Source organism: Taudactylus pleione, unplaced genomic scaffold (assembly GCF_031769625.1).
Source record: "Taudactylus pleione unplaced genomic scaffold, aTauple2 ptg000212l, whole genome shotgun sequence".
Lineage (NCBI taxonomy): Eukaryota > Metazoa > Chordata > Amphibia > Anura > Myobatrachidae > Taudactylus > Taudactylus pleione.
The window spans coordinates 5,384,544-5,454,089 of NW_028284614.1; the positions used below are offsets into that span (position 1 = coordinate 5,384,544).

At 44.7% G+C, this 69,546-nt stretch overlaps 1 protein-coding gene across 3 annotated transcripts; it reads left to right on the forward strand.

Annotated features, from left to right (window-relative positions):
* The first annotated feature begins 33,624 nt into the window (after positions 1-33,624).
* RESF1 (retroelement silencing factor 1) lies at positions 33,625-47,298 on the forward strand. Of its 3 annotated transcripts, none has more exons than XM_088478271.1 (4): positions 33,625-33,751; positions 40,129-44,961; positions 45,854-45,931; positions 46,638-47,298. In XM_088478271.1, exons 2-4 carry the CDS (start codon positions 40,152-40,154, stop codon positions 46,802-46,804), a joined length of 5,055 nt encoding a protein of 1,684 aa, XP_088334397.1. In that variant the 5' UTR covers positions 33,625-33,751; positions 40,129-40,151; the 3' UTR covers positions 46,805-47,298. The 3 variants fall into 3 exon arrangements, with proteins under 3 accessions (XP_088334397.1, XP_088334399.1, XP_088334398.1); XM_088478273.1 differs by lacking the exon at positions 33,625-33,751 and adding an exon at positions 33,965-34,146; XM_088478272.1 differs by lacking the exon at positions 33,625-33,751 and adding an exon at positions 35,134-35,595.
* Positions 47,299-69,546: the final 22,248 nt, after the last annotated feature.

Here is a 69,546-nt window from a genome sequence, read left to right on the forward strand (position 1 = left end):
CATATAAATCTAGCTCAGACACAATATTATTTACAGGCCTGTGGCTATGCACTGGTTATTCTCATCTCTCCGTTACTGGTCTCTCCTCCTGCTCATATTCCTCTCTGACCGCTGACGTCCCCTCTCCTTCTTAACTATGTTTAACTACTGACTCTTATATAGCCCATCTCCTCATCCACATGTGGCCTAATCACTCAAAGACTCTGTCCATGGTTTAAATAGGAATTTTTATGCCATCTGTTTTTGTGATATAATGAATTGACCACCCACAAAAAGCCATTGCAAACTGCTACAGTATAATGCTGGGTACACACTGGACAACATATCGGGCGTTCAATTGAGCGGCCAATATATCCTGTGCCCCTCGGCCAGTGTGTTATAGCAATATGACTGTAAACAACGTCTTTAGGTGTGTACCAGCTTAAGTCATACTTACCTACTTTCCCGGAACCTGCGGGAGGCTCCTGATTTTTCGGGTGACCCTCCACACCCACAGAAAAGTAGGCACCTCTCCCGCATTCCACCCACCTCCTAGTGAAGCGGGGAGATTGTGGAGAAATGTCCTGGGGATCGGAAGTCGGTAAGTAGGGGGCGGAGCTTAATGACATGATTCTACGCCATTTGGTCCTGCCCCCTAGTAAAATATGCCATGTTCACGGTAAGTTAACATTGGGGGGCGGGCTTAATGACGTGGACCGTCTGGCCCCACCCCTATCACCGCCCACCTGCTTCTCCTCCCCAGGCTTCTCTTGGGGAAGAAAAAGAAATAGTAGGTAAGTATGGCTTTAGTCTAATTGGAAACATAACGTGAGTTTGTTATCACATGCGACCTTCTGCTGCCTCCCAGAACAGCATGTCCATGATAAGCAGCAGTGTGTAGACACATCATCAACCAGTTGAAGTTCTCATTTAAAGATGCATAAACACAACTATTTATTAAGCACAAAACTGCAACATGCAAAGCCTATTGCACGCGTTCTTAAGCTATAACGCACATTCGTCAACCCGATATCGGGTGATCGGGCCGATGATTGAATAGGTGTGTATGCAGTACCGTTGCAGGAGTGTCAGCCAATTAACAGGGTCGGGAGGTTGCATCTTATGTGCTGTTTAATATTTGACGGCCAGACCTCCCGATCCCATAGGAGCCCGTACACACTCTGCTATGGGCCTGATTCACGCTAATGCGATCGCCGCGGCAATTTCACACGGAACGCAGCAGCAAAAATATGCTAATTGTTCCAAAGGCCACCCAAGCATGAGGACGCCCACTGCTGCCTTCTCATATGTGTACGACGTCGTTTACCGGGCGTAAATATTAGTAGGATTGACGCACAGTGGAACTGATTCATTATTACGACTCGCTATTGCGATCGCAGCTGCGATTATGCAGCTAAGAAAATATGCTACTGTTTGCAATCGCAAAGCCAGCATAAACACGCCCACTACCGCTTTCGCACCTCTGTATTACCTCGCAGTCCTGCGTACACATCAGTAATATCAGGTAACATCGGCCCCTCACGCAGAATTACAGCAGGTCTGACCTGTCTCACAAATTGCAAGTCTCGTCACACGCCGCGTATGTAAATGTAAGTGACACAAGATACAATATACTTTTCTGAGATTCAGAGAAACGTTGGCTTCTGCCACCAGGGATACTGGTCCTGATTCAGAGACTTATGCAAATGTGTTGGCACTTGCGCCTGTCGTTAGGGCATACTTGCCGACATTCCTGGGCAGCTTTCCGGGAGCAGCAGGAGGGTACCTGCTGCTCTCCTCTTTGGGGGGCGGGGCCAGACAATAGACAGCATTAGGCTCCACCCCCTTTACAGAAAACCCCTGCGTTTTGCGGGTCTGTAAGGAGGGGGCAGGGCTAAATGACCTAAAAATTCCAGGTATAATCTCCCCATCCTGTGGGTGGGATGCGGGAGATTTGCCTACTGTACTCTTTTGGGGGTGCGAGGGGATACCCGAAAAATCAAGAGCCTCCCACGATTCCCGGGAGAGTAGGCATGTATGCGTTAGAGATGATAATATTCGATAACATGCAAATGTTGGTATCAGCCCCTTCCCTGGTGTAGTAGCCTGTGTCTGAATGTGCTAGGACTGAGCCGCCTACTTTCTGCGTCCCGACACGCTGTAATACCACTGGCGATTCTTTAGATGCCACCATCAGCACACCACAGCTCGCAAGGTCGGCACATGCACCAGCCCTACGGAAGGTGCAGTTTCATTGTATAATTCTGGTCTGGTATGATTGCAGCTGTGCGCAGGGGCGTTGACAACCGAGCCAGGGTCGGGGGGAAGGGGCATGGCCTAATTGCGGGAGGTGTAGCCATGCCCCCTTAGGATTAAAAAAACCACAACATTTTGTGCAGCGCCGCTACGCGCTGGGGAGGGGGGCGCTGTGAGGCCCTCAGCCTGGCACAAGGGGGGGTCGTGATTAGTGTGAATGCTCCACCCACAGGCATAGGAGACTGCTGATGCTGTGTGCAGGGCTGCTGTGAGGTAAGAGGGAGGGGGGCGGAACCGTGCCTTTCAGCAATCCTGGGTAATTAGTACATGCCCCTCCCTCTCTGTGCCCCAGGCTGCGCGCTTTGGAATGCAGCTGCTTTCCCAGGTGCTATATATATATATATATATATATATATATTATATATATACAAAGGATTCTGTATTTCAGTTCAGCACAGCAAGTGAGTGCGACCTACACCACAAACCCACCAGAGACCCGCGTCGGCTGCACAAATCGCTGGGGAAATGGAGCTGTGGCCATATTCAAAGCAATTTTTGCATGTGCAGTAAATAAAATCACCGGGAACATGGCGCGGACTCCATATTTCCAGAGACCTGCACATGCACATCACCAAGGTCTACTCACTTGTGCCGCAGGCTAGAGAGAAGGGAGCCTGGACAGAGGGCCTGATTCAGCAAGGATCGTAATTGCAGAGCTGCGCGCAAGCTATAGGGTATACAATCGGGAAGCCGGCTGCCGGAATCCCGACAGCCGGCTTCCCGACTGCTTTATCCCGGTGTGGGATAAATGACCGGCGTCTATATCTAGACGCCTGTCATTTCTCCGACGCCGGGAGACCGGCGCCCGGCATCCCGATTGAAGGGATGCCGGGCGCCGCAAGCGGACAGCCACGGGGGGGGGTTACGTTTACGGCACCAGGGGGGGACTTAGGGTTAGGCACCCCCGGGAGGGTTAGGCTAGGTGGAGGGAGGGTTAGGCACCCCCGGGGGGGGACTTAGGGTTAAGCACTTAGGTTAGGCACTTAGGTTTAGGCACTTGGGGGGGAGGTCATACCGATCCCGGCTATAGATATATGATGTATGCACGCAGGCTATAGATATATGATTTATGCACGCAGGTTATAGATATATGATGTATGCATGCAGGCTATAGATATGATGTATGCACGCAGGTTATAGATATATGATGTATGCATGCAGGATATAGATATATGATGTATGCACGCAGGTTATAGATATATGATGTATGCATGCAGGCTATAGATATATGATGTATGCACGCAGGCTATAGATATATTATGTATGCATGCAGGCTATAGATATATGATGTATACACGCAGGCTATAGATATATGATGTATGCACACAGGCTATAGATATATGATGTATGCACGCAGGCTATAGATATATGATGCATGCACGCAGGCTATAGATATAAGATGTATGCACACAGGCAGCTTTGCAATTGCGATCCTAGCAGATATGGTAATGCAGCAGGAGGCATCACCCCTCCTGCTGGATTACATATCTGAGCTGCGTTGTTCAACGCAGCATCGGATACTCTATGGACCATCGTCTGGCTACGGTGACCCATGGCATGCACAATTACAGCAGGTCAGACCTTACTCAGAAATTGCTAACCTTACGCACGCAGTGAGTACACAAGCTGCGTATGCCAGTGCATTGGCTAATTTATGCACTCCCATGCGCATTCAAACTGTTAAAGTCAGAAGCCATCTTGTTCAAACAGACTCCATCTTGTCTGAAATTTGCAAATGTGACAAGTAAATCTCACTGGTGCACAGATATACATAAAGTCAGGTGCATAAATATTGGGACATTGACAGAATTTTCATATTTTGGCCTCTGTTCACCACCACAATGGCTTTGAAATGAAACAAACAAGATGTGTTTTAACTGCAGACTTTCAGATTTAATTTGAGGGTAATTACATCCAAATCAGGTGAACGGTGTAGGAATTACAACGGTTTCTATATGTGCCTCCCACTTTTTAAGGGGCCAAAAGTAATAGGACAAACTAAATAATAATAAATCTAACTTTCACTTTTTAATACTTTGTTGCAAATCCTTTGCAGGCAATTACAGCCTGAAGTCTGGAACGCATAGACATCACCAGACGCTGGGTTTCATCCCTGGCGATGCTCTGCCAGGCCTCTACTGCAAATGTCTTCAGTTCCTGCTTGTTCTTGGGGCATTTTCCCTTCAGTTTTGTCTTCATCAAGTGAAATGCATGCTCAATCGGATTCAGGTCAGGGTATTGACTTGGCCATTGCATAGCATTCCACTGTTTAGCCTTAAAAAACTCTTTGGTTGCTGTTGCAGTATGCTTCGGGTCATTGTCCATCTGCACTGTGAAGCGCCGTCCAATGAGTTCTGAAGCATTTGACTGAATATGAGCATATAATATTGCCCGAAACACTTCAGAATTCATTCTGCTGCTTTTGTCAGCAGTCACATCATCAATAAATACAAGGGAACCAGTTCCATTGGCAGCCATACATGCCCACGCCATGACACTAGCACCACCATGCTTCACTGATGAGGTGGTATGTTTTGGATCATGAGCAGTTCCTTTCCTTCTCCGTACTCTTCTCTTCCCATCACTCTGGTACAAGTTGATCTTTGTCTCATCTGTCCATAGGATGTTGTTCCAGAACTGTAATGGCTTTTTTAGATGTTGTTTGGCAAACTCTAATCTGGTCTTCCTGTTTTTGAGGCTCACCAATGGTTTACATCTTGTGGTGAAATCTCTATATTCACTCTTGTGAAGTCTTCTCTTGATTGTTGATTTTGACACATATACACCTACCTCCTGGAGAGTGTTCTTGATTTGGCCAACTGTTGTGAAGGGATTTTTCTTCACCAGGGAAATAATTCTTCTGTCATCCACCACAGTTGTTTTCCGTGGTCTTCTGGGTCTTTTGGTGTTGCTGAGCTCTCCGGTGCGTTCTTTCTTTTTAAGAATGTTCCAAACAGTTGATTTGGCCACACCTAATGTTTTTGCTATTTCTCTAATGGGTTTGTTTTGATTTTTCAGCCTAATGATGACTTGCTTCACTGATAGTGACAGCTCTTTGGATCTCATATTGAGAGTCGACAGCAACTGATTCCAAATGCAAATGTCACACCTAGAATCAACTCCAGACCTTTTACCTGCTTAATTGATAATGAAATAATGAGGGAATAGCCCACACCTGTCCATGAAATAGCTTTTGAATTGATAGTCCCATTACTTTTGGCCCCTTAAAAAGTGGGAGGCACATATAGAAACCGTTGTAATTCCTACACCGTTCACCTGATTTGGATGTAATTACCCTCAAATTAAATCTGAAAGTCTGCGGTTAAAGCACATCTTGTTTGTTTCATTTCAAAGCCATTGTGGTGGTGAATAGAGGCCAAAATACGAAAATTCTGTCAATGTCCCAATATTTATGCACCTGACTGTATAAGAACATAACGTGTTATTCAACGGTTTTGGCTTAACTTCTTGGAAACTGTGACCACAGGATGACAGTATAACTGTAACTGATGCAGAAAAAGCAGAACACTTTGTGATTGGTTGAAAGTTTAACGTATGCCCCTAGCAGATTTACAGCTTGTATAGCAACTTATGTAACCAGAAGTGCTATAATAACTCATGTTTGGGACCTGATTAAACAGAGAAGTTTTGTACCCACCACCTGTGTATGTGCAATTTCTCTCCGGCCGTCAGCAGCTGATAAGGGTCTTGAAGGTCACTGACAAGATCTCGTTGAGGGTCCAGGGAAGACCCCCGGATTCCACAGAACGGACAGGTACTCCTGCGTTTCTCTGATCACTCCCCCGTTGCCACCCCCAAACGCTCGCAGCCTGTCGCTCACTCTGCAATCAATTCCTATGTGCGTCCGTAATCACAGCGCGATCGCGGCACACCCTCAATGAGGTGCATGCGCAGTACACAACAATCGGCCGATCTACGGACGCGGTTGTAATTGCGATCCGTGCTGAATCTGTCCCATTGTCAGTTTTAGTAATACTTGAACAGTAATGTATTATTTTTATTATTACCATTTATCCATAGGTCATCACATTGTTCTTCAGTGCTGAACAGGACATGGATACAAACAGGGCAGGCGTAGTAAAAACATTACAGGGAGACCAGCACAAATATACATAATTATGTAAGGAACACTATTTTATTTTTAAAGAAGTTATTCAGTAATACCTGGCTGGCACCTATGGGGGGTTGTGGAGCATGACCCTCCTGTTTGTTCACTTCTAGTAGATGGCGTCCAATTGTCCAGCACTCTCCCCGAGCCATTCAGTATACTTTCATTCTTATTATAGTTTCTGCTCACTGTACTCACTGTATTGTTATATATTTAAATCCCTTGTGAGTTTGAAAAGAATGTACCTAAACTTCATACGTTTTACACTTGTCATATTACTGATATTCTCCTTTTTTCATATATATTATGTATATATATATATATATATATATATATATATATATAATATATATATATATGTGTGTGTGTGTGTGTGTGTGTGTGTGTGTGTGTGTTTTTTGATTATTATCACATTTGCTGTTCATTGCCATCTCTTTTTATTAATACCACTGTATTTTATTGCTCTTCATTATCAGGGGAGTAGCGAGGGTGGTTCCAGTGGAGCATGAGCTCCGGGCACCAAAATGGACAGAGGGCGCCATCCAGGGTTGCAGAATTCATGGGGCACTGCACAGTGTGACGGCCGCCTATTAGTTTTATTTCGGTTTGTTTGCTCTATTTCCTAAATAAGTTACGGATCTGAGAACCGTTTCTACATTTCGTGTACCCTCAAGCTGCCCAGATTGCCTCCCCTCCGGCCATCCCTCCTCTGTGATCATCTTCTGTCACCTCCTCTTTTCTGTCAGAGTGATTACATTCACTTCTCACCTCTTTAATTCCCTCCCCTATCTACTATGTGATCTCCTCTCCTTTTCTTATTGACATGTGCTTCAACGGACTTAAAAGTTACACATTTGAGGTAAAATCCTAAACTTCAATTATAGTTTGGATTCAATTAGCGGGGATTCCACGCTTGGGTGTCCCAGAGACCCCGCACGCGAGTCCCCGCTGTCGGGCTTTACCTCCTGTAGGTGCGAGGTAAAATCAGCATGAAGCCGCCCTGTTCGGCCTCGCGCGACAGAGTATAACACACTGATTCCGCAGTACTTGCGGAATCAGTGTGTTCTCGCGCAAGAGTCCCGCTCTAATGACGCGGAGAAAAAGCTATTTAATTGAATAGCTAATCCCCGCATCGTGGGACTTTTGCACGAGAATTAATTGGATATGCCCCTAAGGAGCTAAAGTCAGATCCTAGGTGCTATACATAAATAAAGCAGTGCCAAAGCAGCTACCCCTTAATGTCAGATTCTATTCCCCCAATGGGAACTCAATGTCCAGCGTGATATTGCCACTGTGTGCTGTTTTCTCTTTACTTCAGTATTCCAACCCACAGGCTGGCCATACCCCACTGGCACAGTTCAGTCCTGGGGGGCGCTATAACATGCACTGTCTCCGGATGCCATGGTTCCACACTACTCCTCAGTTCATTATCATCGTTTGCATTTCAAAGCTTAAATAAAAATGTATTAAAAAAAAAAAAAGTATTAAAATCCTGTACATGAATGAAAACAACAAGCGCTTATGTAATAAGTCTGTCCTTTTGGGGCCTGCACCCAATCTATGCAAAACCAGCAGTGAAGTCTCCAGCCGATTGTTCTCCTCCTGGATGCAGCAACTGTTTTAAACTATAAAAAAAAATGATAGCTTATGTGCCAGCTTCAGAAAGTGGCAGGGGCACAGAAAACATGATCATTCAACTGGAAGCTACTTGGATTTACCAACAGAACACAATAGTAGCACTTGGACTTGATGAATCTATGCCTTGGAAATGCTGTTTGTAGAAGATTTTGGGCCTGATTCAGCTGTGATCGCAATAGCGATCACAGCTAAGTCATCGCACGCAATGCATATACCAAAATATGCTAATGTCTGCCCACCGCTCAGCCAGCATAGAGATGCCCACTACCGCTTTCTCACATCTGTAATACCTCGCAGTCCTGCATACACATCGGTAACATCGGAGAACATCGGCTTGTCCAGCACAATTACAGCAGGTCAGACCTTACTCAGAAATTGCTAACCTCGTCGCACGCAGTGAGTACACAACCTGCGTATGCCAGTGCAGTGGCTAATTTATGCACGCCCCTGCAACAGCGTTCGAACTCTTAAAGTCAGAAGCCATCTTGTTCAAACAGACTCCACCCAAATGTGACAAGTAAATCTCACTGGTGCACAGATGTACATATAAGATTAAGAACATAAGGTGTTATTCAACGGTTTTGGCTTAACTTCTTGGAAACTGTGACCACAGGATGACAGTTACTGTAACTGTAACTGATGCAGAAAAAGCAGAATACTTTGTGATTGGTTGAAAGTTTAACGTATGCCCCTAGCCATGCTTGCCGACATTTAGCTCCCTCCTTCCGGGAGGGAGCTGTCGGGCTTACAGGGCTGGGGGCGTGACGCGGCCAAAGGGGGCGGGCCCAGCACATGATGCTGTGTTGGGGGCGGAGCATGGGGCGTGACAGCGCGATAGCATCATCGTGGCTCAGCCCCCTTTCACAATGCCGTGATTAATGACATTGTGCAGCCGGGGGCGGAGCCACGATGACGCGATTCAGCGCGAATCGCGTCAGGGCCCCCATGCTGCCGGGGTTTTTACTTAAAAGCGCGGGGGGGTGCGGACACATCGCCAGGCCGGGAGGATTGCCTGCCTTCCTGGGAGGTCAGGAGCAGCACCCGATTTTTGGGAGGCTCCCGACCAAATCGGGAGGGTAGGCAAGTATGACCCTAGCAGATTTACAGCTTGCATGGCAACATATGGGACCTGATTAAACAGAGACGTTTTGTACCCACCACCTGTGTATGTGCAATTTCTCTCTGCCCGTCAGCAGCTGATAAGGGGCTTGAAGACAAGAGCTCGTTGAGGGTCCAGGGAAGACCCCCGGATTCCACAGAACGGACAGGTACTCCTGCGTTTCTCTGACCACTCCCCCGTTGCCACCCCCAAATGCTCGCAGCCTGTCGCTCACTCTGCGATCAATTCCTATGTGCGTCCATAATCGCAGTGCGATCACGGCACACCCTCGATGAGGCGCGCAACAATCGGCCGTTCTGCGGACGCGGTTGTAATTGCGATCCGTGCTGAATCAGTCCCATTGTCAGTTAGTAATACTTGAACAGTAATGTATTATTATTTTTATTATTAGCATTTATCCATAAGTCGTCACGTTGTTCTTCGGTGCTGAACAGGACATTGATACAAACAGGGCAGGCGTAGTAACAAAATGACAGGTAGACAAGCATAAATACACATAATTATGGGCCTGATTGTGAGTCAAACATAAAAGCGCACACAGCAGAGCGTAATGTCAATCGTCCGCCCGCGGGTTTATGCAAATGCCGCTACAAGTTCCTTTCATTGTGTACAACTATGTATCCAAATGTGCAAAGACTGAGACGCCCAGATTTAGCGCCCGGGGACGCTGTAATACCGATTGGTGCTCCTTATGACCTCTCCTGCCTTCTGAAGAAACCGCTACCCTTAATAGCGGAGAAACGTGTTAAGGAATAGGGATACCCCGTCTACTGGATGAGCAGCCGCCAATGACGTTTTTATTGCCAGACGAACAGGTCTCCTGACCACCAGCTGGACAAGCGTGATAACTTGCTATACTCACTCCTGTGAAGTGAACCCATTCCTCTACTACTAAGGTGCAGTCTGGAACTGTGGAAGTAGAGCCAGTAGAACCCTCACTGCTTTCAACAGCGGCAGTGGTAAGACCGCAATTAAGGAGACTGATACACTTCTACATGATTCGTAACACTACTTGCTACTATGGGCTGCTGATCTAGATGTCTCTAAGGACACTAAATATAAGGAAAGTGGAGTTTAGAATATAGCTGGTGATATTTCTCCAGAGAGAAGGATGAGACTTTCTTTCAAAGGTCATAGATCTTTGTTTTGTCTAAGGACATAAAATTGGCTGCCCCCCAAACTGGGCTAATATTAGGCGGAGTTCACTTTTGATCATAACATTTCCTATTAATTATCACTGAAGATAACAATGCATCTTAAACTGTGTATCAGTGTATATTGTGCAACATTATTTTTATATATGTGTGTATATGGATGTATTTTTTTCATATTAAATACTGGTTTATATTTGATATTTCTATGCGGTCCTTGTTATTGAAAGATAGCAGTTAATGTTTATGTGTTTGGAGCAGCAGATAATTCATAATACAAAAAAAAGTTGCATAACGCCTATATATTTTTATAAATTGGATGTATTTTTTATATTAAATACAGGGCCTGATTCAGACCTTGTTCGCTATGAGCGTACGCTCGCTCAATGCGTATGCAAAAATTTGAAAGTGACGCAGCGGGGATCGATCGCTCGCTAAGGCCTAAGCATGCCCATCTTACCTGTACGAGCGTTCGCTTTGTGTATGCAGACTCCCCTTAGCGAATGCAGAGATGCCCACTGCCCCACGTCATCTCCTGGAAGTTTGTGAAAACATTGGTACATCGACCACTATCGGATGGGAACGCAGCGCTTGTGGTAGCTTTTTTCTACCGCAAGCATTGCGAGGAAAATTGAGGAAAAAAATGGCTGGTGACGTGTACTATGACGCTGCCTGTTAATTATGCATGCCTCTAAAACGGCGTTGAAACACCTGCCTGCGTTCGCACCTCCACTCCCCCATTATTACTGGACTGCCCCTGTAACCACCCACAAACGGCCTCTCCTGTCACTCACTCTGCTGGGCTGGCTTTGCTGTGCGAGCAAGGGATCTGTGAACGCACTGTGTCATTTGCGCAGATTAGCAATCAATAGTGAGCGCACTGCAGATAGTTTCCGGGTCTGAATCAGGCCCACTGTTTTATATTTGGTATTTCTATACGCTCCTTGTTATTGAAAGATAGTTAATATTGATACAAAGAGGATAGCCGTAGTAACAAAATGACATTGAGACCAGCATAAATATACATAATTATGGGCCTGATTGTGAGTCAAACATAAAAGCGCACACAGCAGAGCGTAATGTCAATCGTCCTCCCGCGAGTTTATGCAAATGCCGCTACAAGTTCCTTTCATTCTGTACATCTACTGTATGTGGTCGAATGTGCAAGGACTGAGACGCCCACATTTAGCGCCCGGGGACGCTGTAATACCGTGTGGTGCTCCTTATAAGCCAACATAGGTAGCACCATCAAAAGTTGCAGCAGGTGCAGTCTCGCTGCCTGTCCTTGCCCTCGTATGCTTGTGGCTTGCACGGATTGGTTATCTCTTTTTGTTTTTTTGACGGTGCTATTTCTGGTGACTCGTGACTACCTATCTGTGGACTACATCCTTGTAACCACAGGTCTGTGTCTCTGATAAGATATACTAACAGGGAGCCTCATAAAGCCATTTTTTCCAGCCTTAAACTTGTATTTATTAAAGTGCCAGACAGACGACTGTCGCTCCCAGGGCAAAGGCAGTACAGGGGATCCCTGTGCTGTGTATGCCACTTATAGTTACTCTGAAAACCAAAGCTGAATATATAAATCAAATATTCCTTTTATTTTTAACAATTTTACTAGTGTTGCTGTGTACTTAGTGCCATATTGGAATCATAATCTCCTAGAAATGAAGCACTGTCACATATAAAACATCTATGAGTTTTGATAAAGAGTCTTGAAAAAGTCCAAGCATTCCAAGGAACGAAACGCGTTGATCTTGAGAGGAATTACCTCCCCCTCCAGCTTCTTACCCGGCTCCGGTCATGGCTGTGACACGTCGTGATAGCCCGCTGTCACAGAGAGAGGAGGAACAGCTTGCGGCAGCAGTTGAACCCGCGAACACTGTCAGTGCCTCCAGCCACTGCTCTTATAGGGATCAAAGCACCCGACGTATGGTTCCTCGCAGTGTGGCCTCGCTAGTGTAGTGGACTCGCTACCACTAAGGGTACAAGGACCTATTGGGCTGCATACAATAAGAGGTAACAATCTAGGGGGTCTATTTACTAAGCAGTACCAGCCAATCAGCTCCCAACTGCCATCTCACAGGCTGTGTTTCTAAAATGACAGTTGGGAGCTGATTGGCTGGCACCTTATCACTTTCTTATCACTTTTAACTCTGTCTCCTAACACTGCTTAGTAAATAGAAGCCTAGATGATATACTGTACAATCCTCTGACTAGCTGAAATTACAATATCTGTACTGGGACACCAGTTCTACATAGACTTTGCTCCTAGCAGCTGCCATCTATTTAAGTGACTTGCCGGACTTATTTTGAAATTAGCAACATATTGCTACATGGGGCGGTATTCAATTAGTTTGACGTCCGTCATAAAGTTTTGCCTGTCGGACTCTTGGAGGTGGAAACTTCCCCGCTATTCCTCGTATTCAATTACAAACCACGTGAAAACGGCAAGCAGCAAAAAGATGCACTAACATTGGGGATCAATGTAGATGTCCCCGAATAGCCCTAATAAAAGTGTTTGGGGCACTTAAGTTGTTTCAATAGCTTCTTATTAGCGTCTTTGCACAAGTGGTGAAGAACGGCATTAAGCAGTATTTTTAGGTGAAAATAAGTAGTCCTGTCTAATTTGGGTACTTGAAAACTCTAAAGTGAAGTTAAAAAAATTGTGAAAAACGCACCTCTTGCATGCACTTGCAATCATAAAAACATCTGACCCATCCTTGCAGACCCCCAATAACTATATTTTGCTAGTTCTTATGCTTGTCCCCCCACTTTGGGTGTTTTGGGGTGTTCTTAAGTTTTTTTCTGTGTTTGTGTATGCAATTATCCTTTGGGGGGCTGTCCCAAGGGTTCTGAGTGGTTTCCCCACCTTGCACCCCAAAATAAAAATGTTGCACTTATTTTCTCCTGCTATTCAGAGGCAAATCTTTTTCACCTATTACATTGCATTGACTTTCCGCGTACGCAAAAAGTATTTGGAATTGAATACGGAAATAAGTTTCCAACAGGCAACAAGTCGCAATCGGCGATACTTTTTCGCGGACCTCGGCTTTTCGCCTCTAATTGAATACGGGCCATGGTGTACACTGCAGATTTGCTACTTTAATATCTGGAGGTGATATATGACTCTTGAAAATACAAGACACATTTATAACTTTTTCAAGCTTCTTCCATATATATATATATTATATATATATATATATATATATATATTATATATATATATATATATATATATACAGTATATATTAGAGATGTGTGGATTACTTTTCCTGAAAATACGAACACACCCGAGTCGAATCGAGTCCCAGTTCGGAATCATATCGGGTTTGCTGTCAGTTCGGAACCCGGACTTAAACACCGAACTCGGATTTTGGATTGCAAATAAACTTGTCCAAAGGACATGAATTTGGCTGTTTTTATCGATTCTTTATCGAATTTTAAGGAAGGGAAAGCCAAATCCATTCCAAAACATTTGAGGATGGTTTTGCCAAAACCCAATGATGAATTAGAACCAAAACCAAAACATAGGAGTCTGCACACATCTCTCACAGATATGTATATTAAATGGGATCAGTATGAAATACCGCCGAGTGCTGGAAGACCGGCAGTGAAGATCCCGACAGGTAAGTATTTACTAACCTAACCCACCCCTCCTAACCCTCCCTTAGGAGCGCCTAAACCTAACCTCCCCCCAAGTGCCTAAACCTAACCGCCCCTTCCATGCAGCCTAAACCTAAGTCTCCCAGGGGCATGCCAAACCCTAACCTCCACCCGGGGTGCCTAACCCTAAACCCTCCCCCCCTTCCCCTAGCCCAACCCTCTCAGGGGTTGCCTAACCCTAAGTCCCCTCTGGGAGCCCTTAACCTAAACCCTCCCCCCCCCCGTGGCTGTCCGCACCCACCGCCCGGCTTACTTGCGATCGGTATGCCCGGCGTTGGGCTCCCGCTGTAGCTAAAATGACAGGCATTGGGATTTGGACGCCTGTCATTAGACCCCTGCCGGGATTAGACAGTCAGGAAGCCGGCAGTCGGCATTTCGACCGCTGGCTTCCTGACTGCATCCCTATTAAACAACTACAATTTTGTTTTACTGACATCATTATGCTAAGTCGGGTTTTGCCCAGAAGTAATAGTTGTAACAAGGGAGGTCGTGGATTAGGGGAAAGCACAGGATTTTCACACAGGGGATTACAGTATTGCCTTTCAGAAAAAAAGGTCATTATCTGTGTATAAACTAGGGATGAGCGGGTTCGGTTCCCTGAGAACCGAACCCACCCGAACTTCGGGGATCCGGGGCGATCCGAGCCCAAGCTCGGATCTCCCTGTCTGCCCCGGATCCCTCTCCCGAGGCAAAACCTCGAGATCTGCTGTCGGATCTCGAGGTTTTGCCTCGAGCGGCCATTTAAAAAAAAATGCCTTTGCCTTTAATGGGCAAAGTGCTGATTGGCTGACAGAGCCGTCTGTCACGGCTCTCAGCCAATCAGCATTATGGTGCTCATTTGCATGTAGCACGGACTCGTGAGATCCGTGCTACATGCATCTGTGTGATTGACAGTGACACAGAGCACAGATGGGTCAGTGAGACCCGTCTGTGCTGCTGTGTATTTCAATGACACAGATGCACGCACGGACCAGGAGATCCGTGCTACTTGCATCTGTGTCATTGACACAGAGCACTAACGGGTCCGTGAGACCCGTCTGTGCTGCTGTGGTAAATAAAAAAAAAAAAACCTGTGTAAAAAGAGAAAAAAATGGCGTCCTCCCCCCAAAAAAAGAGCAACCAGCCCCGGGCATTAGTGACCCAGTGCTGGGTGTGCTTAAATACAGGGGACAAACGACATAGGGGTCCCCTGTACTTAAACACAACCAGCACCGGGCTAGTCAGAACCAGAGCTGGTTGCCAAAATACGGGGGACAAACGACGTAGGGGTCCCCCGTATTCTGCGCAACCAGCTCTGGGCTCTGATCCGGTCCTGGTTCTGGAAATACAGGGGAAAAAAATGAGTAGGGTTCCCCTGTATGTTCCAGAACCAGCACTGGACTTTTTCTAGCGGGGGGCTGATGCCACAGCCAGGGGAGCCCTTTCACCGGGCCCCCCAGCCGCAGCATCAGCCCTGACCGCTAGTCAGCCCAGGCCGGGGATCCCTGGAGAGCTGGGGACCCCCCCAATAAAGGGGTCACCCTCTCCAGGGCACCCCAGGCCCAGGCTGATAGCCCGGGGCTATCCCCGCCACCCCTGGTGGCGGTGGGTGGCGGGTTGATTGTGTGGTGTGGTGTAAATAAAGAATATCAAACATTGTCTTTACAAGTAGAACTGCAAGTCCCAGCAAGCCTGCCCCGCATGCTGGTACTTGGAGAACCACAAGTACCAGCATGCAGGGCATTAAGGGCCCACTAGTACCTGTAGTTCACCTGTAAAAAAATGTTTAAAAAAAACACAGGACACACACACCGTGACAGTATAAGTTTATTAAACATACATACACACACACACACATGTACACATACTCACCTATGTAACCCTGTAGCATCGGTCCACTTGTCCGGTAAAGTATCCATAGGGGACCTGTGAAAAAAAACATACTCACCATCTCCTATGCGAGGTTCTGTCCTCTTCGTTCCAAAGTAGGCATCCCCAGACTTGGCAAAAAAAAAAAACGAAAACGCGATCCACGAACTTAGTACCGTTCTATAGCGGTACTTCCCGAATGAGAGCTTAGCGGCGGGGTATCACCATGGAAACCCTGCTGCTAAGCGTTCATTGGCTGAGAGAGGCCATCTCCCGTCTCTCTCAGCCAATGAACGGCTCCCTCCATTGTAGTCAATGCTGGGAGCCGCAAGGTTATTAAAGTTTACCCTGCGGTTCCCACCATTGACTACAATGGAGGGAGCCGTTCATTGGCTGAGAGACGGGAGATGACCTCTCTCAGCCAATGAACGCTTAGCAGCGGGGTTTCCATGGTGATACCCCGCCGCTAAGCTCTCATTCGGGAAGTACCGTTCTATAGAACGGTACTAAGTTCGTGGATCGCGTTTTCGTTTTTTTTTTTTTGCCAAGTCCGGGGATGCCTACTTTGGAACGAAGAGGACAGAACCTCGCATAGGAGATGGTGAGTATGTTTTTTTTCACAGGTCCCCTAGGGATACTTTACCGGACAAGTGGACCGATGCTACAGGTTACATAGGTGAGTATGTGTACATGTGTGTGTGTGTATGTATGTTTAATAAACTTATACTGTCACGGTGTGTGTGTCCTGTGTTTTTTTAAACATTTTTTTTACAGGTGAACTACAGGTACTAGTGGGCCCTTAATGCCCTGCATGCTGGTACTTGTGGTTCTCCAAGTACCAGCATGCGGGGCAGGCTAGCTGGGACTTGCAGTTCTACTTGTAAAGACAATGTTTGATATTCTTTATTTACACCACACCACACAATCAACCCGCCACCCACCGCCACCAGGGGTGGCGGGGATAGCCCCGGGCTATCAGCCTGGGCCTGGGGTGCCCTGGAGAGGGTGACCCCTTTATTGGTGGGGTCCCCAGCTCTCCAGGGATCCCCGGCCTGGGCTGACTAGCGGTCAGGGTTGATGCTGCGGCTGGGGGGCCCGGTGAAAGGGCTCCCCTGGCTGTGGCATCAGCCCCCCGCTAGAAAAAGTCCAGTGCTGGTTCTGGAACATACAGGGGAACCCTACTCATTTTTTGTCCCCTATATTTCCAGAACCAGGACCGGATCAGAGCCCAGAGCTGGTTGCGCAGAATACAGGGGACCCCTACGTCGTTTGTCCCCCGTATTTTGGCAACCAGCGCTGGTTCTGACTAGCCCGGTGCTGGTTGTGCTTAAGTACAGGGGACCCCTACGTCGTTTGTCCCCTGTATTTAAGCACACCCAGCACTGGGTTACTAATGCCCGGGGCTGGTTGCTCTTTTTTGGGGGGGTGCACGCCATTTTTTTCTTTTTTTACACAGGTTTTTTTTTTTTTTTTTACCACAGCAGCACAGACGGGTCTCACGGACCTGTCATTGCTCTGTGCCAATCACACAGATGCATGTAGCACGGATCTCCCGGGTTCGTGCTACATGCAAATGGGCACCATAACGCTGATTGGCTTCCTGTCTGCCACTGCAGTGCCACTCCTAGATGGGCCACGTGTTTGTGCCGCCCCCTTGTGTCGCTTAGCATAGTCATCCAGCTTCCTCGGTACAACCTTTTGGCCTAAAAACAATATTGTGAGGTGTGAGGTGTTCAGAATAGAGTGGAAATGAGTGGAAATTAATGTTATTGGGGTTATTAATAGCGTAGGAACAAAAAAAGGCCCATTTATGTGATTTTAGCGTTTTTTTTTTATTTTTTAAGAAAAAATCCAGATCCAAAACACAAAACCCAGAACCCAAAACACGGAAGGGTGGTTTTGGCAAAACCAATCCAGATCCAAAACACGAAGAAAGATCCAGATCCAAAACCAAAACACAAAACACGAAAAGTGTCCGGTGCACACCCCTAATATATATGTATGTATGCGATATACTATTTTTTATATGGTTTTATGCTATTTTGATTTTATTGTCTCATGAGATTCATTGCTTCTATATTTTCAGATTGGGTACATATTAATGCTTAAATAGAACCTATTTTAGTAAAATTAAATAAACCTCCTGTTCAATTAATAGAGAGCAAAACTTTCTCACCAAAACAGATTAAAATGTTATAAAGACCAATTTATTAGTACCAGCGCAGTAATTATCATTATAATTGTTTCTAGAGACTTTGTGCAATTACTCGCAGCAGGTACTAATTAAAAGAGTACGTACTGTACTAAGAGAGTATTTCTATTATATACTTTTTTGAATTATTACTATCATTAGTGGCAGGAACTGTAGTTTTATACTACATTTGGTTTCTTTCTACATATAAAACATAATCTCTTTGGTACTTGGCAGACATAGATGACAATACAGAGCTGAATTTTGCAGACACCACTGCGCGCTATATGAATAACTGTTAATAAAAAAATCAGTGGGAGAGAGATAGGGCAATATTTACCAAGCAAAAGACACCTCTTCTTGGTGGGTTCAAGGTGAAACTTAAGGGCTGGATTCAATTAGCTGCAAAAATCTGTAGTTTGTCAAAAAGTTTTTGCAGGTGCAAACTTTTCGAACAAAAATGCGTATCATGTAGTCCTATTGTCGAAGTTTTCGCATGTGCAAATTCTCCATAGGCAAAAACCTGCTAACCGTTTTCACCTTCTCAGAGCAGGTAAAAAGTTTTTTTTAAATCCCTTTGTTTTAAAATGTGGGGATTTTGGGCCATACTTGCCGACAATCAGCACCGGGAGGGAGCTGATTGTCGGCTAATAGCGAGGGGCGGGGCTGGCCATTGGGGGCGGAGTGGCCATTTTGGGTCACGCCGGGGGCGGAGCCGCACGATCGCGTCATCGTGACTCCGCCCCCTCTTCACAATGCCGTGATTTTCGGCATTGTGAAGCAGGGGGCGGGGCCACGATGACGCGATTCTGCGTGAATCGCGTCACCGGGCCCCCCGCTGCAGGGATTTCTGTTTTTTTCAGGGGGGAGGTGGGGAGGGTGTGAGACTTCCGGGAGGCTTGCCTGCCTTTCCAGGGGGCCGGGAGCGGCACCCGAAAATCGGGAGGCTCCCAGCCAAATCGGGAGGGTAGGCAAACCTGTTTTGGGCTTCATTAACTACCATACACAACTGCGAATACACATGCAACAGGCTGATTGTTTCGCACTGCGCGTAGTCACTGAGATCGCAGTTCTCATCGCAGCAGCCAGGTCGCGTACTGCGATCTGAGTGACTATGCAGACCCATCGCAGAGTGATTGAAAGGATGCACCATTTCTGGGTGGTGACGGGGGGTGGTCAGGGAAAGGCCAGTGCATTTGAACGCCGTTGCAGGGGTGTGCATAAATTATCCACTGCGATACCATACGCAGTCTGAGCACTCACAGCATGAATGGTTGTTAGTAATTTCTGAGTAAGGTCAGAGCTTGTGCAAGTGTGCGTGAGGCTGCGATGGTACTCGATTGTACCGATGGTTTAGCTATTCTGCATAGTATTACGGATTTGTGCAATGTAAAGTGGGCGTATTTATGTAGTGCTGAGTTTGCATTGTGATCGCAATGGATTAGCATACTACCGCAGATGAACTGCGTGCGTACACAATATTGCGATCCGTAATGAATAAGATCCCTGGTTCAGGCCCATTTGGACACAAGCCCCCCCCCCCCCCCCAACAACTAAAGTGTTGAAAAATTGGGTTTAAACTAGTGGGCCAGGTATTTTTTTTTGGGGGGGAGGGGCATATGGATGAAACAGGTGTTTTAAACCTTGCAGGTGACTGGTGTATTGTACAATTTTTAAAAGTGCACTTTTTGGACTCAAAATTATACTTGCACCCATTTTAATATACCCCTAATTCGTGGTCGAAGTGTGAATTTTGAAGTGGGGATAAGGGGGATCACTGTTAAAAAAATGGGCGTGGCCATGTGTCATGAGGGGCGTGTCAATCTATTACAAGGGGGCGTTACCCTGTTGCGTTGAGTGTGGTTAAATAGTGTCTCTTCAAAAGGTAAAAAAAAGATTAAGTTTATTTTAGAAATAGTGATATCAGCAAGTCATTAATTCAGAAATAAAAAAGCCAGGAGCTCTGCTGGGGTGCTGCTGGCAGGGGCGCCGAAAGGGGGGGAGCGGATACTAATTACCCGGGCCCGGGCTTGCTGGAGGGGCCCGGCGGGGGCCCGGGTCCGGCACTGATCCCCCACCCTCTTACATCACAGTAGCCCAGCACACGCTTCACTGGAAGACTGCTGACAGCTGCTAAGAAGCAGCCACAGCAGTCTCCTATGCCTGTCGGGGGGTGCGATCATGCGTGAGACCCGCTACGACCGACAGCGCCGACAGCTACGATCGGCGCTACGACCGACAGCGCCGGTCGTAGCGGGTCTCGATCCAAAGGGGGCGAGCTGTCGATGTTGATTGACAGCTCGCCCCGTTTGGAAGGCGGGCCGGGGGGGTGGCAGCCCAAACGGAGGCGTTCCCATGGGAACGCCTACGGTTTGGGGGAGGCCCCACTGACATCACTAGTGATGTCAGTGGAGGGCTTCCGGCTCAGACAGAGCCAGAAGCTCTCCGGGGCTTACTAACCATCGCGACCATCACCGGAGCGGTCGTTCGAGCTGTGGGTGTTAACCCACAGCCTAACGACCGCAACAGAAGCGGGAGCGGTCAGGATGAAAGCGGCCGCCCAGTTTCTGAGCGACCGCTTGCATCCTCCAACCGCCTCTGAATGAGGCCCTGAATGTGTGGCTGTGGGGAAGGCGATTGTGAAGGGGTGGAGGTGATAATCTCGGGATGGAGGTTGGGGAAAGGAGACTGAAAGTCCAGCTGTAGGCAGTGGAAACAATGTGTGGCTGTCGGGGTGATCGCGGGGGAGTGTGTGGTCAGCTGCAGGGAACATTGAATGCGCGGCTGTTGATCGCGAGGGGGATGTGGGCTAGGGAGACTGAACGTGCAACTGTGGGGGGGGAGAGGTGCGGGCAGAGGAGAAACATATATACTGTACACTGGTGGGCTGGCGGCGGAACTCTGCTGGGTCCGGCAACACAACTGCGGCTGTCCTGTGACTGACACTGACAGCAGTCAGCAGAGTCAGGGTAGCAGCCAGCGGCACATGCAGGGTCCAGATCGTGCCTGAGTGAGACTGTCACTCACCACATAGCTCCTCCCTGAAACTTGCAAAATAAATGTAAAATAAAGTTTAGTGCTTGAAGTGCCGGTATGTCATACAGTAAAATAAATATAATAATTCAATGACATAGTAATACAAAGAAGGCTATGGGCCATATTCAATTTGAGGCGAAAAGCCGTTTTCACGTGTTTTTGGCGGAAACTTTTCGCCAATGAAGTCGTTTTCGCCTGTTTTCACTTTACTCCGTATTCAATTTGGAAGACTTTTCGTCTAGGCGAAAAGTCAATGCAATGTAATAGGCTGAAAAGTTTCGCCTATGATCAGTAGGCGGAAAAAAGTGTAGAATTGGGGTTTTGGGGTGCAACGTTGCGGGAACCCCTGTGCAGCCTTCAGACAGTCCCCCAAAAAGACTTAAGAACACCCCAAAAAAATCACTTTAAATTTGGGGGCGAAAAAAAAAATGTTGGGGGACAAAGTTAAAAACTAGCGAACTTGACTCTGGGGGGGTCCCCAAGTATGCCCCAGATGTTTTTTTCATTGCAGGTGCTTGCGGACGGTGGATTTTTCATGTTTTTTTAAACTTAACTTTAGCAACTTTAAAATATGCTGGCCCCCCATTTTCAAGTACCCCAAATCTGCTGGGACGTTATTTTCTGCAAAATAACTTCAGAATACTATTCTTCACCACTTATACAAAAACGCTATTTAGCAGCTATTGAGCCCGTTTAAAAACACCAAATACCTTCAGCAAGCCAAATCGGGGGGTACCATACCTAACCCCCATGTCAGAGCATCTTTTGGGGGGTGTCAGGCTGATTTCCCCAAATCTGACAGTACTTTCCGCTTGTTTACGTTTCACCGGGTCCCGTTTTCGCCTACTTTCAAATTGAATACGGCGATACGCGGGCACGCAATACTTTTCCGCTTGCAAAACAGGCAAAGTAGACGAAAAGTCCTGGGAGGCGAAAAAGTATTGCAGGTCCGCTCAAATTGATTACGGCTCTAAGATGTATGTCATACAATAAAAGACAGAGGCCCTGATTCAGAGTCGGACGCTCTAACAGAGCACTCGCTCTGAATCAGGGCCGTCCCTCTGAATTTAAGAGCGGCCTCCTGGCCGCTCGCATAGCTGTGGGTGACCACCCACAGCTATAGCGAGCGGCCATAATGATGGCCTTCGACGAGACCCTTGCGGTAGGGTCTCGTTGCCGCAAGCCCTAGAGTGCTTTTGGCTCTATCAGAGCCAAAAGCACTCCCACTGACATCACTAGTGATGTCAGTGGGGCCGGCCCCAGACGGTAGGCGTTCCAATGGGAACGCCTTCATCTGGGCAGCCACGCCCCCGGCACGCTCACTAAATGGGGCGTGCTGTCAATCACCATTGACAGCATGCCCCCTTTGGTGCGAGACCCATAGCAACGGCTTGGCCGTCGTTATTCGGGTCTCGCGCATGCGAACAACGGAGCCGCCTCCGTCGTGCGCATGCGCACTTGGCCAACATCGACCCGCTTGCGAGTGCTCAGCGCTCGCGAGCGGGTCTGAATCTGGCCCAGATTCTCCACTTAGTAGTCAGTAACCTATAAAGATAGTACATGGAACATAGCATGGGCCATATAGTGACTGCAGAGCACATAAACAATTGCACACTACACATTGAATATCCCCATTCCGTACAATGTAAATTCTATGAACAGTATGATTTACCCTCAGAATGGCGGATGGCCTTTTTTAAGTATCTCCGTATTATACCAAGTAGTCATATTTACTACTTTACGTATCCCATCTATCAAAAAAAAAATAGCCTTTTATCATTTTTTCTTACACTTACACAAATATGCATATAACAGCCATTTGACACTATTTAAGAACCTCAAATACTTTTATTAGGGCCACTAATACACTTCAAATTAATTACCTACAGTATGTCAGTAACCTATTTTATGGGGTTATCACGTCTTTTGTAATTGGATAGGGCAAAAAACGGGAGCGCGCATAGACAAAAGACGCACCGAAACACTTAAAGTATGCGAAAACCTCTCCAGCGTTGTTTTCGCTTTATCGAGTCTAATTAAATTCCCCCCTTAGTCTGGAAAAAATGATTTATGAGACTCCCTGTTAGTACATCTAATCAGAGACACACAGAATTGAGGCCCTGAATCAGAGCCGTCCTTCTTGTTTTTCAGAGCGGCCTCCTGGCCACTCGCATAGCGCTCGCGAGCGGGTCTGAATCAGGGCGTCTTTTTTTTTTTATGGAGCGGCCTCCTGGCCGTTCGCATTGCTGTGGGTTGTCAAGACCATCGCGACTATCGTGCTTGCGACGAGACCCTTGTGATAGGGTCTCATGACCGCAAGCCCCAGAGAGCTTTCGGCTCAAACAGAGCCGAAAGTTCTCCCACTGACATCACTTGTGATGTCAGTGAGGCCGCCCCCAGGCGGTAGGCGTTCTCATGGGAACGCCTCCGTCTGGGCAGCCACCCCCCGGCCTGCCCACCAAAGAGGACGTGCTGCCACTCAACATCGACAGCACGCCCCCTTTGGTGCGAGACCTGGAGCGACGGATTGCCTTTCGCTATCCGGGTCTCGCGCATGCGCACAACGGAGCCGGCTCACAGAGTGAGATTGCTGTCACTCACAAAATGGTGGAACTGCTAATTCACACAATTGTGTGCTCATTGGAATACACACATGCAGTCTATGCAACTGAGATCTGAGCAGTTATGTGGCACACACATCCCACTCAGGGCCTACAATCTTCCCATTCAGTCACCACAATAATCCCACTGGGTTACAACATCCTTCTCACTCAATACATCCATCTCATGCATTATACACATTCAGCTACCTAATTGCTCAAACTATCATACTCTGTCTATACATGTACACTAACTTCGCCTCCATGCTGCTATAACTTCCCCAATCCCTACAGCCGTGTGTTCTCCCAACTGTGCTAGTCTGCATGCCCTCATCCACACCAATGTCTTTCCCCATGTGCACCACCCTGTCTTCCTGCATCCGTGCCACTGTGTTTCCTTCCATCTGCACCGCTGCCTTGCCCCCAGACATGCCACTCTGTCATCCCCTCATCTCAGCCACTCTTTCTTCCTCCATCTGCACCACTCTGTCCACCCCAACCGTGCCACTGTCTTTCCCCTCCCATCCGCACCAATCTGTCTTCCCCAATCCCTACTGTTGTGTGTTCTCACATTGTGCTAGTCTGTATTCCTCATCCACACCAATGTCTTTAGCCATCAGCGCTGCTCTATCTTCCCGCATCCATGCCACTCTGTACCCCCCATTCATAATGCTGTTCCCCCAAACTGTGCCACTCTATCTCCCCCCATGTGCACCACCAGTGGCGTTAGTTCATCCCAGATGCCTGGAGGCAAGTTATATTTTGGTGCCCCCCCGTCACAGCTGCTGACACTGTAATGTAGCAATTCACTTGCAGACAGGCTATAGATAGACGAAGGCAGCAGCTGATGGTCTGACATGGAGCTGTCCACTAGTGTATGGTGGCTTCTCAGGCACCGGGAAGGGGTGCCATGTATTGGGCAGCCATGACGGTACACTCCAGGTACATAGTTACAGCCCTAAGTGGGGTGAATATGTTGTGGACAATGGTACAGGTGCCCCTTCAGAGCTGGAGCCTGGCGGCAGACGCCTCCATTGTCTCCCATAGTTTTTCCCCTGTGCAGCACTGTTTACAACCCATCTGCATCACTTTGGCTCACCCCCATCTGTACTGCTTAATCTTCTCCTCTCCACGCCTTTCAGTCTGCCACATCCACACTGCTCTGTCTTCTCCCCCCATCCACCATGCTCTTATCCAATCTGCGCACCTCTATGTTCTGCTCAGACCTCAGTTGCATAGACTGCATGTGTGTATTCCAATGAGCACACAATTCTGAGAATTAGCAGCTCCGCCATTTTCTGAGTGACAGCAATGTCACTCTGTGAGAGTGCTGGATCTGCAGTTAACCACATTTCGTCATGACATACCATATCTGTATTACACAAGCAGCACATCCATTAAGGCGTCACCATAAAGTTTTTGTCTAAGGAATTTAAATGCTTTGTTAAAATTATTAACTATCAGGGTTTGGAGGAGCAAACCGTGCCACCTGCAGGGGAGAACGGCAACAAAATGGTACAATAGTGCAGGTGGAGGAAGGCCGGCACACAGGTGTTTTGGGGATGCAGGGGCAGGCTGCAGGAGTGCGTGGCAGCGAGGTGTGGACCAGTGGCAGCAGTGGAGCAGGGCACAGGGGCATCAGCGGGCGACAGAGGTGCTCGCTGGTGCTGGGCATGCATCTGAGAAAATAAGACACATATGCATGGATGAATCAGTAAGATTCACCTATGCATCTGTGTTAAAATTTGAATTTGTGTAAAATAAAAATGGAAAAAAGGGACATGCCCCTCCCCAAACACAACCAGCCCCGGGCTTTTCACAGCCGGTCCCAGTTGTGAAAATACGGAGGACAAACATGGGGTCTCCCATATTAAGCCCAACCAGCACCAGGCAAATCAGAACCAGTCCTGGTTGCCAAAATACGGGGGACAAACAACGTAGGAGTCCCCCAGCACTGGGCTCTGAGCTGGTTCTGGAAATACAGGGGAAAAACTGAGTAGGGTTCCCCTGATATTTTCCAGAACCAGCACTGGACTTTTTCTAGCTGGGGGCTGATGCCACAGCCTGGGGAGCCCATTCACCGGGCCCCCCAGCCGAAGCATTAACCCTGACCGCTAGTCAGCCCAGGCCATGGATCCCAGGGGACCCTCCAATGAAGGGGTCCCCCTCTCCAGGGCACCCCAGGCCTATGCTGATAGCTCGGGCTATCCCCGGCACACCTGGGGTGGTGGGTGCCAGGTTGATAGTGTAATGTGGTGTAAAAAATAGAAGTATAATATTGTCTTTTGAAGTAGAACTATAGGTCCCAGCAAGCCTCCCCTGCATGCTGATACTTGGAGAACCACAAGTACCAGCAAGCGGGGCATTAATGGCCCAGCTGTACCAATAGTACCCCTGTAAAAGAAATATATAAAAAAAAAAAAAAACAACAGACACCGTTTGTTTTATTATTTTATTGTTCTGCACCTTCACCTGGGAGGCGGCAGCCTTTAAGCTCTTTTACATGGCTGCCGCCTGCCCCAGGACTTCCACGGTGACTTCACTTGGAGGGTGTCATCCATTAAAGGACTTTCCCAGTGTCTTCTCTCTTCAACAGCTCTTCACTGCTGCATCACTGCCAACGGACTGGCCTGATGGTTCCTCGCGCTGGCTTTATATACGCCAGCCGAGGGGACAGGGCGATGACGTTGCGAGCCGTGACTGGCTCTAGGCGACCATCTTTAACTTTCAAAAATGGTGCTGAGGTGCCATTTTTTAAATGGGTACTCGCGGTTCTCACCATCGAAGTCAATGGTGAGAACTGCTCATTGGCTGAGAGGTGGAAGGCTCGCCTCTCTCAGTCAATGAGCCCTCAGCGGCAGGGTTTCCATAGCGATCTCATATGCAGTCACGCTTAAACACTCTCCGACAGCTGAAGTGAACAATGTGCAGCAAAACACAAGAAATTGATAACCTGTATTTGGGTGCTAATCAATTAAACGATATTAGTAGTAGCAGCAGCCAACAGTGAGTTGTGTATACTCACTAAAGTCTCTCAGGAAGAAAGACTAAATAACTAAAAAACAAAAATGTGGTTGCGCTTATTAATCCTTGTGATGGCAGAAATAACCTCAAAACGCCATGAGTATAATAATTTTTTATATATATATATATATATATATATATATATATAAAACAAATAAATAAAACACTATGACATATACACAGAATCAACAATAAAAAACAATGTAAGAATAACTGACACCACCTATGTGGTATATTAATATGTGCCAACACTAAATTTTTAAAAATAGATAAATGTGCACTTGATATGCTAAATTCTGGAATAGGTAAGTTCCATAAGCGTTGCAGCAATCCTTGCTATATTAGTTCCTATATAAATATTTAGCTGGTAGAGTATTAAATTGGCAATAGTATCAAAGTCTCTGTAAATACACACATTTAATAGAGTGCTATGTGCTTCAAGAGCACCTGCCGTGAAATGATCTCTTGTCTCCAAATATTTAGCAGGGATTTAGAAGGCACTCCACTGGCTGTGCCTCTTATACTTATCCCAAAAGGACCAAATGGATACTCACAGTCTTTTCCCAATAATGGATTGCCCCCCCCCCCCCGACTTGTGCCGTAGCGTGTCTGTGAGGTGGATCCCGGTTCAGCTGTACCGTAGGGATCCGGGCTGGGTGTTAGCCTTTCAATGTACCTCAGCACGTCAAGGAAGTAGTCACTTAGAGTAAGATAGCCAATTTACAGCTGCAATTGCCATCTCCAGGATACAAAGAATACTTTCAAAGAGTCGGCATCGGTATAATAGTTGCAGATGAACCAGGTAGACTGACGCATTTCGCTCTGTCCAGAAGCTTTATCAAAGAAAGGTAAAAGCTGCACGATATTCACCCAATCTATCATGCATGATCTAATGATTTGCATAATCAATAGATCGAGTGCAATATGACACAGATGCATGTAGCACAGACCAGGGAGATCCGTGCTACATGCATCTCTGTCATTGAGACAGAGAGACCCATCTGTGCTGCTGCATTAAAAAAAAAAACCTGTGTAAAAAAAGAAAAAATGGCGTGCCCCCCCATGGGCTTTTAGTGACCCAGTGCTGGATGTGCTTAAATACAGGAGACAAATGACATAGGGGTCCTCTGTACTTAAGCACAACCAGCATCGAGCTAGTCAGAACCAGTCCTGGTTGCCAAAATATGGGGGACAATGACGTAGGGGTCCCCCGTACTTTGCGCAACCAGCACTGGGCTCTGAGCCGGTCCTAGTTCTGGAAATACAGGGGGAAAAAATTAGTAAGGTTGCCCTGTATAATCCAGAACCAGCACCGGACTTTTTCTAGCGGGGAGCTGATGCCACAGCCAGGGAAGCCCTTTCACCGGGCCCCCCAGCAGAAGCATCAACCCTGACCGCTAGTCAGCCCAGGCTGAAGATCCCTGTGGACTCCCCCAATAAAGGGGTCCCCCTCTCCAGGGCACCCCAGGCTGATAGCCTGGGGCTATCCCTGGCACCCTTGGGGTGGTTGGTGCCCAGTGGGAAACGTAGGATTTCTAGAGGGGGGTTTCCAAATGCTTGATTTTAGAGTGAGTGTGGTCAGTCCATGAAGAGAACATAATTATCACTTATCCAGCTTTAATATGTGTCATAAAAAGTGTATTGTGTGTCATAATTCCAGCATATACAGATGGTCACAGTAAGACATTAGATGTGGCATTATGGCCATCCTGCCTGAGCTGAATGTTTTTATTTTAGATATGAGCACCATTCCAAAGCATTGGAGCAAGTCTGGGAGTCTGGGGGAGCAGCAGAAGAACATAGCACTGCCCTGGACATATACAGTATGTAAATATTGGGCTCTATAGCAGTGCATCCCTAACAGTGCATGTTTCCAAATCCCCTAATTGATGCACATGTGTATTTATTACTGGCTGATACATGTTAAAAGATCCACAGGTGGTACTATTTATTTAATTTAGCCTGCCGCCAATGAACGCATCGTCAGCAGTTCCCCCACTGCTGCTGGGTCACGCTGACGCCCGCACTGCCGCCTCTCACACCCACATCGCTGATGTCCACACCGCCACTGATGTCCACACCGCCGCCAGGCCCCCCCGCTGCCATTGCCGGGTTGCTCCACCTCTAACACCCGCTAAAGGCAGCCATCTTGGTGCACCCAGAATTGTGAGGTAATAGTTTAAAAACTGTAACTTTCTCAATTACCTGAACCCCAAAAGGCCCTAACCTGGAACAATAGCTACCTAATAAAACTAACCCCAAGTCTAAATTCGCCCCCTACCCTGAGTTATACCTTCCCAAAAATCCACCAGAGAACAGCAGAAAAGTGGTCCTAATTGAGTGTCAGAAAAATCTAACAGTTGGATTACTCCCAAATCCTATTTTTTTTATTATTTTGCCTTGAAATTTGGCATGCAGCACCAAGCGACAGTTCTACCCGTCCATGCCAAATTTCAGCTCGGTACCTCCTATAGTTTTTGAGGTGTAGCCCCTTAAATACCATTACCCCCTTTACATATACTTTACCATTACATATACTGTAAGGACACAAATGTACCCTTATAATATAGACAGATATATAGATATATACTATAGATAGATACTACATACCCTCCAACATTTCACATTAAGAATCCGGTACAGGGGAGTAACCACAGATAAAAGGGGCATGGTAAAAGATAAAGGGGAGTGTCCACAGATACTGTACCTGGGGTTCCGGAAGCAGCCAGCGCAGGCTGGTCTATCTTCTGTACACCGGCGCTGGGGTGATTATGTCAGCGTCATTGCAGACTGCACTGCAGAGAATCGTGGAGGGCGGAGCGGAGCCACTTGTCACTCAGCAGCGCTGCGGGAGTCCTGTGTACCAGCAGCGCTACTAAAAGAATCAGGAGATTGTAACCACTCGGTACAAAACAGTAAAGCCCGTTTGCTGGTACAGACAATTAAAAAACGGTACTGTACCGGCTACAACGGTAGAGTTGGAGGATATGATACGATAGATATCAGGAGATTGTGAACAGCGCTCAGAAAAGGGGCATCCCAAATTGTGGGGGCTGCTTGGTACTGGAGATGTCCCGCGATCTTATTCCTGCTCAGGACTCCTCATACGGCACACTGACAGCCCCGGTGGTCTGTTACCTCAGAAGTCAGGAGGTCTAACATCGCTCCCGCTGCTGGACTTCAAGGTTGTTTCTCGGACCATTGTCCTGGAGCCATCTCCATCCGTCCCTCCACCGCGAGGTAAAGGAGGTTAACAACGCTCTAAAGACATCTACGGGTGAGCACTTACGCGGAACGCCGCGGCTGCACACGGTCATCAGACTGCATATACGGAAAGGAACCTGGTCATCACAAGGTATACCTTACATCCCTATATTCATAACAGCAACAAGGTGTGATCACACACCAGACATAATTACACAGGGTGACGTATATATACGTACGGATAGTAACCCCCTCGAAGGGCACACTAACCACCCAGGCTACAACTTGATTTGCACATCTGCCATAATGACTTCGCAAAATTTGGTTGCTGAACCATAGGTGGCGTTTAACTATCCCAGCAATCATTCCCACTACCTGGGATTTTACATAGAGTGAGTGTTTTATACTGGAGCAGTGTGTCTACCAGAACAATAAACACCATTCCTCGTATTTGCTAACCTTTATCGCTTTCATTTATTGTCACAATAGCAGATCACTCATTACGTAGCATTTCTACAATTTAGGTGAGCGCTTAGTACACAATCTTGATAGATAGATAAAGGGGCGTATCTATAATGGGTGCAGGGTGTGCAGGGAACACGGGCCCCTAGGTCCAAGGGGGCCCCGCAACGCACACCCTGCACCCATAGTATTACTTACCTCTACGGAGTCCCATGTCGGCGCAGGGGTCCGGCGCTGTAAAAACGACTGGAAAATGGCCATTTTCCCGTCGTTTGCACATGCGCAGTACAGGGAAAATGGCCGCCGTGGCCATTTTCTCAGTGACCAACGCATACTCTATAGACCCTAGGCACACTCTAGTGCCCAGAGTCTATAACTCTGGCGCTGGCCGCGCACAGCTCAGTGCGCTGCCGGCCGCTGCACAGAGAGGAGGGGGCCCGTGTCGGGGAGACTGCACATGGGCCCTCTCCTCTCTGCAAACGCCCCTGTTTCAGCCCCTTTTCTTCTGAGCATCCCCTGCTGCGAAAGCTCCACACTTTCTGTACCTGGTTTACCTAATGTCATTGGTGCTCTCACAGCCTATCACTAGAATTATTTAACTGGAAGGCGATAACAATGGCAAAACACAAACTAGCATACTATTCATTCCTTAAGTCAATATGGCAAAGAATGGGGGATATCTGTGGATCTTCTGACTAACAATGGTGAGTCAATTGCTAATTTACGTACAGGATCTGTGTATAGGGACAGTAAACACACTCCTGTAGCAGTATTGTTTGGCCTTATTAGACAATAGACTCTGAAAGGCAAGGATAGCTACTCATGCCAACGCCTGCTATCCATGACGACTGGGTTTAGATTGGGTGTGGTGTAAGAGATAGACCAGTGGTTCCCAAACTGTGCACCGCGGCACCCAGGGGTGCCTTGGGACACTTGCAAGGGTGCCTCAGGTTGGTGGTCCAGCACCAAATCAAATTCTTTTAGGTCAATGTAATGTAAATATGTGGACAAACAGAAGTGGAACCCTGTCCACCACCACATAACTGACCCTAAGGATGACAGGTAAGCACAATTTACTTCACTACATTTTTTTTCTGAATTTCTCAATAACAAACTTTTGGCTAAGGGTGCCGGGAAAACAAGGCTGATGCACTAGGGCGCCGTGATTCAAAAAAGTTTGGGAACCACTGAGATAGACAATAATTAGATAGACAATGTCTAGGTACACACCAGATGCTAGACAAACAAAAGTTTGACAGGGAAAAAAGTTTGACACAAAAGTTTGACAGGGTCAAAAGATCGACACAAAAATGGTTGACATATAAAATGGTCGACACATTTTTTTTTTATTCTAGCCCTAATCTTCACCCTAACCCTCCCGCCTGGTGCCTTACCCTAACCATTGGGGTAGGTGCCTGACCATATCTGTCCCTTGTAGTGCCTAACCTTAACCCTAAAAAACAAATAAAAAATATAAAAAAAATGTGTTGATCTTTTGACCCTGTCAAACTTTTGTGTATCGAACTTTTGTCCCTGTTGAAGATTTGTCTGTCTAACATCTGGTGTCTACCTAGACATTGTCTATCTAATTACTGTCTATCTCCAGTCCGGAACCCGTTTAGATTACATCTGTACATCTGCCAACATTTACAATGTGATAATAATATAAAACATAACAGGAATTTAGAGCCTGATTCTGAGTTGTGCGTAAAGCACTAGCAACTGCAAAAGTCGTCGCAGCCGCTACTGTGTTAATTATACTAGTGCTGCAGGAGACGTCTTGTGTAAATAGACATGTGTAAGTAGACAATTCAAGCTGGCTCCTTTGATCCGTTGCTGTATTCCCAGATGCAGCCATCGGATCACTAGCGTAAACATCGGCCACCTGAGTGACCCTCAGGATGGCTGCGACGTTCACACTTCCAGGGCCAGCGTTTTCTTGGAAGCAGGCCGTCTCTGCCCCCCTCAAACGGCTGCCGTCTGTCAATCAGGTTGCGGCTTCTCCGGCACTGTGACCGGAGCTGCGGCTGCATCGCAGCACATGCGCACTACGGCTCCGACGCATGCCCGGTCCACCCACCATCAGAGTTGTACGCAAACCATTGCATCTTGTGTACAACTCTGTATCAGGCCCCCAATTACATGAAATATACACAATGGCAATAGACAGATCTCACGGAACAGAACACAAATGGCCTTGCCCATGACAGTACCTATACTGGTAACACTGCGTATGGGACGCAACATTATATTAACAGTCGTCAATGAGTGGAGTCCGTGGGTAGGACCAGGGCTAGGACAGTAAAAGTGTGTGGTATTATTAATACTGTATGGCACAGCGTGCAGGCAGGACAGTAGTACCCACTCCCCCCTTTCTGGGTACCCCTGGGTGCAAGCTGAGCAAAGTGAGAGTCAACCAGGGATGTATTTATAATGGGTGCGCGGTGCACAAGAGCCCGTGGGTGCAGGGGGACCCGCACCGCACAACCTGCTCCCATAAAACTTAGATAGATATGAGATATAGATAGATAGATAGATAGATAGATAGATAGATAGATAGATAGATAGATAGATAGATAGATAGATAGATAGATATGAGATATAGATAGATATTAGATAGATAAAGATATTAAATAGATATGAGATAGATAGATATGAGATAGATATTAGACAGATAGATAAATATATTAGATAGATATGAGACAGATAGATAGATAGATAGATAGATAGATAGATAGATAGATAGATAGATAGATAGATAATATTAATTCCCACGCCTTGCATGCTATGTCCTGTTACTTCTTTTCTTTGCTCCAGCCCCACACAATTTGCTTTTGCCGCGCAGTTCCTCCAGAGACCCTGCTGGTGTCTCTACAACACTATTGCTATTGTTTTCTCACTGAGAACCAGCAGCTCCTTTTAAGCAGCGCACTCCCGGGCCGAGAGTATAAAGTTAGTAACTACTATGAAGTGCAACCATAACAGCCAGGGATCCATAGTAAAATCACTATAGTAATCTTCAGAGTATAAAAAATATATATAAATAATCAAACTCAAACTATTGGCAGAAGCCGCCTGTTTGTTTTTATTTAAAAAAATGCCCTCAACAAAGATGGCGCTTTCCGCTCCACACAGAGAGCAAACAGCGGTTGCATTCCACACGGTTGAAACCACGCCCCTCGAGGTCCGATTTCACGTGCCCCCCACTCCCTCTCCCTCTTGATTGGCCGGTTTAATTGGGCACCGCCCTCTTCTACCCCAGGCTGTAAACTTCGGGCTGAGAGTGAGTACAGTGCTGCTAGCAGGAGTCACACTCAGTGTGTATGGCGGATCCCGGGGATGCTGCCACCTGCATCTGCTGCTGACCGTTAGGCGACGACTACACGTGTAAGTGCGACTGCTGCCTCCTGCCGCCCCTTCCTTCTTTCCTCCTTCCCGTCCGCCCACGCTGGGGACCTTCTGGCGCTCCCCTTTGTTCTGTGTGCGGCAGCCCCAGGTCCTGGTTCCATCTATGGGAGTCCCTCAGTGATCGCCGCCGCCCGGCAATGCTCAGTCTTGATCTATATGTACGGTATCTACGGACAGAGAGTTTCTATCTCTCATACTATTGGAGACCTATGCATCCTCCCGGCAGTTTCTACACAGACTTGGACTCCCTGTCCCTGGACTACGTATAAGTATTGCAGCTGCTGCAGAACATCTTGGGTTGTCTCTTTGCAGTATATTGCCTTACCATACTATCCTACTGTACCATTGTTGTAGGTTAGTTCTGGGAGCTGCGGGTGAGCATTAGAGTCACTTCTGTGTGTAAAGCTGCAGCGCTTTTGGATGGATTTTGCACATTCTGTATATGTGCTGCATGCAGAGCTTTGTGGTGTTGGCAGATCTTTTGCCTGTAGTGAATTTTGTTTTTGTTTTTTATTTTTTTTTTCCATTTCTCTATATTATTGCTTTGTTGTGTTTAGGTTATTATGTAGCAAGTTCTCATAATTACTTATTTATTTTATAAGGGGCCCATGCATGCAGTGGGGTGTTGCTGAGCTTTGTCTTGGTATTTTTTTTTTTTTTTTTTTGCAATCTGAGCTGTCTTCTTCTATGCCTGTGTATTTTAGTCTCTGGAGGCGCCCCCTGGGGTGGTGCAGGGTGAAAGGTCTGCTGGCTGCAGCCTGGAATTAACAATGGTATTCTTTAGAAATCCCACGCTCCGCAGAGCTTGTTAGGTTATGACTACTTGTTGCTTTTGGGTTCATGTTGAAAATTTAGTTTTGATGTGGATGGGTTCTGCAAAAAAAAAAAAAAAAAAATTTTTTTTTTTTTTTTTTTTTTTTTTTTTCTCTCCTGCTAATTAATATTTTGGCCTCTTGCACGGTGACTCTAGTGAATGTTTTAGCCAAGTTAAAAAAACAAAAAACATTCGGTTTTCATTTTTTTGTTGTATTGTCTTTTTATGTCATTTATCTAAAATGCCATATTATGATAAACTATACCATGGCATACAATACAGCTTTAGGTTAGTCTCTCCTTCACTAGTTTTTACATTGGCCTTAGCATTTCATAGCTTGCAGATAGGTAACTGGTAATAATAGCTTTCTTGGCAACAGACACATTTTATTTAAAATGTTAATGTAGCCAGAAGCCCCCCACCCCCTCATGCTGGCAGATAGCGATCGTCTTTTGATAGTCTGCCAACTGGCCAAGCAACTAGGTTAAATGGATTCTTTGTGCTACAAGATGGTGGTTTTGAAATTGTTTAAAACATTTTTTTCTTTCTTTTTTTCTTTTTAAATATGCTTGTTAGAGCATGTATTTAGCTTGGTCATATAGTCTCCCTACCATAATGGGTGTGAGCTTATCTGTATGTAGCTTATATCTATGGGCCACAGAAAGTTGTGATAAGAGTCTCTAGACGCATTGAAAACCTATAGAAGGGTGGTTTGGGTCCAAGCAGTTTGATTGCCTTATTTGCCCTGTCAGTGTCCAGCATTGAGCCACTTATGTTCATATGGAGTAATGTGGAATTGGGTCTGCCATAGCCCAACAGTTTGCAGCAGACCTCACCAGTGGAGACGGAGAACAAAAGATATCTTCAGATTTTTGCCAATAAGCATCTCTAAAATGCATAAAGTGGATATGTGTGTGAGGAAACATCTAGGGGCATTGAAAAGTGATCTATAAGACAATTCCTTGACTAAGTGGTCAATAATAATAATCTGGCACTCTTCCTACTCCAGGTAAGGCATGTGGGATGCTATTGTGTGAAGTTACTTATATAGTTAATGCATTTTTTGCCGTGCTTTACAGATAATGAGCTCTATATATATATATATATATATATATATATATATATATATTTATAAAAAAAAATTTGCTCCCTGTTGTCTTTATGATTACAAGTCAGATGTTTTCTGGCAGCCAGGCACACACGAGCAGTATCGCTAGCCAGTTTTATCTTCTGTTTTGCTGATCTACCTAAGATAAGCAAACCTTTATTAATGATTGATTCTTTGCACACGACACAACATAGCCCTTTGCATGCAACTTCTGTTAACCTAGTTATGATGCTTTGTGGTTTATACCATGGAAAGTTTTTACAGGACAGTTCAGTAACCCATACTGTGAAAGACTAAAATCAGCATCTTTCCTTACCATATATGTACGTATTGTGAAAGTTGGTCGTAACTGCCTGACCACAATGATTTAGGGACTTTTAAGTGATAAGTATCGGTACTTGACACTGTAAGAATTGATGTTGCTTAAGGGGTTATGCTTAGTTGAGTTAATTGTTTTGTCTAAGGAATAGAAAAATGTGTTCGGATGCTTCAGTAAAGTCTCGTGCCTAGTATGATTTGTGTGATTACTAAGGAGACAGGAATGTGTGCTGTTGAGAGAATTGGTTCTCCAGCTAAAGCTTATGGTTCCTTTTGACTATCTTGTAAATTCTCCTTACCCCAACTGCTGGCTGTTGAGGAAAGGAATGCTCTGGGACCTTGGTTATATTGGTAATGGGTATTGAAATGGCTTGTAAGTTTGCATTACACTCTATGCTTGTACCACTACGCCCAACGCTAGTTACCCCCTGATTCGCTCAATTGCCCAACAGAGCAGGCATGGGGCGTGTCCATAACTAGCCAATAAGAAGTTGTATACAGGAACAATGGGTGTAGTTCTTTATTGGTAAACGCCTATCATGTTAAGATATAAGTGGAGTTCTGACTAGTGGAGGAAGGAATTGACAACTCAGCTAGCAGGGGACTTGTGCTGAGGCAAATCTGTCATCTTATTGGCTTCAGTTCCATTATTGGTTGTCAAACCTTAAGTGTGCTTTACAGTTTTCCTGGACGGACCCATGCAATGTATGTACACCCTGGCTTACTAGAACATCTGGAATGTATTACCTCCTCTAATTTTAAGGAAAGGAATGATAACTTTTACCATATGTGAAATCATTTAGGAGGCTTTGGTCATCAAGTGTGTATATGTATGTATGTGTATATATATTCATAAAAAATTAGTATAGATGTGTGTGTGTCTGTGTATATATAAAAACATTAGGAACAAATATAAATATAAAGCAAATAGTCTTACTAATTTTGTAGTTGCAACGCGTTTTGCAGGCAGGTCTGCTGCCTCAGACAATGTGTGTTAAACTGACCATCCAGTCTTTATATAGGCAGATGTATAGAGATTAATTGGTAATTGCGGGATTGAATGTGAGAGTACAATGGATGACAAGGATTGCTGATTTATTTAACTTTTTTTTTTTTTTCCCGACTAAAACCTTTTATAACTGTATCTGTCACTTACACACTTCCTCTTCTTTCACTGACATATTTCCTCATATGTTGCTTGCTTTAGTTGTCGTTGCAGAGCAGTTAACCTTTAGTGCCACTTAAAAGACTGTAATTTTTGTAAATCGTAATGCTGAATATTTATGTATTGAATGTTTTTTATTGCCAAATGGATAATATTAGTGGCTGGAAAACCAGTGTAGTTTGGTCTAAGGCGGAGTAATAATGGTGGATATATTGAAATGTTAGTGAATGGTGCCAATGTAATGGGAGATATTACCTTAGTTTGCAGCCAAGAAGAAAATAAAGGGCTCCCCAACAACCCCACCGGAATTATTAGCTTGTTCTCCGGCAATAACTAGGGTATTTTATACCACAATGTAATTTTATAATGTCTTTGTTGGGTAATCCTTCTTACTCAATAATGAGCTATTTGTAAATACGGTAGTTTAAAGTCCATTCCATGTAGTAGTAATCATACCAAGTGGTTTTATTAAAAATACATATAATACCGCAGTGTCCTGGAGGTATAGGCTATTAACTCCTAGAATGGGCACAATTAATCCAATTTGACTTGACAAATCACAGAATGAAAGACTAAAGTGGAATAATATTCAATCATAAAAAGTAGTATAGATAGGTGTGTATATAAAAACATTAGGAACAGGCATAAAAATAAAGTGCAAAAAGTCAAGTTTATAGTTGCAACGCGTTTCGTAGACTGGTCTGCTTCCTCAGGCAATCCCATTCAGTCTTTATATATACACAGATGCATATAGCTTAATTGGTAATTGCTTGATTGGATGTGAGTTAGTAAAAATTTACAAGGATTGCTGACTTATAAAATGTTTTAGTCAAAAAACAATTGACTAACTATCTGTCACGTACACACTTCCACTTCTCCTTTTGTTGACATCCTTCCTCATATGTTGCTTGCTTTAGTTGTCGTTATTGCAGAACATTTAACCTTTAGTGCCGCAGAAAATATTAGATGGCTTTAATTTTTTTGTAAATTGTAATTTGGAATAATTATGTATTGAATCATTTAATTGACAACTTGGCAATATTAGTGGCTGGAAAACCACTTCATCTTCGTCTAAGATGGAGTAATAGTGGCTGTCCTGGTTCTCGCTAATGTTATCTTGTGTTAGCAAGGCAAAATAAACTCTTGTTTTGAAACACTTTGTACACAAGTATACGGTGTGTCAGGGGAAATGTATATTATATGCACAGATCATTTCTAGGATCATTTTTCCATTTGTATACATACCATGCTAGCTTTGTGGGTCCTTAATCAATACCCATATCTATGATCTCCATTTTTCAGTGCCAAAAAAGTACATTAGGTTTTTGTAGTCAGTTATTTTCTTACAATTAAACCAGAATTCAGAAGTTTAAAATTGAATTCTGCCTCTTCAATGCAGCTTAAAACTATTATTCCAGTCATATGTAGGGTACCAGCTGGCTACTTTTTTGAAGAGTGGGCAAAGGTTTTATAGATGAGTCTTGGAACAGTAAACAAGCAAGTATGCTTGTCTGTCAATTTTATAACCAAAAGCGGTATGTTCAAATAATATATTGGCTATAGTGCTTTAGTTCGAAGTCGGAATGGCTCTTCTCTGGGCTGCCCATCAAGGTGGATGCTTCTTTTGACTCGTTCTGAAGTCTACAAAGTTCCCATATTCAAACGTGACCGGACCATGAGGAAACGTGAAGGACTCTGGCACATGATCGCCAATGAAGGTTGATTAATTAGCATCTTAATTCCACTGTACTCCATCGCCAAAGTATGACTAGAAGACTCATCACTCCTATCTGTCTTTCAACCGCATCCTCCTGTGACTAGTCTGCAGAAGTTGTCGTTATCAGCAGATTGGCCTTCATGTTCGGGCGATGATTGATGTCTGAAACTACCAGCGGGAACGTGCTTCGCTGGTCATTTCCGACATTTGGGTACACGATTACGACATCGTAATCGTGCAGTCCTGGTGGATGGGGCACCTTCAAGTTGAACGTTTAGTGCACATGTGTATGGTTCCCCTGCCCCCCAACCCCCCGCCAGTTTGTCTGGATATCTTCAAAGGGTTATTTATTGGAACTTGCTTACATTCGTGTGTGTGTGTGTGTGTGTGTGTGTGTGTGTGTGTGTGTGTATTTGATTTTATAACTTCTTTTTTTTTTTTTTTTTTTTTTCCATCAAAATTATCACCATAGATTGCTCCTGCCACCACTAGGGGGCCTCTAAACACCAGCATAAATCATGGAACAATGCTTTCTATACTTTACCTGAGCATTAGAAGTTGTTGTGCAGTATGGCCTAACTCCTCTTTTGGATCTGTAACTTTGGACTAATAATTGACCTACAATTTTCTTAACTTGAAATAGGACCGATCCAAACTTTTTTTTTTTTATTGCCTTGCTATGTAGTTCAGTATTGTAAGAACATAAAGCAATCCTGGTTTCTGTGACTCTGGAGAGCATATTTGACGTATGGCTGGACTCCAAAAAAGCTCACATACCTTTACTATGACAAACTTTCGTCACATGGAAAGTGCATTGTCCTGCAGTGCATAGGAGAGAGACAGATATAACATGTATGTCTGTCAGCAGGAAATTTAACTTGCTAGCATTTAAAGCTTCCTCTAGAAAGCGCAGTAACAAACTTCTGTCTTAAGTATTCAGGTTCATGCCTTCACAAGTATTAGACACTGCTTATGTAACATCCCTGGGTACCTGGCATTAAGGTCTTTGCTAAACTATTTCTTTCTGTCCTTCTTTTTTTTTTTGCGCTATTAGCCTTTATATAATCTAATTTAAATTCCAGTTCCATTTTGAACATACATTCCTATTTATTTTTGAGAAGATATTAAATAAAAAAAAAAAAAACTATATATACTGTGTAGAAATTAAATATTAACTGTAGACTGTCCACTTTAATTGTTTTTTTTTCTTTTCTCTTCCCCCTGTTATGAACAGAAGCTGATGAACCGGAATGCAGGATGGATTGGAACAGAAATGGCTTGAACGGGGTGATTTCCAATCGTGACAGCAATCAGTATTTACCGGTGTCTACCTCATCCACAGTCTCCACCATCCAGAGCACTTCCACGTACATGCCACAGCGCACCTGTGCTCAGGCTGGACAGCTCAACCCCACTAATCGTTATCTCAAAAAGCTGCTCGTTGCCAAATCCTCCAAAGAGCTTTTACAGGTTCAGCAGTCGGCCATCAGATCCTCTTCTAACCGAGCTGTCCAAATGCAACAAGTTAATCAGATGTCGTCTGCTGGGCAGTATAGTTCCTATAAGCCCCATCATGAAACCGTCCCTACCTCGTGCAGTCAGAGTGCCCTTAATGTTCAGGGCCCAGCAACATCAAACTACTTAATGGTCTCTTACACAAACTCTGTACCACAGACCCCACAGCAGCCTCAGTCAGTGCCAGCCATGCAGCAGTATGAGTCGAACGGATACAATGTTAGAGATAGACAGATGCCAGTGCAAAATGGTCAAGCGAGTGTCGGTTATGTTTATCAACAGCAAAATGTTGCACAGCCAGCACAGAATGTATATTCTCAATTAAGACAACCTGTAAATACTGCACAGACTCTCTACCAGCAAGTGCCTGCAAATCAGTCTATGTATTCCGTGCAAAACGCAAATTCAGGACCATATGTTAATTCTCACATTGTGCCTACTGAAACAAATGTACCTGTTAACACTCAGACTTGCAGAAATAGTCAGACAGGGGGCAATTATATAACAATAACTTATGCAAATATGCTACCACAGCAGGTACAGACTGCCCAACAGCCGAATAGCAATAGCATGAACCTTGTCCACAGGCCTCAAAGACCATTGATGCCTGCAGTCCAAAATGCCGCCCCTAATTCCTCACAGGTGATGGCAACAAGTACCAATACACCTGCCATGCAAATGCCACCTCCATACGTGCAGGCAATAACTCAATCAAATGTTTTAAATGGTCCCATAAACCCGCAATTTGCAAACCAAAATTATGTTGTGCAAAATGCGCAGCAGCCTATCCAGTCGGCTAAAGGCCCGCAGGACCAGTGTTCGGCGGCTTCGTCTCTGAACCAAGGCGGAAGCGTGTCACAAGAACGAAGTCTGAAAGAGCTGTTTATGCTGTGTCAAGTCTACAAAAATGCCAAACAGCAGTATATATTGCTCAATCACGAAAATAACCGTTTTAGACAAAAACTTCAGGCTGCTAACGCATCACGGGAAAACGCCAGTCCTATTTCGACCCCGTTAATTTGTACCCTTCAGACTGTACCTACGAGCGACGCTGTGGCTAGACGGCAAAACTTACCACAATCTGCACCTGTGCAAAACCCATCTCCATTACCTACTGCTCATGGCTTTCCAGCCCAAAATGCACCCACACATGCCGTGAATGTTCCTGCTCAGAATAACTCACAAACCAGCCAAACGTTCCATGGAAATATGTGTTTTCCCAACCAAGTCTCTACGTCCAGTGATAGAAATGTACTTGACCAGAACAATTATTTGGTGTTCGATGGTGGTCAGATGAATAGTGGAAACAGTGCTAGTTCTACCTATCCGGCACAAAACCCAGACTCCTTAAATGCTAGTGATCTTCAAAATGTGGTTGTAAAAGACTCTATGGCACAGGCAAACAACCAGTGTCTGTTTAGTGGGAGCTCTGGCAATGGAAATGTATCACAAAATCAGATTCCCGTAGATACTCTGCATAGTCGAAATCAAACCAATCCAGTGACATCAGAACGTTCTAATACTGCCTGTCCATCAAACTCTAGTCATCATTACGACTCCTTTTCTGCAGCCATCATGAATGCAAAGAGTAATTCTCGAGAGGCAATAGAAGCTTCTTTGCGCCTCTGGAAATCTGTTCCCCAGGTCTCTCCTCTAAATAAAGATGGCGCTACAGGACCTGAAGGCCAACAGCGCTTTGTGGACCTTACAGTTGAAGCTTTTAACCTACTGGAAGAAACATTGGCCTCAAAGAATGAGACCACTTCAGTAGCGTCTGCACTGAAACCAGAGTTGTCTGCTCCAAAGAGTGTTGCTGTAGTCTCTCCATTGGTTCAGTCCAAGGATATGGTAAATAAGGAATATTCGCTACCTAAAGTTGTCCTAAAAGATCAAGACCAAGAAAACCATAGCGATAACATCACCTTTAATCTAAAAGAAAGCGATTGCCTTAATAAACTATTGCAAGCACTGCAGTCTATTGATGTTGCTCCTCTGAATATTGAAACTTCAAGTCCCAAAGAAAGACCTCCATCACTAACTAGCAGTTCAGACAATGTCACTCAGTCATTACCCTCTAGCGCTGAAGTTTCATCTCCAAAGGATGTTGAGCAAAACTTCACTGAAGACATGGAAATGTCTGACAATGACTTGCAAATCTCCGGAGTATGTACGCTGGTAGAAGGGAATTCTTTTTATGATTCTTCCATTGCGATGATATTTGACAAGTCGGTAAAAACCGAAGGCGATGTAACCTTTCCTAACCCTGATGCCGGAGATGACTGTGCTCTGCAACAGTCGGAGCTTGCGATAAATACATCTTGCTTTTCTGAAGCCACAGACAGTAGCTCACTACACACAGATGCTGCAATTGTTGCACAACCTTCAGGAAACGAGGAAGCCGAGTTTGGCGTGATGAGTGACGAGAATCTGCATGGGTCAGTGGTTCAGTGCTTTGAAATGCAAAACGACCAAAACAAATTGTCTGCTTCTGACTCATTCTGTGAGCTAGATGCCAGCCCTGGATCTGACCAATTGTCTGAACTTCTGACTGCTTTTCCCTTTGGAATTAAAAATTACATGGCTGAAAATAAACTTGAGGCAAAGGAGTCCGTAGGGAAATTGGCTGATAAGCCTGTGATTCACAAAGTGTCAATTCCTTTCCAAGAGTCTCCATCTACGTTTAACAACGAGGGGCAAAACCAGGACATGTCTCCTGCAGGTTTGAATATGTGCACACTGGCAGAAGGAATAGAGCTTGGGAGTTTGCATGAACCTGCAAAGGACCTACAGCCTATAGTTGAGCGGGTACCTACACCAACCGAGGATGATCAGACTCTTCTAGAGGAGATATCTCTTCCACCTACAGAGGATTGTTTTGACCTCACATGTGATAGTCCTGTGAATAAAATACAAATTACTTTATTAGATCAAGATGAAATACCAAATATTTTTCCAGTTGAGTCTGAGCAACTTCTTACTCCGAAGTGTGAAGAAATCAAAACTGAGAGTTATCCGGTATCCATTTGCACCAAGGAGTCCAAAGATCCTATGTTGAATGTTGAGCTAAGTCCTTTGAAAAAAGAAAACTCAGTTGCCAATGACACAACAGCTCTGACAGATAAGGACTCTTTTTGCTGTCTTTTCAGTTGGTTAAACAAAACTAACGGGAATGCACCTAAATGCAATTGCAGGTTGGCAGAACTCCCTGAGGCTGATCAGCCATCCATTAATTCTGGATTTGTTTCTGAAGATTTTACTGCCGTTGTGACTGAGTCACTAGGAAATCTTTCTGAAACCTCATTACCAAACTCATTGAAAGCTGAAGTCCATAGATTAAAGGACTGTGAAATCCAGCCACATAATGGCAAACTTCCAAAGCTCAACCCTGTAGAGTACAGTTCAAAGCATAAAAGCGGCTTACAGAGTCGCCGTTGCAGTCCCCAGGAAGATACTAAAGTGATGCCTGCTTACAATTTGAACCGAACTAAAGAAGGTCTGAAGGAAAAGAGAGATCTGACCCATGAGAAGAGTTTCCAGTCCAGCGCGGAGCTTGCCAGTAAGCCGAAAGATCATTTGCAACACAAAAAAACAAAGTCCAATGATTCTCACAGGTCTGAAAAGCTCATTGTAAACATGGATTTTCGAAAAAACAAGCACTTAAAGAAAGAAAAGAGAAAGTATACCAAGAGAAAAAATGTACAGGGTGGTTATGACACCAGAGGAAACATCAAGAAAATGTTCCAAAAAATAGATGAACTGGAAAAAAGTTCCAATGGGGAAATTGCACGTGGTGTCAAATCCAAACAGTCTTCCTATACCACTCAACATACGGATCACAGTATGAATAAGTCAATGCCGTCCCTTAGCTTGGCCAGATCAACTCCCACTCACTCTAGACATAAGCGAGATGAAAGGGTGAAGAATCGCCCAGAGAGTCATTTTGATAAGATGAGGAAAGTCCCAACTGTGCAGGAATACTTGGAAAGAAAAAGGGAGCTCTGCAACAAAAGGTCCGAAACCGGTTTGAAACCTGATGTGACCAATGAAGGAAGACGTACGTTTGACGATAAACTTTCTTTGAGAGAAAGTGGATGTAATTCCTTACCTAACCTGAAGAGACCATTGTCTCCTGCAAAAATGAACACGTCTTCGAAGACCAGGAACTCTGAGTCTGATCTCTACAAAAGATCCAAAGATAGGTCACGGAGTAGTGGTTCATATGAAATCGTAAACGATGCTAAGGAGCAAATGCGCTCTTCCAGCAAAGATAAAATCTATTTGTCTCCTTGTATTGGCTCCAGAGGTCCTCCTTTTGAAGGTTTAAGTTTAACTAAACTGCAAATTAGATGTTCTCCTGAAAAACATGGCTTTTTTGAAAGAAGACGGTCTGAGAGTTCGTTACATAGGAAGTCTTCAAAGTCTGAGGTGAAGAAGACTGAGTCTCCAAAAATGCTAGAGTTCAAATTGTGTCCAGAGTTTGTCAACAGGAGTCCGGCTACACAAGAGAAATCTGGAGAGCCAAAAACATTTGAATCAAAAAGTGTAGTAGAAGGTACATAATTAGTTATTTATTTATTTATTTTTTTCATTTTTCTTGTCTAGACATCTAAACTAAATGCAATGTTTCATAATGAACTATTCTGTTAAGTACTGAGGTATGGAACGGGTTGAGTACGGGATGCCGGCAGTCCGAATTCTAAACCAGCTAGGTAAATCTATTCTAACCCTCCCTCCCGGCAGCCCAGCCCTCCCCCTAACCCCAATACTTACGGTTGGGATTCCGTTGCCAATATTTTGAGTGCCGGCATGGTAATTACATCCCTGTGGAGCTGCCTGTATGGAATGGACATTGGTTCAAGAATGCGACTAATTTTGTTTAGTTGTTCAGAGCAAAAGTTTCAATCTGACTACACTTTTCATTGTCCACTCTTAGGAGCACAGTGTGATGCGCACTCTAAACTTACAAATATTCTTACCTCACCTGGAGTGGTTAACTTGAAGCGGCCATATGAAAAATTGGGGTGGGTAGGGGAATTAATCCGATGTCTTTAAGCAGACACTCCAAACAAATCTACATTTTCACAGTGCAATAGTGTTGCTTTTAAGGTACGATTAAAATGTATGATTAACTATATCGATCATATTGTAATCGTTCATATCGTGCATTTTTTTTTAATTTTTTTTTCCTTCTGCCTCCAACCCACCAATGACCTGCGATACGCGGGCATGTATGGATAAAGATATCGTCCGTTGACCGTGCAGGTTACTATAGGCCGCTGGCCGCTGTTGGTGGTGTGCTGGATGATCAAGATTGATCAGCGATATTGCTATCGCTGACTGTCGTCCCGTGCTTATGCACCTTTTAGTGTAATCGATCACTGAAATGACCAAAAGATGATTTTTTATTAATTTTCTACTTTTTTTTTTTTTTTTTCCTTTCATAGGTATTAAGAGCAAAAAAGAGGCGTGGTGCAGTGGTGTTCCATTTAAGAAGCGAAGGTTGGAAGGCTTTGAAGATAAAGGTAAGGTGGAATTAATGTTCCCTTTCCTAGCTTTTGTTAAAGATTAAAAAAAGTCAGCTGTGTTTAAGCTTTTTAAAATCAAAAAGAATAAAACTGTTTCAAAACCATCTTGACCACCGGCCGATCATGTTGGCTCTCTTCATAGACCCTTCAAGACCATTGTTCTTGAATATTGGTGTCCCAAATATTAACAAACTTCAAAAACAAATATATTGCAATGATAAATAACCTAACCCCGCTTCTCGAATGGGACTTGGGCAAAGACCACTTGCTTGGCAGCTCTTTTTTTTTCTTCAGGAATCTCTCTACTAAAATAGTTGCCTATTTACATTCCCTAGTGAGTGATGCACCTGTTCCTAACCCTTTTCATTATTTCGGTGAATGGCTCTCTAACATTACAGAATCTTAATTCTTGGTCAATGCTGGCTTATGTTTTTCAAATACCTGTTTAATGGTCTATCCTGTAAATATCTGTTTCAGAAACTTTATAACCAGATTTATCATCATTGTCACTGTATATTTTAATGCTCACACTTCAGTGTAACAAGCAAAGAACAGGGTTAAAGTTCAAAATGAAAGATAGTTGATTTACACTAATTCTTCCCAAAGTGTTGGGAGGGGTTAGCGATAATACTCACAAACTTTTAATATTCTAGTGAATTTTAGTGTCAAGTCTTCTAAACTGCTTCATATTCTTTGTATGCAGGTGGCAATGCTCCATCAGTATCGACAATTTCAACTCCGTCCTATAAACCAATTGAGAGCAGGGCAACGCGGCCAGTCCAAGATTCTCGAACAACATTCAACGTTTTTAAACAGATGTATCATGAACAGAGAAGTAAGAGCCTTGACAGCAGCCTGGGAAACTCGTGATTACTAATCTGCTGCTTTTCTCCAGACCAAAAGAGTAAAACTGTTTTGCAAAATTCATGGATTACATCAAGATGGCATCTTAAATCCAGTATTAAACTGAGAAGGACTTCACTTTCTTTTAATACCAATGTAGAATTATAATAATTTTTTTTATTTTGATTTAATAAAAATATTTTTTTTTTCCCTGCAAAATAAGCGTTATTTATTGGTGTTTGACCTGCTGCTAATGTAACCATTTATTGTCCTATCAACATGCAAAGCTTTAAAAGTGCGGTCACCAAGCCATTTTGCCTTCTGTATATACTTTTTTTTTTTTTTTTTGGTATGCGCCAGACAGTTGAACTGGGATGCTGGCTTTGGCTGTTTCATATTGTATTCGTATTACTTGCACTGTACATTTTGTACATTTTCTTGTTACATGTTCCAAAACAGGTTGTTTGGAGGTTTATATATATATTTTTTTTTTTCTCTACTCAAGAATAAATATTATTTTTTAGAAATTCTAGTGGTTGGTTTTTTTTTTTTTTTTTTTGAGTAATTTTTTGTTTGTTGGAATTTCAAATACAAAATTAACAAAGTAAACTTGGCAATTACTTGTAGATATATCCATACAATAATATACAAGAAGAGTCCATATCTGCGAAGGACTATCCTCCATTCTTAAAGTTTAGGTATACTTTTAACTCAGTCTTTAAACACAAAATATACTAACTATTATATATCAATTAGGACATATTTTACTTATTAGTACCAAACATATTCCACAATAAACAAATACACATTATATTGTCAAAAAAATATTGAAAAGGAGAAGAGGTGCTTCTCCCAGACCTGCACTGAAACCACACACAAACATTAAACAAAAGTTGATCAATGTGTCGGATATATTTAAAATGCAGCTTAACCCACAATCTCCACATCAAACGTTTATATATCAGGAAGGTCATATATGGAATTCTGCCATCTGCTCCAGATACGGTTAAATTTGAACTCTGGCTTTTGAGTGAGATAAAGGTATTTCTCATGTCGAACTGTGGTGCCATGCACAATAGTCTGGTCCCAAAGAGGCAATCCTAGACCAGGCAATGCTAACCTTAGCCAGATTACACATTAATGACATATTGTCTAGTGTATTTATCAAGAGCAGTATCCTCCAATACCCCTACACAACATACCACCGACGTAAGAAGAGGAGCAGGTATTCCAGTACTGGATATAACATTTATGACCATACTTTGAATTATGGGACACTCCCATAGTAAGTGCCAAAATGTACCAACCGCCGTTTGACATTTTGGGCAAGCATTAGAAGTACGGCCACCGAACTAACCGGGGTTAAATGAGTTCTATGTAAGACAAATAACTGAATTTGCTGAGATCTTATGGAGGCAGTGGAGTTGCGAGGACCATCAAGAGCTTTATCCCAGTCACTATCACCTAGGGAACCCACATCTGCCTCCCATTTCTATTTAAAGAGTAATTTGGATTCATGTTAATGAGACATAAGGTATGAGTAAAAAGATCTGCAGGAGCCTAGTGAGAAGTGTTGCTTTCATAGGAAAAGATTGAAGAGCAGGAGGACCATTAATAAACTGAATAGTTAAGGCATACCTAAGTTGCAGGAATCTATAAAAATATGAACTTGGCAAAGGTCTTTCCTCCTGCAATTGAGTGAAGGATTTAAGAATATAACTTTCATATAATTGCCCTAGTGAGTGGATACCCTTGGGTCCCCACACCTGTCTAGTTTGAAGAGATCTCCATTCAGGAAGTGCCCTAGAAGTCCGTATCTGGGTCTAATCCATGATATTGCTTGATGGTAGAGACCGCCATTCAAATCTTAACAGCCTGTATTTGTATCTGAGGAAGGGATCCATGGACTCTACCACTGAACAGGACCTGTAAGGGCGTATGTCCAGGAGAAGCCTAAGATACCAGTGAATGCAAAGCAGTAGGAAAAGCTTCTTGAAGCCAGGCCCTCACGTGTTAATTGTGCTGCATAATATATTTAAAAATTGGGGAGCACCAGCCCTCCGGCGGATTTAGGTCTCTTCAACACTTTTAGTCTGATGCGAGGGCGTCTGTTCACCCAAATCAAGGAAGACCACTTACTGTCCAAATTCTCCGTCATCCACTAGGGGGCTCTGGAGGCTTCATGACTGGGGTATAGATGTGTGCTAAATGGGAGCTGGCACTTTAAATTTTAATGTGACTAGCTCCTCCCCCTCTATACCCCCCCCCCCAAGCTCAGTCTTAGTTTGTGCCCGAGGGGAGCTAGTAGTGTTATACACTTCTCCTAATGGTTATGTTTTTAGTTTTATAATCGTGCTGAAGAAATGAAAGGGGACAGGCAGCGGCTGCCACTGTCTGCTTCATTGGAGCTGCCAGGGGGGGACACAATTGCTCACAGTTCGCCAGGGTTCCCCGACTACAGAGACCACTGTCTCTACAAAGGAGGTTCTGCATGCTGCTGCGTGCAGTGCATATTGAGGCCAACCACTAGTCAAACCGCAACCGGCAGCGGAGGCAGTTTCGTGAGTATAACATGACTAGCGAGGTAGCCAGGTCCATTGGTGTTTTATAGCAGCAGACTGCTCTGAGTAGCAGGGCAGCTAAGCTGCATCATTCTTTGTGTGGGGTCTCCCTCACACAGCACGCTTCACAGTTCAGGTTAAGCGCCATAGCGGGGGAAGTGGAGCCTAGCTCCTTCCTCCCAGCAGCCTCAGCGCTTCTCTGAAGTGTTCTGGCAGCCATTACACGGAGGACACTGTTGCAATAAGAAAAAAAAGCTGCTGCATAAGACTGATAGCCTGACCTAATCCTGTAAGTGAACAGTGGGGGTTAGGCTTGTCAGGAGAGCAGAAAGTAACTACTTTCACTATAGTGGTTGCTTGTTGTTAATGCCTAGCGTTTTTTAGCACTGCTAGGAGCACTATTAGGGCAAGTGTGATACTCCTTATCTAAGCACTTTTCTCCTGCCTCTAAACCTATCTGTCTCTACCTGTCCTTTTCCAACTAAACTTTACTACTTTGTGTGGAGTTTGTATGTTCCATGTCTGAAAGGGGCGCTAAGGCGCCTCAGAAGTCATTTACCTGCAAAAAGTGTGCTGAGAAGTTTACACGGGCAGTCATCTAACTCCCTTTTGTGTGACAATTGTGATCCTGAACAACAAGCTTCACGGATGTCAGATCCGCCGTCTTGGTTGACGCAGTTTGCATTGGTTATGCTGCATCTCTCTGCTGAGCTGGAGGATTCTCAAAAGGAGAGAGAAGCTTCCAGGTCCGCTACTCTAGAGGAACCGGCATGGGCGTGGTCCTTAGCCAAAACAATGGAAGGGATTACAAAAGCCATGGCTCCTTTCCATGCCACAACAACTGGACCCTCTCCACAGGTCTCAAAAAAGAGACCGTTAACCTCAGTCCTCCAGTCAGATGAGCAGGATATGCCAGTTCTAGAAGAGGGCAAATATGCTCCAGATTCGCCTGAAGAGCGCCAAGAGGAGCCTGAGCCTGTGTCCGTAGGGATAGAGGCGTTCATTTCTGCAATCCACCTGGTATGGCAGATATAGGAGGAGGACAAGGGTCCTGCAGGGCAGTCTTTCTTTTTAAAGAAATAAAGACAAACTACTACTTTTCCAATTTCAGAAGAACTGGATTCTCTTCTGATTTCAGCTTGGGAACATCCGGACAAAAAGTTTGATATCCCGGCGGTTATTATCGTCTTATCCTTTTCGTGCAGATAGCAGAAAATCTTGAGACTCCTCCAACAGTAGACCCTTCGGTCTCGCGTCTGTCTAAGAAGACTACGCTACCGGTTCCGGGAGCCACGTCTTTGAAGGAAACATCAGGCAGGATATTACACAATACTCTCAAGTCCATTTGTACAACTGCAGGGGTGACTCTGCGTCCTGCTATTGTAAACTGCTGGACTAACAAAGCTATTGAGCTTTGGGCAAGAAAATTGGCTGACTGGATGAGAGACCAGCTACCGGTGGAGGAACTTATTCCTTTGGCAGAGCATATAAGTGAAGCTGCGGCTTACCTTGGAGAGGCGTCCAAGGTCGTTTACAATCTTGCCTCTAGAACTTCAGCTCTGGCGGTTTCAGCTCACAGAGCTTTTTGTCTTATACAATGGCAGGTGGATGCTGAATCAAAGAATGCTGTGGAGGCTCTTCCCTTCATGGGATGTGTCTTATTTGAAGCAGAACTAGATAAATGGATTTCTCAGACCACATGGGAGTAAATCCACTTATCTTCCGTCTGCAACTCTGCCTCCTAGAAGATCAAACCTAGTGCATGACGGGCTTCCCTCTCACCTGGGGGACCCCAGGGTGGGAGGACGTCTTCGGGACTTCAGAGAAGTATGGACAAAATCTTGTACGGATGCTTGGGTTCGAGATCTCATCATCCACGGATACAAGCTCGATTTTCAGTTTGAGCCGCCCCCTCGATTTTTTTACCACCGGTTTGCCAGTTTTCTACGACAGGAGTGTCATATTACAAGAAGCGATAGACAAACATCTATCCGCGCGGGTTTTGGGCACGTTCTCTAGTCTCAGACCATGCAGGGTTTCTACTCCAGTTTTTGTAGTTCCGAAGCCGGACGGCTCGGTCAGACCTATCCCGAACTTAAAGAATCTCAATCCCTACTTGAGGATATTTAAGTTCAAGATGGAGTCCATGCAGTTGGTTATTGCAGAACTGGAGTTAGCAGAATTCATGGTATCTCTATATAACAAGGATGATTACCTTAACATCCCTTTCTGGCCACCTCACCAGCCGTTTCTGAGGTTCACCATTCAGAACTCACATTTCCAATTTCAGGCCTTACCATTCGGCTTGTATTCAGCCCCCAGGGTATTCACGAAGGTCATGGCAGTGATGTTGGGTCTCCGGCAACAAGGGATCACGATTATCCCTTACCTATATGATCTCCTGCTGGAGGCTCACTCCAGAGAACAATTATTGCTGTACATCGCTGTGACTCACAAGCTTCTCGTAAGTCACGGGTGGATCTTGAATTTTCCCAAGTCTCATCTGCAACTGACACAGACTCCGGTTTTTGGGAATGATCCTGGACACACTGTCAGCGGATTTTCCTTCCTCAGGAAAAAGCAGCCTCCATTCAGGAGATGGTGAGGACGGTTCTTCGACATCGCCAGGTATCGATGCATGTCTGCATTCGACTTCTGGGGAAAATGGTGGCCGCATTCGAGTCGATTCCTTACGGACGTTTTCACTCCAGATCGTTTCAACTCAACCTCCTCTCCCAGTGGTCAGGATCCCATCTTTTTCTTCAACGCATGAGATTATGTCCCAGAACTCTGATTTCCCTTCTCTGGTGGCTGAACTCAGCACACCTATTGGAGGGCAAGAGATTTGGAGTGTGGGATTGGTCTCTCCTCACCACGGACGTGAGTCTGAGAGGATAGGGGGCTGTGACTCAGGAACACCACTTCCAGGGCCGCTTGACCTTACAGGAAGCGAGTCTGCCGATAATTATCTTGGAATTATGTGGAGTTCTACACTTTTCAGCTAGCACATCACAATCTTCATACCAGGCGTGGACAATTTGGAAGCAGATTACCCTCAGCCGACACGTGCACCCAGAAGAATGGGCACTCTGTCCTCAGGTGTTTGAACAACTTGTCCCCCGGTGGGGTCTTCCACAAGTCGACCTCATGGCGTACAGAAAAAATCATCAACTATCTCAGTACTGCTCTCAGATGAGAGACCCCGAGGCAGTGGCAATGGACGCACTGTCGATTCCTTGGAGGTTCCAATTTGTCTATCTGTTCCCACCTTTTCCCCTTCTCCCTCAGATTCTACAACGCATCAAAAGGGAGAGCTGCAAGGTACTCCTAGTGGCTCCGGATTGGCCTCACAGAGCTTGGTATTCCAATCTATGTCTTCTGCTGATCAACGCACCGTGGCTCCTCCCTCTGAGAGACGGATCTTTTACTACAGGGTCCGTTAGTCTATCCAGACTTTTAGCAGCTACGTTTGACGGCGTGGCTGTTGAAAGGGTTGTCAAAGTCAAATAATTGGATATGATCGCTTTACAATTATTATCTGACAATATAGTCGTCTATAGTCTGATGACGCATTACTAGGACGCTACTTGGCGTCGGTGCAATCCAATGCGCACAAATGCAAATTCACAACACACACTGATGCACATAACGCACACACATATATATATATATATACACAGACGCTCATAGGCATATTCACATACATACACAGACGCACATTTGCTATTTCAGTACACAGACACACATATGCGAACGCATACATACAATATGGTTCCTACACATTATAGTTAATAACCAGAGTTATTAAAGGTATTGTTATCTAATAATTATGATGTGAGATGTACTTAAAAGAGATCGAAGGTTCAGAATTCAGTGGACATGTCATGTTTGGCATCATACTAAATCCCTGTTTATTTGCAGACATCCGTTTCTATCGGCAAAGAAGTTGCATCATGCGTCCGCTAGTTATGGATGATAGGGAGTTATTGAATAGAATGTTATTCCTTGAATGCAGTGTTGTAGCCAGTTTTAACCAGTTCTTCGGTGGGAAGCTACACAATGTGACTGTTGGAAGACTGAGTCATACCCCTGATGACACCATATGAACTGACCAATGACCAGATTGACCAGAAGCAAGAACCAATGAAAACCTGTCAATTTGTCCCTTTGTTAACTCTGAAACCTGTAAGGTATATAGGCTTGTGTCCTGACCCCAGTGTACACACATCTTTTTTGCGACCCCAAACTCAGGACTAATGACTGTACACTGGGACAAGTGCGCACGCGTATGTATCGGCTGTACTATATAATTGCTTTTTACTCTTAATTGTTCACTCTTACATTGTGTTACCCCTTTTTACATAAATCACTTTTTGTGCTTTGGAACCACATTATTGGACTGGAAAGCAATTCTTTCTTAAGCGACTTGCAGCACTAAATATGTAGGAAAGGGATCTCATCCAGGGTAATCCCCACTATGCTTCAAGCCCAGAAAGAAGTTACTTCGAAGCATTACCACCGCTTTAGGAAGGCTTATGTTTCATGGTGTGAATGGTGGGGTTCGCCTACTACAGATTTTAAATTAGCCAGACTCCTGCTTTTTCTGCAAGCAGGCTTCTCAGCCAGACTACGTCTGGGTTCCCTGAAGGTTCAGATTTCAGCACTGTCAGTATTTTTCCAGAATAAGCTAGCCTTGATTTCGGATGTTCAGACCTTTCTACAATTAGTTATACGGTTAAAACCACCCTTTGTACCTCCTACAGCTCCAAGGGATTTGGATCTGGTCCTTTCTTTCTTACAGTCTTCTTTGTTCGAACCTTTGGAGACTGTGGAGTTTAAATACCTTTCATGGAAGGTGGTACTTCTACTCGCACTGGCCTCAGTCAGACGGGTGTCGGCGCTTGGGGCTCTATCCTGTCCTCCATACTCTGTATTTCATTCGGATAGGGCGGAACTCCGTACGAGAATGGAATTCCTTCCCAAGGTGGTTCCAGCTTTCCATATCAACCAACCTATTGTACCGATCTTCCACAAGATTTACCAACGTCAAGATTCTTGGATGTTGTTAGAGCTCTTCGAATTTATGTGAAAAGGACTGGAGCCATACGTAAAACAGACACACTGTTTGTTTTATATGACGCTGCTCGTCCTGGTTGGCCAGCTTCCAAACAGATGCTTGCCCGCTGGATTCATCTGACTATCAGACAGGCATATATGGCCTCCTCCAAGGAGCCTCCTTTTTCTATTATAGCGCATTCCACTCGTTCAATGGGTTCCTCGTAGGCGGCTGCGCGCGAGGTTTCCATAGAGTTGCTTTGCCGGGCAGCCACTTGGTCTGACGTCCCAACTGTCATTAAGCTTCCATTGTCCCCTAGTGGATCAAGGAGAAAACAGGATTTTGGTACTTACTGATAAATCCCTTTCTCCGATTCCGTAAAGGACATTGGATGCCCACCCTGCGCTGTTCCTTCCTGCCATGGTTGTATCATTATCTGTTAGAACTGTTTAAGGTTTACCTTGTTTTACGGTTCTTCCAATCTTTCTACACTTCCCTGTTGTGATGAGCATGTGTACTTGTTTCACTTCCTCCTCTTCTGTTTATTTTTGTTCTTCTAGCTCTCCTCGGGCAGTTTCCTAAGACTGAGCTTGGAGGGGGGTATAGAGGGGGAGGAGCTAGTCACATTTTTAAAATTTAAAGTGCCAGCTCCCACTAAGCACACATCTATACCCCACTGTCATGAAGCCTCCAGTGTCCCCTATGAAATCTGAGAAAGGGATTTATCGGTAAGTACCAAAATCCTGTGTTACTGAATAATGAGGCAGGAATAAACACCGGAGATTGTTGGAATATGTATATGAATTTAGGCTGTACTATCATCTTAATCATGTTAATCCTACCTGTAACTGTGAGAGGTAATTGATTCCAAGTAATTATTTTAGCTTTCATATATGCAAAAAGGGGGTATAAATTTAACTTAATGTAGTCATGTGGGGAGTTAGTAATCCAGATACCCAAATATTTAAACCGGGATACTCATCGCAGGGGGAGAAAAATAGGAGAAGATACAGGAGGCTGTCCTCTAAGAGGGAGGATAGAGGATTTAGTCCAGTTGATTTTTAGCCCAGAGTAAACACCAAATTTCATTAATAGCCTGAATAACTATAGGCATGGCCGCTGTGTAATCCAGTTAAGAACAGAAGTAAATCGTCAGCGTATAGTGCCACAGTATCTATTCTGGTACCCATTTGAAAACCCTCAATCTTGGGATACATGTGAGGGCCTCAATTGCTAACGCAAAGTGGGCCGGGGACATTGGGCAACCCTGCCTCGTGCCTCTAATGGGAAGGGTGAGGAAATAAACCCATTCAGAGAAATCCTAGCAACAGGCCTGTAGTAAAGCAACTGTTCCCACATTAAGTAAACCGGGCCGAACCCCATACATTTCATGACTTCCCACAGGAACGGCCACTCCACTGAATCAAAAGCCTTAGCTGCGTCTAAAGACACAATAACTGAGGAGGACTCGTCCCCATGAGAGGCCTGAACAGGAGTAAAGAAATGTCTCACATTTATAGAAGTAGACTTAACCGGCATAAAACCTGTCTGATCCGAGTGAACCACGGAGGCAATGATCTGGTTTAGTCTCAAAGACAGGACTTTGGCCAGGATCTTCACATCCGTAGGTATTAAAGAAGTAGGACGATAAGAGTCCGGGAGCCTGGGGTCTTTTTCTGGTTTTAACAAAACTATAATTAGTGCTTCAGACATGGATGGTGGTAAGGAGTTTAATTCAAACAAGTTATTATATTGATACTTTGAATCCAGGCAACGCAACTACCATACCGATACTAAACCTCCGGCTCTGATGTCGAACCACCAGAGCATGCAGCCAGATCTTTCTGGCTTTTGAAATAAGAGCTTCCTTCAGTGCGCAGTGAGACTGCACCGAACAATACTGTCCATTTTGTAAAGTAACACGCTCATAAGGAAACATCTTATGCTATTTCCGGACCGGCATCTCTTCTTAAACATCTATAAACAAAGAGGGAGCTGGGTAATTCTACCGGGATCTATTGACTGTTAAAGTATTATTTTTCAACTGGTTGCTGCTGATTGCTACATTGTAAGAGACTGTGGCTCGTACTAATAATTACCACTGGAGTGGAACATTGATATATAATCTTTACTCTCAGGAGGAGCTATCATGACTTTGCAAACATCGTTATTGGTATATTGAACCTGAGGCTTTCAGTCCTTTTGGATACAATATTACTTTGAGCTGACCTCTTAATGAAGTGAATCATCTTTTAATCATATGTCATGAATGTAATGAATTGTGTGGGATACTCAATATAGTTTTAGAATTGCTGATTTTTTTTAAATTTTTTTTTACATGTTCTTCAATTGATCATAATAGTTTACATTTAAGCTCTCTCTTAAGGTGAACCATGTGTTGATTCACCTTTTCCATTTCTAAGTTATTATAGAGCTCTAATAATTTAGGGACAAATAGACGGGCATGTTTTTTTTATAAACTTCTGCCTGGATGCCATCTGTACCCGGAGCTTTACCCCCTGGAAAGGAATTAATGGCCCCGTCCACCTTCAAAGTTAACAAGGCATCAAGAAAGGCTCGATCCTCTGGAGAAAGACATGGCAACCCAATTGAAGCAACTTATGCCCACATATCCAACATATCACACAATAAATGGGAACTATAAACATCTTTATAAAACGATATATAGACACTAGCAATATCAGAGGTAGAGGTGGCCGTAGATCCATCTCTTCCAACAATCTCCGAAATAGTATTAGTAGGTCGGGCCGATTTTACCAATCTTGCTAGGTAGCCATCTGGCCTATCTGCATATACATACTGTGAGTTAGCACGAAATTGTAGTTTGCGATTAGTCCTGTCTAATAAGTTGGCAGTCCATGCCTCCTGAGCAACCAACCATTTAATACGAGAGGCGTCAAGACCATCCTTTAGAAATTGTAATTCAAAATTTTTACAAGTGCATTCCAACTCAGCCTCCTTTTCCCTACAATATTTTTTAATTTCAGCCACCCTTTTCAACAATGTCCTCCTTACGAAAGCCTTAAATGATTCCCAGACCACATCCGGCGTGGCCGACCCAGAGTTATCCCCAAAATAACCCGTCCATAGAACCTCAAGCTCAGACCCTGCCCCCATCTGTGTCAGCCAAGAGGGGTGCAGTTTCCAGAATCTCTGCCCTCACGGTCCACCTGAGTCCAATCCTATTACCAAGGTGGAATGGTCTGACACCCCCTTGTCATATAATCAATTTTAGTTATCCTAGAGAGTAAGCCATGTGAGACCATTGCCATATCAATCCTTGAAAAGGAGTTAAATGAAGAGGAGAAGCAGGAAAACTGACGCACACCAGGGAGCTTATCACGCCAGGCATCGACCCAGCCTAATCCATCAATAAACCTGGGGAAGCTAGTATTCCCTGACCCCTGAGCACCGGACATCTGCCGCCATCTATCCAAATTCCCATTCAGAATATTGTTAAAGTCTCCCAGGCATATGACAGGAGTGTTGGGGGAGTCTGCTTTGCAATAAATTCAGTTGCTAGTTTCAATACATCATAGTTAAATGGAGGGGGGACATAAACTGCCAACAAAAAAAGCAGAGTGGAATGGATTATACAGTCTAAAAACACATATCTCCCATAAGTGTCAGTTTGGACTCTATTTACCTTTTAATCTTGTCATTAGCACCATGTACATTCCAGGTCAGTATATCCAACATTGGTTCAAATATCAGGCATATAAAACAAACATGTGATCAGCCTTACAACAATCCCTCCACCTAATATAATATCACACATTGACCAGTACAGGCAAAAAAAATCCCCATATGTATTGTAACCTTACAAATCCCCCCAAACCTCCCCCCACCCTGTATATCACTCAATTCTGGCATACCTAAACCCCAAATACAACTTGACTATAACTTCCCCACTATACCGTGGAATCCAGCCAAGTGGCGGAGCAAAGGATAAAAAAAAAAAAAACAAGCCACCAATGAAAGGAGGCTCTCTAGCATACAGTATATGAGACCAGTAGAACATATCAGCTAATTGGCATACCACAGGTGCTTGTAAAGGGCGGGGTTTATACTGAACACAGAAAAAAGGGGATTTGCTCTCCAGCACACTGTAGCCAAAACAATACTTAAATCCTACTTGATAATAGAGATTCAGAGGTATTAGTTACATACATTTGCAAACATATGAATAAGCACCAGGCCTCGTCAAGGCTCCTCTATACTGGCGTCCCTAACATTAAGGGGTTCACGTCCGAGAAGCAAGGCACCCCAAAAAATTCCAGCCAAGGACCATCCCCAGGGCATTACACGAAAAGAGGAAAAAAGGTGATAGTGAAGTGTAAAGGATAGATGTGTAAGAATAAATCAATAAGTGTTAATTAAATGAGAAAGAATTAAAATGACATAAATAATATACAAACAATCAGAGAAGTGAAAAAATATTCTATGTGAATTAAGTGGTGATGCCATGAGAAAGGTCCAGCCAGAACAACCCCGGGGGCCCCACTCCCAAACGCTCACCCCAAAATAATTATTGCTACATAATAGTAGCACCCACTCTGGGTCATATAATTACAAATTGGTGTACTGCATGATAACAGTATATGTATGAGCTGAGAGCTAACTTATCTAGTAGGTACCCCAAAAGACCTCCACATGGCACTATAAGGATCAGCACCTCCTCCTAATGCTGACTCCCATCATGCCTCTCCAAACTGCAAACCAAAAATGTGGTAGTTGCTCAATCAGCTAATTGGCATACCACAGGTGCTTGTAAAGGGCGGGGTTTATACTGAACACAGAAAAAAGGGGATTTGCCCTCCAGCACACTGTAACCAAAACAATACTTAAATCCTATATGATAATAGAGATTCAGAGGTATTAGTTACATACATTTGCAAACATATGAATAAGCACCAGGCCTCGTCAAGGCTCCTCTATACTGGCGTCCCTAACATTAAGGGGTTCACGTCCGAGAAGCAAAGCACCCCAAAAAATTCCAGCCAAGGACAATCCCCAGGGCATCACACCAAAAGAGGAAAAAAGGTGATAGTGAAGCAAAAGAATCATTCAGGAGCCAAATGTCTGCCGCTAGGTACCCTATGGTCCAACCAGGCCGCAGCCTCACGAGGGGAAAAATTTGGACCCTCCATCCGCCATAACTGTCAGTTTAGACGGAAACAGCATGGCGTACTGTATATTAATTTCACATCTCTTAATAGGAAGGAATTTAGCCCTAACTTTCTGAACCTCAGCAGCAAAATCTGGAAATGCAGAGACATTCCCTACATTACATTCCAGTGGGCCCTTCACCCTAGCCAATGGGAGCATAGAGTGCTGGTCGAAATAATGCAAGAACTTTGCTATAAAGGTGCGCGGAGGGGCCCCAGGAGGCAACGGTCTAGCAGGTACTCGGTGTGCCCTCTCCACCGCAAATTGAGTGGAATGAATCACGACCATACGTATCCACAAGCCATTTTTCCAAAAATGCTTCAGGAGAGGACCCCTCCTCCTTTTCTGGCAAGCCAGCAAAGGGCAAATTGTTACGTCTCAAACGACCTTCTATGTCAGCAATTTTATTCTGCAGTGTGGATAATTGGGAGGTCAAGGCAGATACTTGCGTTTTCAAAGGAGTATGGGAGTCCTCCAATGTAGAAATTCGAGTCTCAGCCTCCCCATCTCTCTCGGGGACCAGCTGCAGTTCTTGTCGCAGAAAAGATCTCAGCCTGTACTTTTCTCAGTTTATCAGATAGCCCCTGCTCACTTGCGTTAACTGCCTCCAGTACCTGTTGAAGGGTAACCTCTGGAGGAGGCAAGGAGGAGGAAGCATGGGACTGGGGGTCTAGGGTGGGCAATTGGGTATCCAGAGCCGGTGACGGGGGACCCCGGGAGTCACCACTTGTAGGGGGCTGAGAAGTGGAGGATCTGGCAAAGCGCTCCAGCTTGGCTGCCGCCGCAGCATGGCCCAGTTTGCCCATAACAACTAAGGCAAGGCTACAGGACAGACAGTTTTTCAATCCTCATGCAGGGGACCTTCAGAGATGATGAGAGCACAGTGAAGCTCCTGCACCAACACACCCACGAAAACCAGCCCCAGACACCTGAGGTAAGTCCCGCAGCACAGAGGGGTAGGGTCGTGGTAAAGAGATCCACGTAGATGGCAAAACGAGACAGCCGATGATATTACCGTCCGCCGCGCACCATCACTGATAGCTTGTCTCCGGCGGCACCACGAGGTCAGCCACACTTCCGGCCAGACTCATCAAACGCCTCCAAACCGCCTCATGCCTGTTACCAGTACCTGCGACTCAGATCACCAGAGCCACGAGCAGCAGAGGAAGGTAGAGCACTGCATCGGTTCTACGGTCCCAGGATGTAACTCTCAGGAGAGGTTGCTGGAGAACCTGCGGACTACGCATCCTACTTCATTGCCACCATGTGTTGTCTGTTTTAAGTATTGTCGACTACATTAGTGGGTTTTAATATATTGGTGTGTTCTAATGTCCCCTGTTTTCATCCAAGGGTCTCCTTTATCAGACTTTGCGGTTTGTATGCCTACCAACAGCAGAAGGGGAAGGGGTTACATGCTTGCACTCTGTTCCTATGGCCTCACCCAAACAATCTGTGGTGAATGAGGTTTTTTTTTTTTCTCCCCCCTCCTCCCACACCAGGAAAGACTGCCACCACTCAGATGATTGATCTACAGGTTCTCCGCACTGCAGGAGTTCAGGAGCGGTCGGATTACCTATAAGTTTCACCTTTTTGAATTCGGTTTCTCTGACCCGGAAGTTGGCATGGCTTGATGTTATTGAGCTCACTGCTGAAGTGCAACATGGAGGAGTAAAACGTGTACCATTAAACATGCAGGACAAGATCTGAAGACCACCAGTGCTGAGCTGACGCACCTCCTTCGTAATTAGCAAGGAGAACGGGTGGAAGTACGGAAACTGCAGCCCTAGTTTCTCCCCTTAGAGCAAAGGCCTCCTCTGGGCATAAACCTAAGAGGCTCCTCTTCTGACAGCAGAGTGGAGGCCTTAGGTGGACAAAGAGACCATGTTACTTCAGTGGCAACAGAACCTTAATTCCGTCATAGTCTCTTCACTCATTGTTTTGGTGCTCTTTGCTTACTCAGAGATCGTTGCTATAAAATCTATTGCAGATATGAAAACACTAAAGCACGGGTGAATATTGGCATATGGTTAAACAGTATCAAAGTATATGTTAAGCCATTCTAAAAATATAAATGCCTGAATACAATGTGTTCATTTTAATTTGTGTACTAAAATATATATGGTAACCTTTATTGTGTAGTAAGTGCATATTTATTGTTACAGAAAATATACATAAGTCAGCCAAAACTTTAAAAACATCTACCTAATATTGTGAGGGTCGCCCTCGTACTACCAAAACCTCTGAAGGTGTCCTGTGGTATCTGGAATCAAGACATTAGCAGCAGATCCTTTAAGTCCTGTAAGATGTGAGGTGGGGGCTTATCTCTTTACCTGGTAAATGGTGCTCACGCATCCGGCCATTCACATGATGTAAAGAGAAACAGGCCACCTTCTTCCATTACTTCGTGGTTCAGTCCTGACGCTCATGTGCCCATTGTAGGTGCTTTCGGTGGGTGGATAGGGGTCGGCATAGGCACTCTGACCAGTCTGCTGCTGCTACACTTTGTGTTCAGACACTTTTTTTTATTATAACCTTTAGACTGTAAGCTCTCATAAGCAGGGCCCTTTTCCCTTATGTGCATTTTATTCCCTTCTACCACTCCCTTGCTTCTACCACCATGTCACCCCCACTGCCTACAATGGTACCCAACCTTTGGGTACTGGCTGCCACCCTGCTGCCGATTTGAGTATTATAACTGCTGATGCAGCAATGTCTATAAACCTTGTCCATGTTCTGTATTGTATGTCACTTTGATTCTTTTTTTTTAAATACGGTTTCTGTACTTTATAATGCTCTGCGGGCACCTTGTGGCACTATATAAACAAAGGATAACAGGCTGCATTAACTTTTTCAGAAGTTTGTGCTACAGATGCTATTCTGTGGACTAGGACCAGACGGGCTAGCCTTTGCTCCGCACCCTCGTCAATCAGTTTTGGGCGCCCATGACCCTGTCGCTGGTTTGCCGATTGTCCTTCCTTGCACCACTTTTGGTATGTACTGTACTAACCACTGCTTGCCAGCAACACCTGCCATTTGGAGATGCTCTGACCCAGTCATCTAGCCATCACAATTTGCTCAGATCCTTACACTTGCCCCTTTTTTCTGGCTTCCAACACATCAACTGACTGCTTTCTTGTTGCCTAATATATCCTACCCCTTGACAGGTGCCATTGTAACGTGCAAATCAGTGTTATTCACTTCACCTGCCAGTTGTTTTAATGTTATGGCTGATTGATGTACAAAAAACGAATGTAAAATGATGTAAAAAAAAAAATCAAATCAAACTTAACAAAGAAAAAGGAAGAAACTAAAGCTTAATGTCTCAAATAAGTATTCATATTCATTTAGCCTACGAATTGCTCACAAAATTACATTCTAAAGCAGAGGTTTCCAAATGTGCCCCTCAAGGCATCCCAACAGTTCAGGTTTTACAGATATCTATGGTAGAGCACAGCTGATTAAAACAAATTGACTGAGGTACTAATTAAGAGCATTTTTTCAAACACATGACAGGAGCTGATTGGTTGGAGCATAAATAAGCCCCACAGTCACCTGTGGTCAAGCATGAATATCCTTAAAACCTGTACTGTTGGGTTACCTTGAGGGTTGTGTTTCGGAACCTCTGTCCTAAAGTGTTCATTTCTTCAATTTAAGGAAAAATCCAAAAAATTAAAACCAGTCTAATGTATATTCCTCCATGTTAACCTCATATTTAAAGTATGGATAGTATCCAATAGTTATTACATATTGGCTACTAATGTCAAATGAGAATCCATTAAAGGTACACTAGCTGTGGATGGGACCTCCTCAGTGTTTTCCCTCCTTACTCCCATTCTCCATAACCCTCTTTTCCCACCGGGGCGTTGTTACCTCCAGGGGTCTAGTAGATGGAATAATTCTGCCATAGTGTCAGTGCCAATGGTGCACTACCCCGACTTAACTCAGAGACCCCGAATGGTCTAGCACAGGAGAGAGTGTAGTGTTGAAATCGCCACCGATAACCAGTGTTGGTCCAATCCTGGAGCTGGACGTAAACATCTGTTAAAAAGGAAGCATTAAGGTCCCGTGGGAGAATACAATTTAACCAATGTAAAGTGAGCTCCCTCTATCTGGAGTTTGAAATTAAAAAAAAAAATCATCATTCGGGGCCAAGTAAACTGTCAACAATAGAACAATAGTATTAAAAATCATCCTTCTGAGTCAAGTAAACTATCAACAATAGAACAATAGTATACGGAACCCTGGGGCAGATGTATTAAGCTCTGAGAAGTGATAAAGTGGAGAGTGATAAAAGACCAACCACTCAGTTCCTAACTGTCATGTTACAGGCTGTGTTTGAAAAATTACAGGAGCTGATTGGTTGGCCATTTATCACTCTCCAATTTATCACTTTCCAGAGCTTAAAACATATGCACCCTATTACTAATCAACAAAAGAACCCCTTATTTTTTCACCATATAGGGGTATATTCAATTGGGCGTGAGGTTTAGCGAGGCTAAAACCTTGCGCCCCTCGCAGCCAATTTCGGCATCCCGCGGGTATGCGCGCTCCCGTTACCCGTGGGATTCAATTTAAAAAACAGTGGACGCTGGGTTTTCATCAATGAAAACCCTGCGCCGCGTAAATTAAAAAAAACAAAAAGCCATTTACCTGCCCGGGTCTCCGCGGCTCCCAGTGGCTTCCCCGCTCTCTTCTTACTGGAGAGGGGGCTGCTGGGAGATGTAGTTCTCCCAGCGTCCATTCTGGGGGGACCACACACACCGCACCGGGGGTCACACACACACACAAACTCACTCATACACACTTACATACAGCACACACACTGACATACTTACCCTGATGCAGAAGAGCTGGCTCCCGACACTGGATGCAGAAGAAGATGCAGAAGACAGCGCTGAGGAAGGTGAGTAATTAAGGACTAATTAAGCTAATTGGATACTTCCAATTGCTTAATTAGTCCTCAGGGGGGCTGTCAGAGCAAGTCCCGTTTTTTTTTCCTTAAATCATCGATTTTAGGAAAATTCACGCTTGCTCAGGAGGTGCGTGAAAAAAAAACACGCACCTAATAGAATAGCAAAAAACCCGTACCTGCAGGACAAACCTTGCAGGTGCGGGTTTTTCGCTATTCTCGCACACAATTGAATACGCCCCTAAAGAAGCCAACTGGCCATCCCCTATCCAAGTATCCCATAATATATTTAGATCTCCCACCTTCCAATGTGTCTCCTGGAGAAGTGCCACATCAGGGGTTAGACATTTCAAGGTGGCCAACACTTTTTTCCTCTTAATAGGTGTATTGAGGCCCTCGACATTCCAGGATACAAATTTCATCGAAGTTTTGACTCGATGAGTAGATAACTGGCTACCACTTACATTGAACATATTTTAACCAATCCCCACCCGCTCAAACCTGCAAAAGTAAATAGTCTTGTGGTGCCCTCTACTGTTCTAGCGAATAAAGAGAGAGAGCAAGCACGCCATATAAATGTATATAGACAATGTAAAACATAATGAAACAGCTAAAAACCACACATGAACAATAAGAACCATTTGTAGCCAGGAAAGCAGTATACTGTATCAAGAACTGACCTAATGTATAAAATCATATGAAAACATATAAGAACCAGAATATAATCATAGTAATAGTAATTTTAGTAACTTTAGATATATTAAACAAACCCAGTGGCACAACCAGAAGGCTTGTGAGTTATCACCTACTGTAAATGTCCACTGCGAGGAGGGGGATATGAACACAAATACATCGAACAAATACTCTGAAGGCTCTGTTGGCATCAAATAAATAGTAAAAAAAATAGCAGCCATTTGGGGGGTTGGGTACGGGATGCGGAACGATCTGTGTTGCATCACTACTTGATACGAAAGTCCTGGAAAAGGAAAAGTTTATTGCTATTGTGGGTTAGACCGATAGTCTTCCAAGAGACGAACCTTGTCAGCATAATTGAGGATGCTCATTTACACAGTTCTTGGTTGGAGCTGATCAGAAGAGCAATCCAGGCCTATGCGATGGACACGTTCCACCACCGGAGGTTGCATAGACAGTGGGCACCCAAGCTCTTTGAGGAGCAAATGTGTGGCAAAATGATCCAAGTCCCTTGATTTAACCTCTTCAGGCAGAAGCTGAGAGGAAGCTTCCAAAGGTACCTGTGGATATGTGTAGTGGCAAATCCTCAGTGTCAGAATCCAGGTCCCAGAGTGCAGTGTATTCGTACATGCACGTAGACCAGCAGTCATAGCCCGCAGCTGATTGGCAGATGTAAGACCCCTATCTAGCTGATAACCACTGTTAGGTGATCAGCCTGGCGTATCCAAAGATGCAGCAGGATGCAGCTGAAGGCAGTTTGCCATGATAATGGGCAACGAGACCAGCAGGCCGGTAGTCAGAAGGAGTTTACACTGCCTTGACCACCCACAGCGCCTATCAGGGAGTTCGTGGAGAATGGAGGGACTCAGCCTCATGTCCAAGAGTACCGGAAGTGACGCGGTGGTCTGTGATCGTCGACATCACTTCCGGAGTTGCGCCCCAGAAATCTGTTCAAATGGCACTGCAGGGCCATCTAAAAATGGTGTTGCCCTCCGCATATATCGCATTCTGGAGTTCGGTGCATATGCGGTAAAGTTTGGTTTCCCTTTGCAGCTAGAACTTCACATTTCAGGCCTCTGCTTGACCCAAACTCCAGTGGGCTACAACGTTATTTTGTACTTGATCTGGAGAGCCTAATCTATGTGTTGTATTTTGCATGTTAGCGTACCTTCTTCTTAATAAAGGCATACCCATTAGCACCAAGGAAGGTCCAAGATGGCTGCCATACCTGATCATTTTATTGGTGTGATGAGCAATCTGCAGAATCATACTTGCCTAATCTCGTGGAAGGAGCGGGAGGTACCCAATTTTTCGGGCAGTCCCCCACAACTCCCTAATAATTTTATTATTCTTTATAATTATTTATTTCATTTTATCATTATTATTATTACTATTATTATGATTATTACAATTTAACTTTTTAAATTGTATTAATATTCTTTTTATGTTTATTTATTTATTAATTTTTGGTATATATATTTTTTATCAGTGTATCATATATTTATGTGTTATATTGTCAGTATGATTGTACCAAATTGAATAGAACTGCTCACATTTATTCCTAAACAAATAAATAGAACAAGACCTTGAAGGTGCTAAAATGATGAAATTGAGCTTTATGAGAGATGGAGGACAGACCAAGGTCCTCATGAGAGAATTTCTGGTGAGAGCCTTCTAGTAATAGGACACTATTATAGTTAGAATGCAATATGGAACAATAATAATCATAGCCAGTGATGATATGTAATTTTTACAAGTTTGCTCATAAGAATTACTGAATAATAAGATAATAATATTGTACTAATGTGAGTAATAGTGTGTTTTTTTATATCGATCTGAGTATATAATCCTGCAAGGAATCTTTAAGCCATATAGTATGGTGAATAAATGATTATACTGTGTGTGCAATTTAGATCCTGGAATAATATGTGTGTAAGGTAGTGCAGCTTCAACATGGACTGAATAGATTACAGGTGCTGTCTATACTAATTTATGAAGGTGATTGGAGGGAACTGTTTAAATTAGGGGTGAGCGGGTTCGGATTTCTGAAATCCGAACCCCCCCCGATCCGAGGCCGATCCGAGTCAGGCTCGACTTTTCCCGCCTGACTCGGATCTGAAATCGAGGCAAAACGTCATCATCCCGCCTTCCGGGTCTCGCGGGTTTTGGATCCTATATAAGGTACCCGCGTCGGCGCCATTTTCTCACTTGGCTGTGGACAGTGAAGAGGGAGGGTGGGAGTTAGGGCTGGCTGGGCTGTGTAGTGTAGTGTAGTGTTGTGCTGCGCTGTGCTGCTGTTGTCCATAGGGGCTGTGTCCACTACTTCAAAATCCATAGGGGCTGGCTGGACTGTGTTGTGCAGTCAGTTGTCCATAGGGGCTGTGTCCACTCCAAAGTCCTGTGCAGTGTCCCAGTCCTAAAGGGGTGCTGTAGTGTTGTCCAGGGGGTGCTCTGTCCGTCAGGGGTGCTCCCCCCAAGTGCAAAAAAAATAAATATTTTTTCTGTGTCTTGTGAATTGCGTGCACTGTGGCTGCACGTGCATCAACAAAGGAGCAGCGCCAAGCGTGCGCCTGTGTCCCATAAATAAAGGGCCAGCTGGATTGACTGCTAAAGGGTGCTGTAACCCCCAAAGGGCACTCCAAACAAAATAAAAATATATATTTTTTTGTTTGTGAATTGTGTGCGCAGTAGCCGCACGTGCATCAACATAGTAGTGCCAAGCGTGCGCCTGTGTCCCATAAATAAAGGGCCGGCTGGATTGACCGCTAAAGGGTGCTGTAACCCCCAAAGGGCACTCCAAACAAAATAAAAAAATATATTTTTTTGTGTTTGTGAATTGTGTGCGCAGTAGCCGCACGTGCATCAACAAAGTAGTGCCAAGCGTGCGCCTGTGTCCCATAAATAAAGGGCCGGCTGGAATGACCGCTAAAGGGTGCTGTAACCCCCAAAGGGCACTCCAAACAAAATAAAAAAATATATTTTTTGTGTTTGTGAATTGTGTGCGCAGTAGCCGCACGTGCATCAACAAAGTAGTGCCAAGCGTGCGCCTGTGTCCCATAAATAAAGGGCCGGCTGGATGGACCGCTAAAGGGTTCTGTAAGCCCCAAAGGGCACTCCAAACAGAATAAAAAAATATATTTTTTTGTGTTTGTGAATTGTGTGCGCAGTAGCCGCACGTGCATCAACAAAGTAGTGCCAAGCGTGCGCCTGTGTCCCATAAATAAAGGGCCGGCTGGATTGACCGCTAAAGGGTGCTGTAACCCCCAAAGGGCACTCCAAACAAAATAAAAAAATATATTTTTTTGTGTTTGTGAATTGTGTGCGCAGTAGCCGCACGTGCATCAACAAAGTAGTGCCAAGCGTGCGCCTGTGTCCCGTAAATGAAGGGCCGGCTGGATTGACCGCTAAAGGGTGCTATAACCCCCAAAGGGCACTCCAAACAAAATAAAAAAATATATTTTTTTGTGTTTGTGAATTGTGTGCGCAGTAGCTGCACGTGCATCAACAAAGTAGTGCCAAGCGTATATATCAATATAACATAAATGGAGGACCAAACTTTCTCCGATAAAAATAAAATAGGGAAAGATCAAAGAACCACTTCCTCCTAGTGCTGAAGGTGCTGCCACTAGTCATGACATAGACGATAACATGCCATCAACGTCGTCTGCCAAGGCCGATGCCCAATGTCATAGTAGAGGGCACATACAATCCCAAATGACAAAGTTCAGGAAAATGACCTTAAAAAAAAACATTTAAATCATCTGAAGAGAAACGTAAACTTGCCAATATGCCATTTACGACACGGAGTGGCAAGGAATGGCTAAGGTCTTTCCCTATGTTCATGACTAGTGGTTCAGCTTCACATGACGATGGAAGCCCTCCTCCCACTAAAAAAATCAAACGAGTTAAGCTGGCAAAAGCACAGCGAAGGACTGTGCGTTCTAAGAAGATATCACAAATCCCCAAGGAGAGTCCAAGTGTGGTGGTGGTTGCGATGCCTGACCTTCCCAGCACTGGACGGGAAGAGGTGGCCCTTTCCACCATTTGCACGCCCCCTGCAAGTGCTGAAAGGAGCACCCACAGTCCACTTGCTGATATGCAAATTGAAGATGTCACTGTTGAAGTACAACAGGATGAGGATACTGGTGTAGCTGGCGCTGAGGAGGAAGTTGGCAAGGAGGATTCTGATGGTGATGTGGTTTGTTTAAATCAGGCTCCGGGGGAGACAGTTGTTGTCCGTGGGATGAAAAAGCCCATCACGGTCATGCCTGGGCAGAAGACCAAACATTCCACCTCTTTGGTCTGGCACTATTTCTATCCAAATCCGGACAACAACTGTCTTGCCATATGTACCATATGT

Coding starts and splice junctions, on each gene's coding strand:
- RESF1 (XM_088478271.1), top strand. CDS start 40,152: ATGGATTGGAACAGAAATGGCTTGAACGGGGTGATTTCCAATCGTGAC. Junction 44,962..45,853: donor ATCAAAAAGTGTAGTAGAAG/GTACATAATTAG, acceptor TTCCTTTCATAG/GTATTAAGAGCAAAAAAGAG. Junction 45,932..46,637: donor GGAAGGCTTTGAAGATAAAG/GTAAGGTGGAAT, acceptor CTTTGTATGCAG/GTGGCAATGCTCCATCAGTA.